The sequence below is a fragment of the Cibotium barometz genome, chromosome 26 (genome assembly GCF_041138505.1).
Source record: "Cibotium barometz isolate CiBa-2024 chromosome 26, ASM4113850v1, whole genome shotgun sequence".
NCBI classification, from domain to species: Eukaryota; Viridiplantae; Streptophyta; class Polypodiopsida; order Cyatheales; family Cibotiaceae; genus Cibotium; species Cibotium barometz.
Window position 1 is genome coordinate 16,742,775 of NC_141071.1, and position 72,089 is coordinate 16,814,863.

The window sequence follows — 72,089 nt, forward strand, 5'->3', positions numbered from 1 at the left end:
GGTAGCATTGGTGTGATTAGCAAGATTCTAGGGTTGGTGGTCACTTTTAGGTGCTTGAATCTAGGAGGGAAGGTGGAGATGATTTAGATGATGATTAACACCTAATCTTGAGCTTAATCCTCATGTACTTCAGCCTATATAAAGAGGCTCTCATCTATTGAAATCAACACATTTTATTGCCCCTCACTTATGTTGTCATTATGCTCATCATTATGCTAATTACTTCTTGATTAGTAGCTTAACTTCATCTTCTTCATTTCTATTCAACTATGCAATGGAGCTAGTGTTTGATCCTCCTTAGGATGGTTTTTAACATGGTATCAGAGCTAGTACTAGCCCATTCATCTAGAATCAAGCCCCATCTTATTTGCTTAGCAAGAGATTAGTGAAAATTAGGGTTTCATTAGCTTTTATGGGGTTCCTAGAAAATAGGATCTAGAATAGCAGCTGAGTGGAGGCCTTGGTGCTCACAAACCACGTAACCATTGCCAAAATCCTTTTGTGGGCACTTCACCAGCAATATTGCTAAGGGGCATGGCACCTCAATTGCACCATTGATAGCTCCACGTCGCCGGCAACTTCGTTTTCCCCAAAACAGGCACGTTTTTGATAGGCGACCACCAAACGTATTGCTGCAGCTCACACACATCAAATTGGTCTAATTCCTCTGAGGTGTGGCTTTATTGGAACCTAAACTTACTCCTCCTAAGAGGGTTTTGCAAATGATTGAGTGTGCTTCACACACCAAGCAAAAAACCAGGGTGCTGTCCAGAACTGCCATAGCCAGAAAAGGTACTTTGGTAAATTTGAGATTACTCATTGATTAAGTTGCTTAAGCAAGTGTTTGTGGGCTCTAAAATCATCTAGACATACTGCTATTCAATGCCCTTGAAGATTTTTAGCTCATTATTTGTGTAACTCCTTCAAATATTGACTCCAAGTGAGCTCATTTCTCTGCATAGTGAGCAGAATATTCAACTCCACTAATCAATGATTAATCTATCCTAATCCTTATCATTTGGTGCAATAAGTGGTTCATACATGTCATTAGGGACTTGATACATCCCCTTATTACTTCACACTTAATTTGCCCCTTGATTAGGTGTCTCCCTTGCTTCCCACAAATCAATATATTTTCTGGTTTTATCTTTTGGAAAGCATATGCTAAATAACTTGATTTAGCACTATTCCTTGGTCTTAATCTCTCTTGTAAAAGGGTAGACACTGTCTCAATCATCAGAGGTAAGACCCCCTTCATTCCATATCATAATGGCTACCAAGGATTCTCCATCAATGCGCTTTAAAGGTCATGGTTTTCACACATGGCAAACCCGCATCAAGTTAATGCTCATGAAGAAGGGGCTCTTCAACATAGTAAATGGGAATGAGAAGAAGCCAAGGACTCTTGCTGATGTTCCTTGTTGGGAAGTAAGAGATGACAAAGCTCGTGCCATCATCACATTGGAGCTTGATGACACTTACATTCATCATGTGGATGGATGCGAAACTTCCAAGGAAGTTTGGGACCAACTCACAACTCTATTTGGGGCTCGATCTAAAAGTTCAAAGTTTGGTTTGCTCATTGAATTTTTTAAGCTAGAAATGAAGTCTGGCACATCCCTAGCCTCACATTTGAACTACATGAAAGGCCTATTAACACAACTTGCAGGAATAGGTCTTAAGATGGATGAAGATGTCTCCATTGGTGTATTACTTAAATCTTTACCTGAAGAATATGACCATGTGGTCACAACCTTGACCAATATGCCAATATCAAAGCTTGTGGACATTGACTTACCATGATGTAAAAGAGTCATTTAGGAGCTCAAGATCAGCCAAAGGGGTCGTGATCCCTTGATTAGGTAGCATTGGTGTGATTAGCAAGATTCTAGGGTTGGTGGTCACTTTTAGGTGCTTGAATCTAGGAGGGAAGGTGGAGATGATTTAGATGATGATTAACACCTAATCTTGAGCTTAATCCTCATGTACTTCAGCCTATATAAAGAGGCTCTCATCTATTGAAATCAACACATTTTATTGCCCCTCACTTATGTTGTCATTATGCTCATCATTATGCTAATTACTTCTTGATTAGTAGCTTAACTTCATCTTCTTCATTTCTATTCAACTATGCAATGGAGCTAGTGTTTGATCCTCCTTAGGATGGTTTTTAACAAACTTGGCTACATAAAATACAATAAGTAGGGTGGTCCATCGTGAATCCATAACTAGCAACAACAAGTAGATACAATAGCTAGGTAGATATGTTAGTGCTAAAATCACTAGAAAAGATATGCCGTGTTAGCCATGTTGATCACCAACCATGTTAGTGATGTGAATGCCGCACAAAATGTTCTAGCTCATGAAGAGCTTATCATCTCAACACTCCCCCTTGAGCTTGACATGTCAACACTTGACCTTGAGCTCATGGTTATATCGTGTATACTAAGCAAGGCCAAAAATTGTCGAAGCTTCTCACCTCCAAGGGCGTTAATGAATATATCCGCCACCAAATCCTCTATGGTGATGTAGACCAATTCGATGTCATCTATGAGAAATTTCTCTAAAATAAAGTAATAGTGGATCTCTATATGCTTGGTCTATGCATGGAACAGTGGGTTCCTAGTAGTCAACTGTATGCTACTAAGGTTGTCACAATAGATGACAACCTCTATGTCAATTGGTAGCCCCAAATCCATGAGTCGCTTTTGTAGCCAAGCTGCCTCACAAGCTGCAATGGCAACACCTCTGTACTGAGTCTATACACTAAACCAAGCAATTGTGGGTTGCTTCTTGTTGCTCTAAGTAATAGTAGTACTCCCAAGTGAAAACATAGACCTATTGGTTTTAGTGTCACCCAATCTGCATCTGTGAAACCATGTAAGTCCGCAGACACACTTGTTGCATAAACAATGCATTATCCAACGTGGCCTTCACATAGCATAACATGCATCATACTACATCCAAATGCGATTTCCAAGGGATCTACATAAATTAAATTTTTAATCCCATTGTATAACTCAAATCTATATGTGTAATGGCCAAATGGATGAGGCTACCCTCAAATTTTCAATACATAGTCACATTTTTTAATGCATTACAATCATGTGCACTCAACTTTACATTGACATCCAATGGCATAGAAATTTGCTTACAATTAGCCATACTATATTGGATAACATATCCAATGCATACTATCTCTATGACAAATATGAGAACCAAGAACTTGAAGATTCTACCATCTCGAATCTTTCAACAACTGATCAAAGACTATCAGGTTCTAGCCATCAAAGCAACATCCCTCTAATTGAAATGGATCTAGAGTAAAATATTGAATCAAACACATCAAAGCAAGAATCTAGTATCCATTAATCTCATGAGATTAGTTATCAAATGGCTCATCACATGAATATACAAGAGAAGATGCACAAATAGCCTAAGTGTGTTTAACCTCTCACCCCAAGAGGATGGCTTTCAAGTTAGCCATGAACTTGACCATGGAAGGCCAAATCTCCATTGATGGAGCCCAAAGGTACAAGATGATCCTACCAATGTCCCCCAAGCCCTATTTATAGCCACTTTCTCCTTTTGCCCATGGGCCCCTATGTACATGTGGAAATCAAGCTCTATGGTTCATGACAAACCATCCCTTCCCAAAGATTTTGTCCTCAAAATCATACAAGATATTTACAATTGAATCGCAATCTCAATGTAAACCCATGGGAAGTAGAGAGGTCTTCAAAAATGCGCCTCAAATACATTTGGAATAGGGAAACCAAATGTCGTGAAGCCGGCAAACTCCTTGACTGTTATGGTAGCCATGTTGTCGATGAAGCTTCCCTTGAAATTCTTCATGAAACCTCCATAAAAATGAGCTGCAAATGATGCGTAGCTGCACCCAAAAGGGTCCCACATATTTGTCATCAAACCAAATGATCTTTCAAGTGTGTTGGAGTAGATTGGTAACCCCAACAATAGATCCAAAAATTACAGAACATATAAAACCTCATGATATGCCCATTCTTCACATAATAATTATGCCACTTGATCAAGGAATACTTCCATCAAGTAAATCATGTTGTTGAACATACTCCATTGATTTTTAAGTAGCCTCATCTATGGGCAAGCGCTTCCATTTCACAAGGAATTCATCAATGTTCCGGTTCCTCAAAACCCTTGTCCTCTTGTCCCACAATCCTCTCCAACTCATAGATAATCTCTCCTTCTTCATCCATCGGTGGTAACTCTTCAATCTCTTGAGGAAGAGAGCCCACAAACCTCTTAAGGTTGGATACATGAAACACATTATGAATCCTTGTAGAAGGAGGTAGGTCAAGCTTATAAGCCAAATCACCAACTTTCTTGACTACCAAATATGGTCCATAGTATCTATGTGCCAACTTGGAATTGGAAGACCCTTTGAGAATATTGTGACAGCTCTTAGGAAGCTTGAGCAACACATAATCACCTTCCTTGAACTCCATGTTGCGTCTATGCTCATCCGCATTTAACTTCATGACTTCTTGTGCCTTCTTCATATTATCCTTGCATAATTGAAGAAGCTGTCTCATCCTTTCCAACTCTTCCTTGGCTAAAGGATTAATCATTTTATCCTCATGGAAGGCAATAGATGGCACGTGCACTTGATACCCATAAAGAGAAAGGTGACATCCCAATACTCAAATGCTTGCTTGAATTATGACAAAATTCAGCAAGGTAAAGCCATTCATCCCATAATGCTTGCATGTCATGACAATAGTGCCTCAAGTACACTTCGAGCCATTTGTTTGTGCACTCTGTTTGCCCATCCGTTTGAGGGTGATAGGCTGTAGAAGGAGTGATTTGAGTCCCCAAGTTCTCATACAATGTCCTCCAAAAAGTGCCCATGAACTTGGTATCTCTATCACAAACCATGTTGAGTGGCAAACCATGTATCTTGAATACATGCTCCATAAATTGCTTTGGCAATGTGAGAGGCCCCATAAGTAGTCTTGGAATCAATAAAATGAGCTGATTTGGTGAGTCTATCCACCACCACAAATACTTGATCCCATCCATGCTTCGTCCTTGGCAAGCTTGTGATGAAGTCCATGGAAATGTGAGTCCATTTTCCATCCCGAATAGGCAAAGGATGAAATAAACCACTTGGCAATTGGTGACTATCCTTATTGCTTTGGCATGGCACACATTCCAAAACAAACTTCTTGACATCCCCTCCACATGCCTTTCCAATAGAAGCTTTTGCTCACTTTGTCAAATGTCTTGAGAACACCAAGATGACCCGAAAGCGGTGAAAGAATGCATCTCATGAAGCACCTTGGGAATGTAGGATGAGGTTGGAACCAAATACACCTTATCCTTGTGCCATAGTAGACCATTCCGAAGCTTATAATGAGGAAATTCTTCACCATCTCCTTGCTATAATTATCTGTAAATATGGGCAGCACTCTCATTGACAAGATACTCCTGCATTTTCTGCATTTCCTGCATCTTTTAGCATATTGTCCCTTAAGATGCATGCATGATCCCTTCCACCGGGGTCGAAAGGAAACTCATCCTCTTCTTTGATAAAAGAATGACCCTCCAAGTCTTCTTCATGTGTCTCCTCGCTGCAATCTTCAAACTCTTCCACATCATGAGATGACTTGGAATCGTCATCCTCATCCATAATGATCATAGTAGCCACCACTTTCTTTGATTTGCAAATTTGCCCGGGTGACCACTTCTCTTTGCACTTAAAACATAGGCCTTTGCTCCTCAATTCCTCAATCTTAGGATCATCCATCTGTTGAGTCTTCTTGAATGGTTGAGGAGGCTTCTTGACAAACCCATTGCTCTTCTTAGCATCATTATGAACTCCACTTGTGGACTGTCCACTTCCAAAAGATGTATGGAATTTGGAAGTGTAAGTGGATGTAGAAGAAGGTAGACTTTTCTCCACATTTGAAGAAGTGTGAAATGGCTTATGAAAAGGTACATTGGGCTGAACCCTCTTATACTTTGGCTCATATAGCTCCGCCAACCTCATAGCCTCTTTGATAGTGCTTGGTCTTTGTGCCAAGACATCCGCTTTGATATATGAATCTAGACCATGCACAAACTTCTTCAATCGCATGCCTTCATTGAGTCCATCCACAAACATAGAGAGCTTCATGAACCTCTTGATGTACTCCCTAACCGACATGCCCTTTTGTGTGAGTTCATACCATTCTTCATGGTATCGGTCAAGAACCAAAGGCGACAAAAAAGTCATATTCATTTCATGCTTGAGTTCTTCCCAAGTATGTGGCATAACTCCTTCCTTGAGCATATGTCTCCACCATTGATGTGCATAGTCTTCCAAATGCAAGGATGCAAAATGCACTTTGTCCCTTTTACTCTTCGGATAGAGCTGAAAGTATGTATCCAACTTATTCATCCATTCTTCCGACTCATGTGGGGCTGAACCATTACCCTTGAACTTAGAGAGTGAAATCTTGTCCTTTACGTCCTTTGACACGGTTGACGATGCATTCTCATGATGGTGCGAGGGCTTGTGCTTTTGCATTTGCACAAAAGATCCAAGGAATTGCGCAAAATCCTTGTACTCCCTTTTGAGAAAATTTGGCATTTCCATCCACCTATCATGAGCTTCTCTTTGTCTCTCAATGAATGACATATGTTCCCAATCAAGCTCAACCACATCATCCATATCATACACCTCCTCTTCAAGCATAGAGAACTGATTTGCTTTGGGATGCAAAGGTACTCTCCTCGGATCCCCAAAATTTGACTCCTCATGTCTGAATGTAGGTGCATGTTGCTTTCCATCCAATTGAGAAGAACCCGCTTGGAATGTAGTAGGCTTCATCTCCCGCCCGCATAGAAGGCCTCCTAGCATCCGCCATGAATCCAAAAGTGACATTCTTGGTGGAATGCTCATGTGTTACCTTGGGAGAAACCTCTTGTACCATGGGTAGCTTGCCTTCCCTATGGTCTTCAAAAGCTGTCCCAAATTGTTTGCCTTCATGTAAAGCACCATGACCACTATCATAGGAAGGTTGGCTCATTGGCCGAGCGACCCTCTCTTCCAAAACTTCCATCCTTGTAGCCATAGTGTCAAGCCTACCATTGACTTCCACCCTTGTAGCCATCGTGTCCATCTTAGCATTCATTTCCATCAGCATTTGCATGATCGAATCAATGGGGATGGTATGCGAAGATTGTGGGTGTTCTTATGGGCACTTTCGACATTCAACTCCTCATTCCCTTAGCCCAAAAGTATCCCCTTCTCTTGAAGTGTGCCCAAGAGTATCCTCTGAAGCATCCAAAATTCCTTGTTCCATGATTGCCTCTTCACCCTCTACGTCGTCGGAAGCCAAAGTGTTGTGCCTCGGTCGCCCTTTTGGCTTCGGCCCCATGGAAACCTTCGGTTTCGAAAATTTGGCTCTAAATTGAGGTAGGGATGTCTGATTGAAGTGATCTAAAGCTTGTTGGAGAGCTAATGAAGTGTACTAGACCACTATGCAAAGACCCGTAAGAGATGAGGTGTGCTACTATTCTCTGTTTTAGGGTTTACAGGGTTATAGGCTGAAACGGTATTTTGGGTACAACTTGAGCTAAAGATATCCAAATGCAAAAAAATTTCGCTCAAATGAAAGCCTTCAATGAGTACTACAAGCCTAAGAAATTGGATCTAGAAGACCTTCAAACCCCTATGACTGCATTAGGGTTTACTATTTCTGTAAAAATCCTAAATTATACCCTAAAGAGATATCAAAATGTGAAGGTTAAGGGTTCGTTGGGTAGCTCTAAGGAAGCACTAAGAGCTCATATGGTCCCTTTTAATTCAGTCCAAAAGGGTTGGGACTGAATTAGGGTTTTTATGAATCTGCAGATTCTTACCAAAGTGACCCTTTTTGTGCCCAATCGATCTTTGTTTGCTCCCAAACCAATGTCAACACCTTCCACACCTCATTGGCATCCCAAGGTCTGCAAATTATGCTCCACAAGCTTCAATTGTCCATGTATGACCAGAAATTTGAGAAAATTTTGACATAGTCTCCTTTGTTTTAGGGGCTAAATCTCAATTTTTCTCAAGTAGCAATGCAAAAATCCATAAGCCTCTTATCAATTCCCATCCATTACATAGCATGTGCCTCAACTTGCATCCCCAAAAGGCATACAAATTCCTTGCAATTCCAAGCATTCACCATACGTTTCCCATGGCATAGGGATCCCTCATTTTGACCTTGCTCCACACCGTAGAAAATGATGCATCGTGCTCGCACTTGCCTCGTAGAGATTCTAAAAAATCACTCTTTATCTCCGTAAAAGATAAAGTGTTAATCTCTGGCATTTGTGAGAGTGCATCAGCTACAACATTATATCGCCCTTTGCGATATCGTAGCTTGTAATCATATTCTTGAAGAATCTTAGCCCATCTAGCTTTACAACCCTTCAAGTCTATCTGTTGTGTAAACCACTTAATGCTTTCGTGGTCAAACACAACCTCGAATTCGGCACCATACAAATAGTGCCGCCACTTCTTCAGTGCATAAATGATGGCAAAGAGCTCACGTTCATATGCAGAATAATTCTGCTGAGCTTGATCCAACTTTTTACTCTCAAAAGCAATTGGTCTACTATCCTGAAGTAGGACTGGACCAATAGCTCGATCGCTAGCATCGGTCTCCCCAACACAAATGGCCTTAACGTTTCTTAAGGCATCACATCATAAGAAGATGATATAACAATTTTCTATTCACTATAAGGCTTGATGTCTTTTCAAGGGCCCTTACATGAATTGATATAACCATTTTATATTCATTGCAAGAAATTTCAATTCATGTTTTACCTCCTTTATTTGGAATTTGGTGCTTTTCTTTGTACTTTGGCCATCACAGTGCGGCCATCTTTGTATTTGACTAGAAGCTTTTTTCCAAAGCCTTAAAAGTCTCACAAGAGAACCATAAATTCCCTAATGAAAAAAGGATAAAACCTAAATATTTTTTTTTCAAACAATAAATTTTACTAATATAGTATAAGAATTTGCAATGTGGTGCATGTAAATGCACTTTTTGTTTGACAAAAAGTAAATTTATTAGAAAAATAAGCCCTTATTACAAGTCTCAGTAAGTACGAGAAAAAAACTTTCATAGTGAAAGGGAAATAAATGTGTGGATCCTATAATGCACAACACTAATTATGAGGTGAGTCTGACTGTGTGGATCCTATAATACACAATGTTAATTATAAGGTGAGTTTAAGGATTGGGCTATTCTAACAATTAATCTCCATTAGAGACTCCTTCATGCCTCTCCAATAGGAGGTCAATGGTAACGATTGCGGCCATTGCATCATTATCTTCTTTGCTCTTGTTGTCTTTGTCATTGTTGTCATCTCCTTCCCCTAAATCACCTAGATGAGAACATTCTAACTGTTATTAGAGGACTAGCCCAAATCTTTGTCTTAATTTATTTTTGGAATTTTTCTTTCAAGTTGGAGGGGTGAGGACTATTGCCATACAATTATGGTGGTAAGGCATGAACACACTAAAGACCACCACCACACTTTCCTCGTGAGGAGGTTCTTTCTCCTAAGCATGTACATATACTCAGCATATGTACATGCTTGGGGGACTTGTAGAAGGAAAAGGGTAATAAAGGAAGAGTAGAGGCTGCAGGGCTCCCCATCAACATTTACACCATCTTTGTCCTACATAGCTTAATCTACACCATCCATTTTGTCTTTCAACCATCATATAAACTAATGACTTAAATTGTAGCTAGTCCCTCCTGCTAAATAATAAGCCCCTAATTTTGGCAAGGATGGCTTGCCAAGAGGTGCCAAATGTCCCTATTGGATCCAATGGTTTGATGATTCTAGCACTATTTAATTGGGTTGGCCCCAAGGTTGTGTTCCTGTAAGGCATCTCGATTAGCTACCCCCTCATGGACTTAAAAACATTGCATGCTCCAAGAAAATGTGGTGGCTACAAAATGAGAGGCAAGTACTTGCCTTGAAACCCACATAAAAAGGCTCAAACCCATAACTTGGTTTGGAGCCTTACCAACAAAGCAAACTCCCTAAGAATATCAAGTTCAAGCCAAACAAAGCAAAAAAACAAGTGAAAGCAAAAATGGACCCCCATTCTCGTATTAAAGACAAGGGTGTACAATGATCAAAGCATTAAATCAAGGTGTATCTAAACCATCAAAGTGTCACGGACTTGGAGCTTCACTATCTTTTGGTTTTGGACTTGGAGTTCTTCTTTGAAGGAAGATCTTTTTATTTAAGTAGAATTCTTGACTTGCTTATGTGACATCTTGTGGGCTTCCATCTCCATGGGATATAAGAGTTATACTCCACTCTTTTCTTTCCTACAAGGTCACTCCTAGCATCAATTTCATTAACCTCTTGTGTGAACCTCTCAAGTTCATTTGGGAGTAAAAGAGGGGGTGTGCTTGGTGTTTCTTTGCTTCTCCTCTTCCTTCTCCTTTGTGTCTCCAAAGCCTTCAAGAAACATAGAACAATTTGATTTGGTGGTGTTCTTCTTGGGTTTGTTGTTTTTCCTTGCTAATATGGGAGTCAAGGACAAGGTTTTTTGCTCTTTAGGTTGGGAAATCTTTGATTTTGTAAATTTGTGGGACCTTACTTGGTTTCTTGCTTAAAGAAAATCTTTGATAAGATATCCTTGAATTCCACAATGGAGGTAAGTGTTTGGAAGACCTTGTAGACAATATGTTGGAGGGAGTTGATGCCATCATCCTATTAGATATGGATTTTTATCTAATAGCTTATTTTTTTAGATCTAACTCCATCAAGATTTGGGGGTGCCATCTTCAATTATGTGGCCTCACACCCAAGACCTTCCCAATCACACTAAGAACCATTGAAGTCAAGACTGCATTTTTGGGCTTAAGTAGTTGTATTGTCTTCCAAAGTTTTAAACATAACATTTTATCCTAATGGGTTGCCTGTTGGATATCGATTCTCCACCCTCAAGGTACATAGGTATCGGCTAACTCTACTTTGTAAGCCCCCTATATGAGGAGAAGCCATTCATGTGAGTAGTACAATTGCTTGCTAAGTCTCTGTTCAAATAGTAGATGGTAGTTGAGTGTGGCTAGATGGCTAGAGATGACCTTGGAGGAGGTTGGCGTCAACCTAGCTACATGCACGTGTGATTCCTTACTACACACCTCCTACACATGGGTTGTAAAAAGGGACTTGGTTCTTTACTACATACCTACTACACTGTAGATGGCTAGAGATGACCTTGGAAGAGGTTGGCATACCATCAACCTAGGCACAGGATTCATACTAGCATTCTTGTTGCAAGGTGTGCCCCTCTTTGCAAGGGGTCTAGGGGGGGTCTAGGGGAGCCACTCCCCCCCCCCAAAAAAAGCTTACAATGCCATCATACTAAATTCCATGGAAAATTCACAGGCCAACCAATGAAGTCGATGCTAGTAAAAAGCATGCACATAAAGCTTTATTTAGTAAGTCTTTTAAGCCTATATAAGCAACTATGCCCTATGCTTTTGAATAAGTTCTGAAAACCCTTCTAATTGAGCATACAACCTTCATCCTCTATTGTTTCCAATTAGTTATTACAGCTTCTTACTAAAGCACATAGTTGGGAAGTGGCTATCATCTATTGTAATCACATGCAATAATCAAAAAGTTTTCGATTCTCTATGTTCTTTGTTTATCTCTTGTGTACAAAGATTCTATTTTCTCTAGTGAGTAATTCATACACTGTCCCCATACACTTTGTAGGGTAGGTGTAGGGGCTTGCAAGTGCAATTTGTTTGTAGGAGTTATAATGTCTTTCCAAGTTTGAAAGTTTGGACACACCATTGTTATCCTCATCATGGGTTCTTTTAGAAGAGACTTAGAAAAAATAGTGAGTATCACATGAGTTCAATAGAGGGACATTTTTTATTCATGTGATTTTAACACAAATGTGTTTATAGAAGGTTGCTCATTATTCATAAAAGTTACAATTAGTGCAGCAGAAGGGTGCATTCTTATCATTCATAGATAAGGGATTTTCTACGTATGTCTTAAATGCATGGAATATACATGATTTGTATTGTGAGCCTCCCTATTTCCCCATACACCCAATAAACAAATGCACGAGGCTTGTATGCACTTTGATTATCTACATAATAATTGGTTTGCTCATGGGTCACATTTTTTCTTGGAGGACCCTCTAATAAGGTGTCATACCCTATTAATTTGCTAAAAAGAAACTCTTTTCCATATTATACTAGTTGTCTTGATTATCCTTGCCTACAACCTCCACCATATCAAGTGTATGGGGGTGGTTTCAAATTCCCCCCAATTTCACTCATATTATACTTGTTGTCTTGATTATCTTTGCCTACAACCTCCACCATATCAAGTGTATGGGGGTGGTTTCAAATTCCCCCCAATTTCACTCATGCATATCCACTCATGAGAGGTTTGGGGAGACACGAGACGAGACATAGCTAATATGTGTAATATATAGTGTATAATTTTATTAATTTGTACTCTAATGTTTTCTTTGCACCTTGGATGTTGCACATTGGTCTCCATTGTGAAATTTAATGCTTCTTCTCTAACTCCTTCATGGACATCTATGGGCTCCTTCATGGACATCTATGGGCTCCATTTTAGGAGGATATATGGTTGGATTTTGTGGGACACATTATCCATGATGCCCATTGCTAAGATGTTTAGCTCACCATAAGCTGATACTCATGAATTGGCCTCGGTGACTATTGAGGCATTTACTCACTAGCATGTTTGGTTGGCTGACATGATGAAAAATCTCTGCCACCAGCAGAGTGATTCTTTTTACAACTAGACTACACACTTAGTCCACTCATTTATATATGGAAGAAGTTTAACCTTCCATAGTTATCTTCTCCATTGTGGTTGTGCGTGCTTGTAAGTATTCTAGCTCTCATTATTCCCCCAATCTTTTAACATGACACCATCTTTCATAGATATATAATTATAAGCTTCGGTTGATATATTTACCAAGGATCCAAGGTAATTTGTAATTTAATTGCATTATGAGGAGAAAAATTTTATTATAGCATTTTTTTCTTTTAACTTGGTTGGTTTGTTTTAGAAAAACTTAAAATGGGGCCAAGATGAGGAATCCAAGAAATGGATCTTTGTAGCCCTATAGATGTGACATGGCCTAAATTGTTGTGAGGCCATTGTATGAATTGAGATGAAGAAACTCATGGATTTTTGTTGAGACAAGGATAAGTAGAGAGAGAGAGAGAGAGAGAGAGAGAGAGAGAGAGAGAGAGAGAGAGAGAAAGAGTATTTTTCTCCCTTGTAAAAGACTGCAAATTTTGCAAAATCCAAAATTGCAAGTCAAGCTTAATTTTACAATGCATGCACATTATCTATCCAAGTCTACTTTAAACATTCCATTAGGGGTCATTTGAGGGTCATGTAAGAAATTAACTATTGTTTGATTATTCTTCTCTTTTTAAAAATGACAAGAATGAAGCCAGAAAAATCGAGTAATAGAATTTATCGATAAACATTATGTCTCAAAAGATTTTGGTGTGATAAGGCACATCTTTTAACTTTAATATCACTTAGAAGAAGAGAGGCTGAGATATATTGAGTCATTTCACTCACAATGATCCTTTAAGAGATATTAGAGCCAATAGTTATTTGTATGTGTGTGTGTGTGTGAAAAGAAGGCTATTATATCATGTTCTTATGATGCCATGTCTTAAAGAAACATGTTGGCTCCAGCTCAAAATTTGAAAGATGTTTGAGAATTTCTTAGAGATATAAATATGAGTGTACCTTTAAGAAGCACTCAAGCACTGTTCAATTTTTGAGTCGGAGCTTTGGCATTTCTTTAAGACTTCATAGCATAAGAACATGATAAAAAAAATTTCTCATCATTCATAGTGTCTTTTAAAGGGAGCAAGTACCAAACACCAAATCATTACATGAATTGATATAGCAATTTTATATTCAATGTATGAAATTTATTGATTCATGTTTAGCTCCTTTAATTGGAATTTTATGTTTTTCTTTTAAAATATCTTTTCAATGTATAATATTTATCAATTCATGTTTACCTCCTTTAATTGGAATTTGATGTTGTTCTTTTAAAATTTGACCACCACCACGATGGCCATTTTTGTGATTATTTCTAAACCCTTAAATTCCCCTAATGTAAAAAGAATCATAGAGAAAACGATTCATTTTGCAAACAATAAATTTTGCCAATATGATATAAAAATTTGCAAGATGGTGTGTGTAAACATAAATTTTATGACAAAAATAAACTTTTTGAAAAAATATCTCTTGTTACAAGCCCGAATAGGGGAAGAGGTTCCGTTCAAAGGCTACAACATGCCCCAATCCTCCAATACACAAAACTAATTTTGAGGTGAGTTTAAGGATGAGGCTATCTACCCTTGCCTAATAATCAATCTTTTTTCCAAGAGTCTCTAGTATGGGGTCAGTGAGTCCTTGTTCCCACCATTTGTCTTGTAATCATTATTTATATTATTGTTGTTATCTTCACTATTGTTGTGACCCTCCTTGACCCAAATTAAATGTAATTGTGTCGATCCATCTAGAGGAGGACATTCTTACTATTATTAAACGAGTAATCAAAATCTTTGTCTTAATTGATTTTTGGCATTTTTCATTCAATTTTGAGGGGCGAGGGTTTGTGCCATACAATTATGGTAGTAAGGTGTGAACATACTTAGGGTTGCTAGGGCATTTTCTTTCCTTGTTAAGAGGTTTTTTCCTCTCATATTTACTATTCAAGAGTTATTACTTCTTAGCATAGTTATCATAGTACATTGTCTTCTTGTTCTATGCTCTCAAGATTCTTCTTCTTTCTTTTGTGTGTGTCTATTGTTGAAAACTTAATTGTAAGTCCAACAATTGGTATTAGAGTAGGCTTCTTGACCAAACAAAGTTGCCTTCAGCTTCTCGAAGCAATTTTTCCTTCATCACCTTGAGGAGTCCTCTCAGAAGAAGCTAGATCTCAAAAAAGTGTTCAGTTCAAATAGTAAACATAGTTTTTGGGGCATTTTAAGTGCATGCTTGGAGTCATTTGCATGCTGCAAGTTTCTATAAAGCTTCTTAGAGCTCTCAAATTTGCCTATTCTTCACTAGATTTGGTAGATTTTTCATATATTTGCTTTATTGGCTTGTGTGGCCTCCCACACGATTCTCTGGTGCACTTGTTGTACCCTAGTAGGTCAATTTGTATTGCACGTATCTCAAGTTATCCATAAAATAAAAAATAATGATGTATTTTGTAGCATTGATGACATGACGGTACTTATTACCCAATGTGGCCAAACATGATGCAACATGTACGTAATGCATATGGCTTGTAGAATGTGGCATCTATAATTAGACTTGATTCTTGTGCAAAAACTATTGTTGCAAGTTTTGAGACAACGATGTAATAGAAAATGTTGCAAGAACTTCTACTTTGTTGTTGCACATCCATCCTTCCATTATTTACCAAATTAAATACTAAGAAGATAGGATGGTAAAGATGCATGGGAACATGCAACTATTGCATTGTCTATTGAGCAAACCATCATTCCACACATTTGTGGATGCAAATTTGCAAAGGAAGCACTGGCTATATTATGTCAATATTTTATTGAGGCACTTGTCTCTTACAACATACTCATATAGAGAATGAGAAAATGGATGACAGAGGATCTATGGATGGTTTCTAAGCAAGGTTAAAAATTAGAAGGAGCAACATACTATTGTCCACGAGATCATTCCTCGCAGTTCACTTATACAAATTGTCTTAGATGGGCTACTTGATTCTTATTAGAGTTTTGCCTCAACTTTGAAACTTGTGATGAAAGGTAATTTTGTGAGAGTGGCAGTAGAGTAGAAGAGAAAATGCAAGAGAGAGAGTGCATAGAAAGGAGAGAGAGAGAGAATGGGCGCACCGAGAGAGAGAGAGAGCGAGAGAGAGAGAGAGAGAGAGAGAGAGAGAGAGAGAGAGAGAGAGAGAGAGAGAGAGAGAGAGAGAGAGAAGGCTAGAACTCTATATATGAGATAGTCAGTCAATACAAAATGGCAAGCAGAGATAGTTTATATATGGCCATAAAGGATCTCTAGAAATTTATTGACCTTCGGCCATCCAATTTTATAGAGAAATTGGAAATGCACAAAATAAGGTGACAACTAATAAGTGCATGGCCCAAATGAGAGAATTGGGTCCCTAACATGCATGTGAGTGAGTTGCATGAGTCCTACAAGCATAAACCTCTGGGAAAAAACATGATCACCCTAGGGAAAAACCTAGAAGGACAAAAAATACCACAAAAGTGATGCTAGCCCAATAGGGAGATGCCAAGTGCTCCACTAACACCCCCTCTCAGGTCCTGGTGGTGAGCAAACTCTAGGAGTGAACAAATGATCTAGCAACAGGCTCTGTGATACAAATTGTATAAAGATATTTGCAGCATTATCCTTAGGAGGACAATAGGATAAATGAAGATTACTGAGACAAATCTGCTCCTGAGTGTAATGATAATGTACCTCAATATGCTTTGTCTGAGCATGGAACACAGGATTCTTTGAAATTACAATGCAGCTTTGATTGTTACTTTGAAGGAGAGTAGTAGAAGTTTGTGGAGCCAATAACTTTCCAAGTAGACGACAAAGCCATATCACCTCAGTTTTTGCAGTAGAACAAACAACATGATATTCTGCCTTTAAGGAGGATAATGCAATAGTGGTTTTAGTCGTCAACAATAATCATCATATGTAAAGAGCCTTATTCAAAGATTTTGTAGACATAGGACAACACAAGTCTACATGAACAAGCTCAAGTGGTTTGGTAGATATGTGCGATGCCTCCTTAGGGAAAGGTAATCGATGTTGCTTGCCATGGAGAAATGATTGGCACACACCAACTGGGGTACTGATGGATGATTAAGCATCAACCAAACCATGTTTATACGCCTATTGCAAATAAAAGAAGCTAAAAGCATGCATGCCATAACATAGAATCTGTAGACTTAGAATGCAAGGCCAAAGTAGAGGTGCATAAAATAGGAATAGTACCAGCACCTTTGATGGAAATTGTAAAAGAGTCATCGAGAGTGATGTCCCCTTGTTGCTTAGAGAAGGAAGAACACCAATCATGATGATTAGTCATGTGAGAAGTTGTGCTACTATCTATAATCCAAGCATGGGACGTAAAAGAGATGAAAGTTGATGAAAGTCAAAGTGGGGCTATCAATGTAGATAAACAACTGATCAATAGTAGTTGAAGTAGATGTAGACACCTCCTTGTCCTTGCCTTTTTGATCCTTCTTTTTCTTCAAGCATTTACTCTTAGGATGACCACGCTTCCCACAATATGAAAAGTCATCCTTAGAGAAGTTCTTAGTAGAGCCCCATTTTTGCTTCAAATAATCCTTCTTGACCTTCTTTTTCGTATCCTTGTTTTTAGCCATCACAGCGCCATCCGTGCCAATAGGAGAACAGGAAAAAACTATGCCCTCTACCTTCATAACCATGGGAAGTAAGGGCCTCCCAAGTTATACGTGTGGCATGATCACATGAAACATAATAGACGTAAACAAAGCATCAAACCTCTTTGGTGAAGGAGATGGCAGTGAATGTGAGAGCAGTTAAGGGAGTGGAGATGATGAGAGGACACACAAAAATGTAGGGTTAAGCGCCCCCTATTCACACAGCTCACTTCTATTGACGTCAAGTATAGCTATACACTTAGGGTTAGAATAAATGTGCTAGTGATGGGTGGTCGGCCATACGACCACAATCTCCCACTTAAAGGCTAGTGTGGCCCCAAATGACCAAAGAAAAGAAAAACCTGTACTAAACGTGTACATGAGTGAAGCATATGTAGAGACTTCACCTTATGCCCATGTCGATGATGTGCAAACCGCTCCCTGGACTCTTCATAAGAGCATCTGCAAGGGTTATCATTTGTGTGTATCTTGACTAGCTCAATGTGCTTGTTAGCCAAGACATCCCACAAATGAAGTGATATCTCACCTCAATATTCTTTGTCTTTGTATCTTGACTAGCTTAATGTGCTTGTTAGCCAAGACATCCTGAATGAAGTGATATCTCCCCTCAATATTCTTTGTCTTTGCATGAAACACGGGATTCTTTGCCAAAGCTATGGCACTCTGACTATCACAATGCACAATTGGAATCTGCGCACTGATGTCTAAGTCTCCCACTAGACAAGCAAGCCAGATAGCTCCTTTGCTCTAGCATCAGATGCTGCAACATACTCGGCCTTAGTAGTAGACGATGACATACAATCTTGCAAGGAAGATCTCCAAGAAATGGCACCACTAGCAAAAGTAAATATATAGCCAAATGTAGACCTTATGTTGTCTACATTCCTTGCATAATCTGTATCTGTGCATCCCACAACTGATGCATCACCATCACCAAAGCATAAGAACTTATTTGTTATGCCACTCAAATATCGCAGTATTACCTTAACTGCATCTCAAGGCTTTCTGCCAGGATCTGCCAATCAGCTCTTACGACTCCCACTGCAAATGCAATGTCTAGTCCATTTTCAACCATGGCATACGTGAGACTACCAAACATTGAATAATATGGAATCTTGGCCATACTTACCCTTTCCTCATTAGACTTAGGAGCATCATTTTTGCTAGGTTTTATGTATGGAGTCAATGGAGCACTCAATGACTTCCCCCTCTCCATATGAAAACACTTCAAACCCTTGTGAATATATTTCTCTTGACAAATAGAGCAATCTCTGAGATCTGTCTCTCTTTATTTGCATGCCTAAAATGTGTTTGGCTTCTCCCAAATCTTTCATGGCAAATGTTTCACTCAACCTTTTCTTCAAAAGGACATTTTGATGCAAATTCTTCTCAGTAATTAGCATATCATTAACATATAGAACTAAGATTACTAATGACCCATTTGTCATTCTCTTTGTGTACAAACATGGATGCTATTAGCTTTTGTGATAATTTTGAGACTGCAAAAATGTATCAAACTTCCGATATTATTGTCTGGGTGCTTGCTTCAAGACATATAAACTCTTTCTCAACTTACACACACTAGATTCTCTTTGCCTTTAATAACTGCAAACCCTTCTGGCTATTGCATATAAATATCATCGTGGAGATCACCATGAAGAAACACAGCCTTCACATCCATCTGGACCAAATCCATGTGTCCTCTTTAGCTACCAAGATGAGCACAATATGCAATGTAGTCATCTTGATTGGCAAAAGAATTTCATCAAAATCAATGCCCTTTTCCTATGCAAATCCTTTGGAAACTAAATGAGCCTTGTACTTAGGCTATTCATATCCAATGACCTTTAGCTTGTAAACCCATTTGCATGGTAAGGCCTTTTTTACATTAGGCAAAGACACAAAGTCCCAGGTTTGATTAGCTATGATAGAGTCATACTAAAATTGCATTGCATACTCCTCTTATCACTAGCTTGCATCACTTCATGATAACATGATGGTTCACCATAGTTAGTGAGCATGACATAATCCAAGCTTGGCACAAATCTCGGCAAAATTGAGACTTTACTAGACCGTCTCATAGGCTGATTTTGCTAGTGCTAGCTTCTTCATTAGCTATATGACCATCATCAAGAGTAGCATGACCACCAACAACTTGTGGATTTTTAACATTTGGAGTCTGAGCATCTTCAAATGTTATCTTTCTATATTCAACTTCTTTAATAGGCTTCTTATGCATAACCCTCTTATTGAATATGACATGGCTACTTTGCACAAGCTTTTGTGCTTCAGGATCACATAAACGGTAACCCATTTCACCACTTTTGCCATATCCAAGGAAAATACATTTCTGTGTGAAGAGTGCACACGAAGCGTGTGTGTGTGTGTGTGTGTGTGTGTGGAGTAGAACAGAGATGGAGAAGAAGAAGAAGACACAAGATGTGGACTCCTTGTCACAATGAGTGACTAGGGTTTGAGAGAGTCCTTATTAGTTAGACTACAAAGAATGGTGTCTGGTTGCCCACTTACTTAGGGTTGGCACAATGGGCTTTACCACCCCAACAACCTCCCACTTAAAGGCCAATGTGCCTTTAAGTAATGGGGTGCCTATATATATATCTACATATACATAAAAAATGGTAGAAATAATTGTCTACCGAATGCCCATCAAAGTCCGACAATGAACTGCTCTGAAGGAAGCCCTCTTGTAAGAAGATCTGCAGGATTTTCACTGGTGTGAACCTTGGCAAGCTGCATCTGCTTGTCCTCCAAAACCTCACGAATGAAGTGATACTTCATAGCCCACATGCTTTGTCTTCGCATGAAGCACTGGATTCTTTGCTAGCTGTATAGCACTTTGACTATCACAATGTAGCACGGCATCTCAATGCTTATGCCCAAGTCTCCCACTAGACGAGCAAGCCATAAAGCTTCCTTGCAAGCCTCAGTAGTAGACATGGTAACGCAATCTTGTAACCAAGATCGCCATGAAACTGCGCCTCCAGTGAATGTGAAAACATAGCCCAAACTGGACCTTCTCTTGTCCAAATCTCCTGAATAATCTGCATCCGTGTAACCACATACACATGTTCCTTGACTTCCAAGGCAAAGCAAATGCACATGTTTTTTGTACCATTCAGATATCTCATGACCCCTTTCACTGACTCCCAATGTTTCTTGTTGCCAGGGTTTGATATGTATCTGCACTACTCCCACTGCAAAAGCAATGTCTGGATGTGTGGCAATCATAGCATACATCAAACTCCCAATAGCAGATGAACAAGGTACATTTGCCATTTCATCCTTCTCCTCATCAGACTTTGGGCAATCATTCTGATTTAGTTTCACATATGGAGGCAATGGAGTACTCAGTACTCATTGCCTTCCCCCTCTCCATATTGAAATGCTTGAGCACCTTGGAGATGTACTTAGCCTGAGACAAATAAAACAATTTCTTAGCTTTGTCTCAGAATGCTCATACCAAGTATATGACTTGCCTCACCTAAGTCTTTCAATGTCAAAATGTGCATGTAATTTTGACTTCAAGGCTGAAATTTCATCACTATTCTTCTCTCTTCAATTACCATATCATCCACATAAAGGATTAAAATCAGCAAACTACCATTCTGAGCTTGCTTTGTATAAAGATAGTGATCCGTGTCACTCCTTTTGTAAGCCTGAGAGAGCATAAATGAGTGGAACTTATGATACCACTCTCGTGGTGCCTGTTTCAAGCCATAAAGGCTCTTCTTTAACTTGCACACCAACTTTTTCTTGCTCTTCTCAACAAATCCTTTTGGCTGCTGCATATAGATATCCTCATGAATATCACCATGCAAGAACGCTATCTTAACATCCATTTGGACAAGTTCCATGTCCTCTCTGCTGGCAACCAACCCAAGAACACGGTAGTCATCTTGACAACAAGAGAAAAGATCTCATCAAAGTCAATACCTTGCTGTTGCTTAAAGCCTTTAGCAATGAGTTTTGCCTTGTACTTTGGTTTGCCATCATTAGGTGTAACCTTCATCTTGTAGACCCATTTGTATGGTAATGCTGCTTATCCTTAGGCAACTTCACCAAATCACAGGCCTCATTCTTAAGCAGCGAGTCCATTTTCGATTCCACAGCTCTCTCCCACTTCTTCCTATCATAAATTTGCATGGCCTCTTTATAGCAGGAGGGCTCTCCACAATCCATCAACATGACATAATCAAGAGATGGAACATAACGATCAGGAGGATGTGAAAAACGTGTAGACCTCCTTAACACAGGCTGAGCATGAACTGCCTGTTGTTCCACTCCATCACCTTGCACTTCAAGAGCTGTATTAGCAATAGGTGCTGGCTATTTTGCTATTTGTCCATCTTCTTGGAACACAAATCTCCTGACCTCCACTGTAGGTATAGGCTTCTTATGCATCTTGTCTTCATTGAAATACATATCATTGTTGCGGATAATTTTTCTAGCCTCGGGATCCCCACCTTCTTTTGAGCACCAAACAAGACACATATTACACAATCACATAGTCACATCTAGCAAGCCTTCGCGAAAATTGTTTGTATATAAAAATCAAAGCATTGTAAATTTAAATCCCTTGAGGGTCATGAGGTAACCTTACAACAACAACTCCATCGTCGGAAAACACATACAACATCAGCAAATCAAAGTAAAAGTCCTACAAAGATAAGCATCTTTCCATTCTCGCAATTGATATAAGTGCAAACATTTTTGTCTTTTCATATGAGCTAATAGAAATAACATCACATGCTTGTGTGCTTTTATCATACATGGTTTTACACTTATACACATAAATCAAACATAAATGATTCTTTGTCAATCTCATTGGTGAAAAGTACGATGATGATATATTATACACGTGACATGTTGAAAGATGTTTTTATATTGAAGAAGCATTGTGTTGAAACTATTGACAATGATTTAGCTGCATTGCATCATACTTTTTAGTACACTACCCTTGGGGTGTTTGGGTGATTTCTAGCCTTGTGAATACCTTATTGGATATCTGGGTTCTTGGTTTTTTGTCCTCTTTGCCTTGGTGTCCAAATATTTCCCAAAGAACATATGTATATCTATGTACTCAACTGTTTAGTAAGTGTGTAGTTATGTGTACACATATGTATATATATGCATTATATGTTGGTGTTTTTAGTGTATATATATTTGATTGAGTCATATTTTTTAACTAGATATAATCAAAACATGGATACACACATACAACTAACACATCCATATATAAATGGACATCTCTCTCTCTCTCTCTCTCTCTCTCTCTCTCTCTCTCTCTCTCTTCGAGCTACAAGTCCTATGCATGGGCTCCCTTATCTTTGGGTGTGTGTGTGAGTGTGTGGGTGTGTATGTATGGGGTGAGAGAGAGAGAGAGAGAGAGAGAGAGAGAGAGAGAGATTGATTAACATCCACAAAAGCCATATATGGTCCTCCAAAAATGGAGGACCACACAATCACCACACAAACGTGGAAGCACTCGTAAAAGTGAGCCGTTAGAGCTAGTGCATAGTGATGTGTGTGGACATGTCTATGGGAGGTGCTAAGTATTTTGTTACTTTTATAGATGATTTCTCAAGGAAAGTATGGGGATATTCTCTCAAGAAGAAAGATGAAGTTCTTTCAAAGTTTCAAAACTTTGTGACACTTGTGGAGAATCAATCTGGCAAGACAGCAACAGTGAAATGCTTGAGGTCAGATAATGGTGGAGAATATGTCAGCAAAGCTTTTCAGCACTTTTGTGAGACAAAAGGCATAAAGAGGGAGTTGACTGCTCCCTATAATCCTCCACAGAATGGTATAGCTGAGAGAATGAACCGTACCATACAAGAGAAATTACATAGCATGTTGTCTAACGCAGGTTTGCCTAATGGATTTTGGGTAGAAGCTTTGACAACTGCTGTTCATCTTATCAATAGATCTCTGAATAAGGCTTTGGATGAGAAGGTAGAGCTGAAGAGATATGGTCAGGGAAACCGCCTTCTTACAAGCATCTTAGAGTCTTTGGCTGTGAAGTGTTTTGCCATGTTCCTAAATAGTTGAGAGACAAGTTGTCTCCTAAGTCGAAGAAATGCATATTTCTTGGCTATGGTAGTTTTGGTGAGATGGGATATCGGTTATGGGACCTGAATCCAGAAAGATTGTTTGTAGCAATGATGTCTACTTCAATGAAGAGAAGATGCACAAGAAGCCTGTACCTACAGTAGTGGATATGTGAAGAGTTATCTTTCAAGAAGATGGACATGTGTATGATAGGGATCAAGCACCTATTGTTGACCAACCTGGGCAGAAAATGGCAAAAAGAGTGAGTTCTTTCGTTTAAGCTCTTCATAAATGGCAAAAAGAGTGAGTTCTTCCTTGAGGAGATCTGCTACCTTGGACACATTATCTCCAAGGAAGGTATTAAGATGGATCCTAAAAAGATGACGATCATTCAAGGTTGGCCTCAACCAAGGAATTTGCATGAGCTAAGAAGTTTTATAGGTATGTGTGCCTATTATCCACAGAAATATAGAAAAGTTTTCAGTGATCGCCGATCCTCTCCATGATGTAACAAATAAAAAGGTTAAATATCAGTGGAAGAGAGTGCCTTTAGGACTCTCAAGACTAAACTCATGATGTAACCTCTTTTGAAGTTGCCAGATTTAAATAAGCCTTTCAAAGTACACTGTGATGCATATGTGGTGATAGTTTAGGAGCTGTGCTCCTACAAGATGGTCATCCAATTGCATACGAAAGTAGAAGACTTAATGACCAAGAATAAGTACTTGGAATTTATGAAAAGGAACTCTTAGCTGTTATCCATGCACTAGATTCATGGAAATACTATTTACTAGGGACTCCCTTTGTTTTGCAAACGGACCATCAAAGTCTTCGTTATTCTATGATGCAAACAAAGTTGAGTGATAAGCAAATGAGATGGGCTAATTTCCTTTTCAATTCCATTTTCACATAGCTCATGTGCCAAGGAAGCAAAACCCAGCGGGCAGATGCCTTGTCAAGAAGGCCATGGGTAGATGCTGTCACGATGATTGCTTATCACAAGGACTTAACATCGATGCTTGATGATTACAAGAGCAATTCTGACTTTACTTCAATCTATGAGAAAATTGAGCAAGGCCACAATGTTTCTCCTTACTCCATCAAGGAAGGGTTCTTGATGTTTGGCTCTAAGCTATGCATCACCAAGTCTCTTCGGGATAAGGTCATGTAGGAGTGTCATGAACCTCCTTATGTTGGCCATAGAAGTGCTCAACGAATGATTCAAGCGATGGATATATACTTCTTTTGGCCTACAATGAGGCAAGATGTAAATGACTATATCTCACAATGCATGGTTTGTCGAAAGGTAAAGTATGATAGACACAAGTCCTATGGTTTATTACTGCCTTTACCGATTCCAGATGTACCTTGGGAAAGTATAGCCATAGACTTTGTTTTTGGTCTATCCAAATTGGTGCATGGGAATCGTAGAATATGGACGATAGTAGATATGTTTAGCAAGCAAGCCCATTTTATACCTGTCAAAAAGACTATCAAGGCACCTCAATGGCAAAGTTATTCATGGTTCATATTTTCAAGTATCATGGGTTTCCCAAAAGTATCATTTTTTATAGGGACCCAAGGATGACTAGCCTATTTTGGTGAGGTTTAGCAGACAATGTGGGAACGAAGCTCAATTTCTCTTCGGCTTATCACCCTCAGACGGATGGGAAAAGTGAAATTGTGAATTCCAAAATTCTCAATCTACTTAAGTGCTATGTAAAAGAAGTAGATCAAAGGAATCAATAGGAAAAGCATTTACCACTAGTTAAGTGTGCTTACAATAACACATGCATGCTTCTACGGGTAAATCCCCATTTGAAGTAGATGAGGGCTTTCCAAAAGTTGCTCCAATTCTGTAGATAAAGGATAAGATTTTTACTACTGCATGTACACGATGTACGAGATGCCTTTAGTAAGATAAAGGAAGCACTTCAAAAGGCACAAATGAAGCAGAAACAAGCTAATCAATAGAAGAAGTTCTGCCAAAATTTAACAAGATGGAAGAAATCCTAAGGCCTAAAAGAATCCTTAAACACGATGACAAGGTTTTAAGGACAAGCAAAGTTTAAAGGGGGTATTTGGTAAAGTTTGCTAATTACCCATAAGAGGATGCCCGCTGGATGCAAGAGCCCCAACTAAAAGAGTTTTTAACTCTTCTCTAAGAGTAAAAGACTATGTATGGTTTGTAGGATATACAAGACACTACCCAATAAATGGTAAGTATTAGGTAATGTTTATTCTCCATGTTCCATGTCTAAATGTTATAGTGTACACTCAAAAATGGTCAAGCTTATGGAGTTTATCTTATAAGCACCTAGGGATATGTCAGCCCTTATGGAGGGACACGCTATTAAAATGACTAAAAAGATAACAAAGAGACAAATGGTCAGGTTTAGTGTGGATTCTCCTCCTAAAGACCCGGGAGTATGTCAACTCTTAGGGAAGGACACGCTATTAAAATGAAAAAAAGATAGCAAAGACACAAAGGTAAAGGTCGTTTAGTGAAGCTTGCTTCCTAAACACCCTCTAGTTTCGCCATCTAGAGCAAGAAGGACATGCCACCATGTGGATCCAATAGGCACAAATGGGCTTCCTCTTGTCTAAAATAGAAGCATAGTTGAGGACAACTATGATTTTCAGAGGGAGATAATGTCATCAAATTATTTAATTAAAAGAATAATCAATGAAAGTTAGCTTTGCATGGATTACTGTGACAAGAATTGATCACTCTTGCCATTTTTAATTGCCACGAAAGCTAAAAGATGAGAAGATTCAATGAGGCTTAGTTCATGGTTTCAGAGTGTTGTAGAGCCAAAACGGAAGCTAGGAACTCACAAGAGCCTAGGGAATCATTTTAGGATGCAGAGCCAAGTTTTAGATCTTCATTTGGATTAGTTATGTCCTGGGAATGTTCAAATCAATGTTTATTTTATGCTCAAATTATGATGGCTAAGGTATGTGGAAGGAGGGGAATGGATTGACCAGCCTATAGAATGGCGACACATGGACTAAATAAATGGAGGACCATTTTAAATGTATGTCCTTTCATAGTTTTGTTTCCCAAAAGAGGTTCATAGTTTTGTAACATGCTCACTTCATTTAGTTCATACTCTTCGATTTAGTTTACATACTTCTTAAAATTTGGTTGATGCACACACTCACATGTGCTCACTTAATTGAGTTTACACTCTTCTTAAATTTTGGTTGATGCACCCTTACATGCTATGAGCTCTCTCTAATTGACTAACCATCAATTCCACTTACCTTATGTTTTTTTAACTACCATCAAAATTAAAATGATCTTATGGGTTACCCCTCCCCCGCCTCTCTCATGCAAGGAGCACCTAGGGCTTCTTGTTTGCAAGGGCTCAAGGTGTTATTCATATCTGCTACCCCTTCGTGAGACCTAGCTCTTATCTTTTGTACTTGTAAGGACTCGATAATTTAGTGTCTCCATCTCTTTCTCTCACATACACACACTTTGGTTTTTGCCTCCATATTTTTGTGGTGGCAAAATCTCAATAGCTTCAAACCCCCCCTCTCTCTCTTCTTCCCTTTCTCTATTTGTATTGATGAACAAAGTCATAGCTCTCTCTTTGTCATGATCTGATGTTGTTTCTCTTAATCAATCTTTTGAATCCTCTCTCTCTCTCTCTCTCTCTCTCTCTCTCTCTCTCTCTCTCTCTCTCCTCACACACACACACACACACACACACATATAGGGAAAAAAAACTCCTAGAAGGCATGATAGGTTTGCTACTTGAGTGAGTGAATCCTCTCTCTCTCTCTCTCTCTCTCTCTCTCTCTCTCTCTCTCTCTCTCTCTCTCTCTCTCTCTCTCTCTATTACACACACACACTCTCTCCTAGACAAGGTGATATACACATACTCTCTCCTTGAAGGAGTGATGGGTTTGTTACTTGAGTGATCGAATCCTCGATCTCTCTCTCCCCCCCCTTTTTGTTGATTATTGTCTCCCTTGGGCCTTACATCCTCGATCTCTCTCTCTCTCTCTCTCTCTCTCTCTCTCTCTCTATTACACACACACACTCTCTCCTAGACAAGGTGATATACACATACTCTCTCCTTGAAGGAGTGATGGGTTTGTTACTTGAGTGATCGAATCCTCGATCTCTCTCTCCCCCCCCTTTTTGTTGATTATTGTCTCCCTTGGGCCTTACATCCCATGTCACACAAGAGGAACACTCATAGGAAATTAGATGCATGGGTCATTCACTATGCTTTATAGAAAGGACTCTTGTTTAATGGCTTCCCAAGTTGTTGGTCAAAAACCTTGGGTTCCAAATCATCCGATTCAACTTCTTTCCTTTTACAAGGATTTTTGGGTAAGTCACAAGAAGTTTTAGGAAACATTCTCACGTGGCGGCCAAGTTCACTTTGTCATATAGCATTAAATAAGTTAAGCTAGCTGTAAATAAGTTGACTTTGCCATGTAGAGCATTGAATCAGAAAAGACAACTATTTTGCATCATAAAAAACATAGCATTTTCATCGCTTGAGAAAGTAAATTTTTTACAACTCTTCCAATTGTAGCATAGTTACAATTCTATGGCCGAGTTTGATGATGTCACCTTTTTTGGAAAGGCCCATGAACTTAGCCATGTGGGAGTGTCCCCTTAGACAATTTCCCACCCTAATTCCCACTTCGTGGACTTCGACAACATCATGAGCTTCTACAAGGGAGGTGCCACAGAGTGCATCGTCGATCATGGGAGGGGTCCTTGCTCCTCATTACACATAGCTAGGCATGCGATGCCTCTTTTGCAAAAAGCTGGGCTCATGACATTGGACAGTTTCAAGGGAATAGAAGGGAAAGGGGGGCAATTTCCCACTAGGAAAATGCCCTATGAGTGCCCAAAAAATCTTTGATAACACACTCACCCCTTCATATACCAAGGCGTGAATGTTAAATTCAAGCTGGGCTCATGACATTGGACAGTTTCAAGGGAATAGAAGGGAAAGGGGGGCAATTTCCCACTAGGAAAACGCCCTATGAGTGCCCAAAAAATCTTTGATAACACACTCACCCCTTCATATACCAAGGCGTGAATGTTAAATTCAAGAGAATGTTAAATTCAAAGACCAAACCACTAAGCTACAAGAAATTAGAGCCCTAAATTTTCAAAGAGTAGGAGAAGCTACAAAACTACATTCAATAAGATAGTGGCCAAAATTTGAAAAGGGAGTAGGAGAGGCTACAATTCAACTTGATATTAATCTTTGGAAGAACTCACATGTTTGTGCAAGGCACTTCTTTAAGTAGTTAGAGTTTTTTCCATTTTGTGAAAATGTTCTTTACATTATCTTGTCATCTCCACTCTAACATACACACGTAGCAATATATATCAAGTGATCTCATGATTTAAAGTTAACTTCCCTTCAAAGCTCATTGTTTTTGACGTTAAAACTTATGCTTTAGATCATACACAGAATACAAAAGAACTTTGAACAAGATTTCAGACACCCCTATAGCTTATGGTTTAGTTGATGCACAGGAACACGAGAACTTTGAACAAGATATAAGAGATGCGTGTAATAAGGGGTGTTAAAACGGTGTGCTTGAGTTGATGCACTTCAAACAAAAAAAAAGCAAAAAAATTAAACAAGACATAAGAAATGCATCATACCTGTGGACCACCAATCACTTTGTGTTGCAGGCATTGGCCAAATTGATGTTTGTGTGTGTGTGTGTGTGTGTGTGAGAGAGAGAGAGAGAGAGAGATGAAATGATGGAGTGTTTGATTTCCTTTTACAAGAGTGCCACACTCGATTAGATTTCCTTTAAAGTTTAAAAGACGGTAAACTTAGAATTATGCAAGTGCAAAAGTGGGAAAAGACATTCAAAGATCAAAACCACAAGTCACTTGTCTCACCTTTATCTCTAGCCACCCAAAAATTTTGCCAATAATTTTGGACAAGCAATTCTATAATACTGCTTATCCTTAATGGGGTGATAAAGTAAAGATGCCACATTTTACACGTACCACTGCAAGAAACTATATGATAATGTTCTCATTAAAAAACTATCGGAGTTCTCATAATGATTAGGAAAAGAAAACAAGAATTCAAAGTGGAATATGATCGGGTGCTAGTCTCAACGGGGGCTCGAACATTGGTAGTCTAGTCATGGGCTCGAGCAGTGCTCACTACCCCAATTGATGCTCAAAGGGGGGGTGTGGGTGAGTGTGTGTCTATGTGTCAACCTCATTGTTCATTTCAAAATGCATATTAGATTAAGAAATGGAATGAGAATATTACATGTATTGAAGAGGATTTAAAATGATATTTATAGGACTAATTGGTAATCAATAAAGAGACCAAATACCAATAATAACCTACTTTTGACAAGATACTCTTTTTGTAGATGAAGTACACAGCATTACATCAGAGATTCCACTTTCCTTCTTATGCCACTAGTCGTTATATGCCTTCATGTGTCCCTTGTTCACTTTAATTGCTATGCCACTATTCCTTTTATATCTTCATGTGTTCCTAAGAATGCCTTCTAGAGGATGCTAACGTATCTTAATCATCATAACATGAAAACTTTGATCAAATGAAAAATTCCTTTGTACGTTATAAGGAAACAAAGATTCTGTGTCAATTTTGGTTGAAGGCTTGTGTCTGTATGGAAATGAATATGGGAAAAACTTACATTGAGTTAACATACACACTCTTGTCACAACCTATCTAAGGGTTTCTATATTGTGAGGTTTTTTTATGAAGTGGTGATTCCTAGGATATGGACTTTAGAGCTCCTATCCTGTCTTGTGTGCTAACTTGGGATCCACTCTATGAGTCTTCTAAGCATTTAAGGATCACTGTCCTTTGTGGGTTGAGCTTTTGGACTTCCCTAACTAGCTTTGAGAATGCTTGAACCAAATGGATGCAATGCTAGAAACACCCCTATGTGTGCTGTCTAATTGGGGGGGGGCGGTTAGGGGAGCTTAAAACAAGATGTGCATACATTGGGATAGGTATAAACCTCCTATTATAAAAAATTATGTAAGTTTAACTTTTTTAACAATGAGTGAATTAAAAGAGTTTCATGGAATGTGAAAGGAAGAGGATTCCCATTTATCAAGCAATAGAGAATGAGCACTTTGAAAGAATGAGCAAGTACAAGTCAAAGGAACACAGAATCCACTTTAAGTTTTGACTGCACACACTAGAAATGATCAACCACACAAACATTACATTTACATGGTGTTACTCTCTCTAGCCAAACTAGTCACACAAGAAATCTTGGTATATTTAGACTTGGATAAACATAGACCATTGTTCATAAGACCAAAACCAATACCATGAACCTATCCATTGTTCATAAGACCAAAACCAATACTATGAGCCTCCTATCTTCTAAGAAATACTCCTCCACATAGAAAAGATATATAACTACTACAAGTTACTTCCTTAACAAAACCCAAACTGCAAGTCAAAGGAACCTATCCATTGTTCATAAGACCAAAACCAATACCATGAACCTCCTGTCTTCTAACAATAGTCCACATAAAAAAGATATATAACTACTACAAGTTACTTCCTCAATAACTCCAAACTGCAAGTCAACGGAACACAGAATCCACTTTAAGTTTTGATCGCACACACTAGAAATGATCAGGCACACAGACATTACATTTACATGGTGTTGCTCTCTAGCCAACCTAGTCACACAAGAAAACTTGGTAGATTTTGTCTTAGACAAACATAGACCATTATTCATAAGACCAAATCCAAAACCGTGAACTTGTCTTCTAACAATAGTCCACTTAAAAAGATATATAACTACTACAAGTCACTTCCCAAACAAAATTCAAAAAGCTTTGTAGGGTATAGAATTGGACAAACATATACCATCGATAAATAAAACCCAGAAAACTTAGTTCGGAGTTATATCCAACTAGGTGTTGATATCTAGCCGACCAAGTCGGATAAGAAAGCTTGGTAAATATAGACTTGGACAAACATATACCATCCTTCATAAGACTAAAACCAAATCGAGATTCTACATCATAAAAAAGATCTTGAACTGCTATATGTTATTCCCTACAAAACCCAAAAAAACTTATATTTATGTTCGAAAGTGCCAGCACAAAAAGAATATGCACCTATAAAGTGTGGACACCAAAATAACATTATGTTCCCACAGGTGCATGATATCTCTACCCAAACAATGCCTAAAATAGCTCTACCTTTGCCAAAGCTTGCTGGTGCACAAAATATGCACTCTTGAATCTAAATTTAGAACTTGTAGAAAAACATAATAGATGTGCTTGCATGGGAGGTATGTCGCATACTTTGCCTCTCTTTTTTGAAAATCTGGGTAGGAATAGGATGGGGACTCTAAAATGATTACCACATAGTGGACCCCTATAGCACAAGATCCATGTGTACTCACATAGAATAGGTGAGCTCATTACATACAACAATATCTTCCTTCATAAGAAGCACAAAAATGTAGTGGCCTTTTTCAATATTTTTTTTGAATTCCTTGGTAATTTTTCAATGCCAATGGATAGCCTTCCCACCTCTATATTTTGGCCTATAAGATCTTGAAGCCTTCAATTGAGGGTTATTAGAGGGATTTTGGGAAGGGTTTTGACATGTATTGTCTATCTCCACCAATGCAAACCCAAAATTTTAAAGGTTTTCTATCTCCTCAACTCGATAAGTTTGTACACCTTGTAATTGCCCACACCCTTGGAGCATGACCTGGTGGTGCAATCACCTAAAATGTATCCATACGCCAATAGTGCGTACTAGATGAGGCACAAATCTAGATGTAGCCCTCATGAACACCTCCGCCTCCACCCACTAAACCAAGATAAGTATGTGGCCCCAAAAACATGGGGCCACAACACCCACCAAAACATTTTCACCTTGTGGATTTAGAAGCTAACCACAATGAGATTTTGACTCTTCAAGTAGACAGAAACATGTAAGTTTTGACCTTATATCTGTATGCCTTATGGCCCACAATGTCTTTACAATCTCTCTCTCCTTCACTTGTACAACCAAATTTCTAGACGTGCCTACTATTGATATTTTCTTGGTTTTGTTCACTGTGAAGGTTATATACTTAGGCCTATGACTATCGCTTTCAAGCACAATCCCAAGTGAAGATAGAGAGGGCCATTTTTGCCTTACAGATCTCTACTCTTGCACAACTAGACACCAATGATATCGGCCTCTTCAATGGCACCATGGGTCAAGTAAATTAGGAGATTTATAGTGGGGATGGGCCGACTTTTCTTGCAAAATTAATCAAAACCAAAGGGTGCATGTAGGTGTTTTGTGGGACTTTCATTTCTATGGTATTATGTTGGACTTTCAATTCTATAGAGTTGTGTGTGCTATAGATTTGAAAGATATTCAAATCTGTGTGTAGAGTGATTTTGCATCTGTTTTTACATCTACGACCTTGTTTTTTCATCATTTGGCATTGTTCGGACATTGGCTCTCTCTCGAATCGATCGAGCCATCTCCCGGCGAATGACTCTCTTGGCTTTGTGTCCGATGTGTCCTCTAATGGGGGCACATACACTTCGCCATCTTCACGTTCGACTAGTGTTTCTTTTTTGACATCGTTGTGGCATCATCAAGCATACTTCCGACGATTCGGCCATTTTGACATCGACACAAGTTATAGGTTACAGGTATAGGTGGATTGCTATTGGTGATAGTGCCATGGTTTCTTTGCTCTATGCTACATTATGCACATGTACATGAGATTATGGTGTGACGACTCTCTAAGCATCCATTTACGATAGTTTTGTCAGTTTATGCATTTTATGTAGTTAGAGTCTTAGCTTTGCCAGCTTGGCTCAGATTGATGCATATTGGCATTTTTGCATTGAGATTGATAGGTTTTATGCTTTTGTGTGCGATCGGCACTGATCTTCTTAACCTGAACATATTTTGGCGTGCTTGATTTCATATGGTGTTCTTGGTAGTATACATTAGCTGTTGAGTAGCACATATACTCCGTTTCATATACGTGAGCTGCAGATACTGCCTATGTATGTCATTGTAGTGCCATTTTGGCATTTTATGGTAGTTGCCTTGTGATTGAGTCTGCTGAACCTTTGTGAGGGTCCTGTGTGAGGTTTTATTAGGCTGGGAGATTCTTGGATATTGAGATCTCTTTAGTGATACAGGTAGCTGGAGATCCCCACTACTCGTGACCTCGCCATAGGCTATGTATAGACGAGATTAAGTGCTTTCAGCCATGTTGGCTTGATTTTGACATTTTGTTCAAACCATATGCATTTGTCTATATTGCGACACACTTTGAGAGTGTTGTTTATGCATTGACTCAGTTATTTTTGAGATTTATGCCAAAATATAGGGGAAACTCTACCGAATTTTTCTCAGAATTCATGCCTTAGATTCTTATGATAATCTCACTTGAGCTTTATGAGCTTGTTTATGCGCTTTGCATCTTGGATTTTGGTTACATATTGCCAAAATACAAAGGAGACTCTATCAAAATTTCTATAGAAATTTCTGTCATTTTTTGACATTATGGCATCGAGTTCACATAACGAGAATGTTATCTCCAACATTGAGAAGATGGATGGCACAAATTATGCTTTGTGGAAAGATGAAGTCTATCAAGTGCTAGTTCAAAAAAAGTAGAGTGCACCCATAAGGTTGAAAGGTGTGAAACCTCTTGACACATATGATGATGATTGATTAGAGCAAGATGAGCTTACAAAGTCTACTATATTGCTCAGTCTTCACAAGTCTATGAGATACAATGTTCCTAACTCTTCTACGCTTGATGCTTATGGAGTATGGTAGGCTTTAGAGAATCTGTATGACCAAAAGAATGCAGCTAGTCAAATTTGTTGGTTAAAAAAGCTCATGGACCTTAGGATGAAAGAAGGGACAACCATTTCTGATCATCTTAGTGAGTTCAACAAGATTCTTAACCATTTGTCTTATCAAGAAGTTGAGTTCAATGAGTCAGTGAAAGTAATGTTCTTGCTTATCACATTGCATGACAACTAGGATACATTCAGGATTGCCATAAGTAATAGTGCACCCATAGGTGGTTTGAGATGTGCTGACATTGAAAGCAGTCTCCTAGCAAAAGAGGTGAATAGGAAGAATGTGGACTCTCAAAAGAGTCAAACTGCATTGAATGTGAAAGGAAGGCCTCGTTCGAGGGGGAATCCTCATGATGCATCTCATGACAAGTCAAATGACAGTAATAGGTCACATAGTAAATTATAGACTAGAAAGAATGTAGAGTGCTATCATTGCCATAAAAAGGGGCATGTGAAGAAGAATTGCTATATTTGGAAGCAACAACAAAAGTCTAAAGATGATAAGGGAAAGAGAGATGATGCAAGTTCTAGTGCCACAGTTGTTGAGCATGAGGAGGAGACTGCAGTCACTATGGTCACTAGTGATGTGATAAAGAGGTTCTCTTTATGACCTCATTGACTCATGCATTTCTTATGGCCTCTGATGCTACTCATTCTTCCATGCACTTTTGAAGTGGAATCTACCTTTTGGCACCTCTCTTGCCTTGTATCCACTTTCATACATGCAGCTTTGTCCGTCCATCTGTACTTTCATGTGCTTTTTTCCATCTCAAATGGTCCTTTCTAGAGAGAGAACCAATCTCAATGATGACAGTGGTATACAAAGTTTTGGCTAGAATGATTGCAGAAAGAATTCACCTATCTTAGCAAAAATCATCTCCACTCATCAGCATGGCTTTATAAAGGGGAGATTGATTTATGATAACATTTTGGCTGCAATGGTAGGAATGGAATATGCCAAATTCTCCAAACAAGAATGCATTCTTATTCAGCTTGATCAAGATAAGGCTTATGATAGAATCACTTGGTCTTATGTGAAGGAAATGCCAGACTTTGTATGCTCGGCGAAGGAAGCTCTTTAGAGTTGCTCTTTAACTCCAAAATTGTGGGCTCCTTTGAGATAAAGAGGTCAGTAAGACAAGGTTGTCCCTTGGCACCACTCCTCTTTGCAGCATGCACCCACCCTCTCATCGCTTTGCTGGAACATGCAGCAACGAGAGGAGAAATCAAAGGCTTGCAGATACTTAATGGGGACCAATTGATAATCAAAGGCTTGCAGATACTTAATGGGGACCAATTGATAATCAAAATGTTTGCTAATGATTCCTTGCTTTTTCTAGAGGCCGAAGGGGACAATATTAGGAAAGCTTTGCAAATAGTGCAAGTTTTTACAATAGCCTCAGGATCAGAATGCAATATTGAGAAGTCTCGACTTATCTCGCTATCAGAAGGAGATAATTTTGATTATGCAGGACGCATCGACAGGGAAAGTTGTCAAGAGGGGAAACATCTTCAGACATCTGGGAGTCCCATTGGGGGAACGAATCACATTCAATCAATCTTTTCATTGGTTCCAAGACAAGGTAAAGGGAAACATAAGGAGATGGAATTTCATCATGCTCCCTTTCCATTGTAGAGCCAGGGTTTTAAATGTCTCCTAAGAGGGTTTGGAATTGGGTTTCAGAGGATCAATCAAGGGACCTAAGTCTCTTGAGGCCTTTTTTTTTAAAAGTGCTTCAAAGAGCTTTAATTCCATTCACTCCAAAAGAATACAATAAATTGCCTTGGCATATCCTTTGCACAGAGGGCACATTACAAGAGGTTACTTGCTAAAATCTCTACTTCAAAACAACTTCATTCATAGGCTAATCCTTTGGCCATGTGCTCCATTGCTTTCACAGAACTTCTCATGAGTCTTGGCAACCCTTCTTCTCATGAGTCTTGGCAACCCTTCTTCTTGTTCAGGTCCTTGTTGCCCTTTCAAACTTCAATGCTCCTTCACTTTGGGTTGGTCTATAATTACAGATTTGCCACTCGCAATTGTCTAAAATCTACTTAACATCAATTGCCCCACATTTACTCTGAAACAGCTTCTCATTTCTAGAATGCCAAAGAGTTTTTAGGATGATCACTCGGACTATATTCATAGAGGTAAGAAGTTCCACATTATCCATCCGTATATGGAGCCCATTGCAAGGTCTCTTCTAAAAAAGGGGGTGTTTAGATAAGTAAACACCCATCTACACACCTTTCCAATAAAATCTTTAGTTCTTGGACATCCCCAAACGAGGTGGACAATGGATTCATTGTGTTGGCTGCACCTGATACATACACCATCTTCTAAGCGTCTTGCTTTAATCTTGTCACTTGTAGGAAGGATCCCAAATAAAATCTTCCATAGGAAGACTTTCTGCTCTTTTGGACATCCAGAGTTCAAAATGTTTCTAACCACTTGTGACCACTTGCCTTCCTTCTAGTCCTTAGACCAAATCCTGTTAAGACGTTGGAACTAGCTAGGGGCATTACAAAGATTCTCATACACTGATTTAGTGTTGGGTGCTATGAATAATCTGCTCCCAGGCTATTTCCATGCTTTACAGTCAACTTTCGTTGAGCATAGAGGCAAAATTATCTTTGATAGGGCATCCAATAGTCTCCTTTAGAGGACTTCTTCATGCAGTGATAGCTTCATGCCTTCGTTAATCTCTTCAAGGGTTTTCCACCCACCTTGCTGGAAGTTCCAAAGATGCTCTAGAGTGTCTATACCTTTATTATCTAATCTCCTAGCAGTTTCAGTTCAAAAATTATCCATACCAAAATTCTCCACCAAGGGGTTCCACGGAGACCAATGTAAAGCTGAGTTTCTCCAGTACCTCATCTCCTCCTTCATCGAAGAGTTGAGGCTGCTTTATAGCACCTATCTACTATCCTACCTACAAAACCTCCTAGATGCATCTTCATCCCTTTCGGAGGCATTAACCTATTTTCTAGGCTAAGATTAAGCCAAGTCCCCCCTCTAGAACTCATTTTGGCATTCAGAATCATTTCCCTAGCCATGCACGCCCAACTCTCCTTTGCCACAACAAGGGTGCAAGAAAGCTTTACGCACAGTGCATCCCCATGGATAACAGGGTTTAGAATCCCCAATCCCCCTAGAGACTTGGGTCTAGCCAAATCATCCCATTTACCCCCAAGGTTTGAGACTCGACATATTGTTTCTCCAGAGAAATTCTTTGATGGGCTTGAGGAATGTTCTCCAATTCTTGTGAGAAAGTTCCAATATGGGTGAAAGAAAGGTGATATAAGGAATCAAGAACATGTTAATAATCCTTGCCCTGTAGTGCAAGGGGAGCAAAATAAACTCCCATCTTTTCATCTTTTGCTTTAGTCTACTTTGGAACCACAGAAAGGCTTGTTTCAAAGTTGAGCCTTCCCCTAAAGGTGCTCCGAAGTGCTGACAATGTTTCCTCTTTTCACCACCTCCTCATTCCATCCTCCAGCATCAAAATTATTGCCTTCAGACAGTGATATTAGCCTAGATTTCTCAATATTGCATTCTGACCCTGAGGCTGTTGCAAAGATTTGTACTATTTTAAGGGCCTTTCTTACATTCTTCTTTTCAGCCTTGAGGAAAAGCAATGAGCCATCAGCAAATATTTTGATTATCAACTGCCCTCCAATGTTGACCTGCAGACCTTGGATTTCTCCCTTTTTCGCTACTTGTTCAAGTAGCGCAATGAGTGGGTGTGTGCATGCTGCAAACAAGAGTGGGGCCAAGGGATATCCTTGCCTTATTGATCTCTTAATCTCAAATGAACCAACAATTCAAGAGCTAAAGAGAACTTCGGAGGAACTGCCTTCCCCTAGGACGCATATTGTTTGATAAATTCTTGGGCCAAACCCCATAATTTGCAATGTCTCTTGGACATATGACCAAGTGATCCTATCATATGCCTTATCCAAGTCGCTGAATTAAGATGCACTCTTGTCTAGTTCACACTTGGCTCCAACCTCCCTTGAGTAAAAGCATTGTTAAGTAGAACCAAGAATGCTGGGCCAAGTTCCTCCCAGAACTCTTGGCAAAACTCTATCATAATCCCATCCCACTATCAGGTCTACTCTTTTCCTTTATCTCCTATGCAAACAAACTTTCCATGAAAGCTTTCTTGTGATTATTTCCTTTGTCTTTCCTCTCTTTCAAGGTCTTCGTTTCTTCTTTTTCCTTCTTATTGAAGCTTAACCATTACAGTATTTTCCCTTCTTCTTTTTTCCTTATTAAGAGCTCTTCATTAAATCTTCATATGGTAAGAGATCTTGATTTTTCTTAGTACTTTTTTTTCTTAACTTGGTTTAATTTTGTAGGTTTTCAACACATACAAGCTTCAAAAGAGATCTCTTTCTTATATGTTTTTTCTTTCATGCTTTTACATGTTTATAGCATTTGTAAGTTTTAGGGCTTTTAAGATTAGGGTTTATTATTAATACTTTTCTTTCTTAATTTGATTTGATTTTATAGGTTTTCAACACATACAAGCCTCACAAGGACAAGGTGTTGCCATATACATAGGCAGTGATGTGTGTGAACACACTTAGGACCGCCGGGGCACTTTTTCCCTCTTTAGGAGGTTTTTTCCCCCGGCTTGTATATACGCCCATCATTCTAGGGCGAACTTATCTTTGTACATTGACACAATCTAATACACTTTGTGTTGTGTGCATTCTTGCTTCTTCCTCTCCAAGCTTTGTGTGCTTTCCTGCAACCCTAATTCCAACAATTGGTATCAGAGCAGGCATCGGCTCTCAGGGCTACGCCGCCCAGCACCCTCCGACTCACGTTCTCCGATTGAGGTGAGCTTTCACGAGCACTTGCAGGTCCCTATACTCTACAAATTAAGCCCGTAGTGCTTTGCGTTCTCAGAATTTGTATCTGAGGTCGTTTCGGGCTCCGTTTTTGCATTTTAAGTTCTGCACAGGTGTTTTTGTCATTTTCTGCAGAAATTTTGACAGTGCAGTTTTTTGCAAAACAGGCATACGTATTCTATTATGGACCGTGCTACATAGCACGAGTTGTTCTCTGTTCAGTCTTTGCTTCATTACAGGTAGCTTTTGCATCAGTTTCAGTCAGTGGCCATGGCTGATAACAACAATGATGTATTTCGCATGTTATCTGCTGAAGACAAACTGGATGGAGACAGCAACTACCCACTTTGGGCATACATGATGCAGCATGTTTTGGTTGCAAAAGGAGTGTGGAACATTGTGCAGGGTACGGATGTACATCCAGGTTCTGTGGATGTAGGATCTGTTGAGGATGTTGCAGGTTCTAGCAGCTCTACTGTTTGCTACTGTTTTACCCAGTGCTGAACAAGCTCGTTGGGATGGTAAAGATGCGCAGGCTCATGCCTTGATTGCACTTTATGTCAAACGTAACATCACCCCACATATTCGTTCAGCTAAAACAGCAAAACAGGCTTGGGATATTCTAGCTGGTTTGTAAGATTCCTCCCCAGCCTCTCAAAATGTCCAGCATCTTCCCCTGTAATCAATCCCTCTTCAGAAATATAAAAGACTTGTTTCTAACTGTTTTAACCTAGAGAGAGAAAATATTCTAGAGAGAGAATATTCAGATTTTTAATATTTTTGGATAGAAAATTATCTCATCTTATTAAAATAAGTTTTCCTGAAACAAAAATTCAAAAAGAACTTTCCAATGTGCAATGGGAATTAATTGGAAATGGGTATAAAGGACTTTAGCCTAAGGGTCTAGATTTTCAGAAATTTTTGGATTATGGTCCAATTAAGGTTCCTATGGACCAATAGCATCAATCCATGTGTAGGGAGGAGATAAATCCAATTTGTAAAAGAAGATACCCAAAAATGAGTAAATGCTCACATAAGATGAAGAGTTGAAAATGTACAAGGTTTATTAGTAAAAAACTATGAGCAATATTAAAAATATGAGATATTTGGGTATAATGATTTCATTTTGACACATATGTAAGGAAGGGGAGTTCTTTAAAGGAGGTGCATATTTCACATAAGATGAAGAGTTGAAAATGTACAAGGTTTATTAGTAAAAAACTATGAGCAATATTAAAAATATGAGATATTTGGGTATAATGATTCCATTTTGACACATATGTAAGGAAGGGGAGTTCTTTAAAGGAGGTGCATATTTCACATAAGATGAAGAGTTGAAAATGTACAAGGTTTATTAGTAAAAAAACTATGAGCAATATTAAAAATATGAGATATTTGGGTATAATGATTCCATTTTGACACATGTAAGGAAGGGGAGTTCTTTAAAGGAGGTGCATATTTCACATGCTTGAATGAGTTTTAAACTCATAAAAATTGAGATATTTCATCTCTCCTCTCTCCTCATTCAAGTCTAGTTCCAAAAAGTTAGCTTAACTGACCTAAAAATGGTCAAAAATTGACCAAACTGATTTGAAAAATTCTAGAATCAGTTTGTTTGGTTAGGAGCTCAATTTTTCCTATAAATAGAAGCCTCCCCCTTGTTGAAAAATATATAGTGTTTATGCATCGTTACTCTACTCCACCTAAGCCAAGAACTGTGAATTCATTAATAATTCAACACTAGTTTTTGGAGCTTCCCTCTTTCTTCAATCTCCATTAGTGGCTCCATCAACATACTTAACCAATTGATTGGTTGGGGGCCTCTACCGTGAGTAAAGAATCAAGCAAATTGTAAGCTAAATGGTGAATTTTGATCTTTTCTTTAATTCCTCAATGTTTCTCTCTTCTCAACCCCTCTCAAGCTTGAGAAGCTTAATTGGAATGGTTTTTGAATGCTATTGAAGTTAATTGATGAATGTTAGTGAAGAGTTACATAATTTGATGAATGCTATTGAAGTTAATTGATTAATGATAGTTAAGAATTGCATAAATTTTCATTTATGCTTAATTCTAATGGTTTTTATGTAATTTCTCTCTCTCACTCAAGAAATAGTCATACTCATGACTCATTCTCAATCCAAATGAAGCTTTTCATAAAGCTTTTCCTTAATCCAAGATTAATCTATACTTGAGGCCAAATTAATGGCTTTTTTCCTATGCTTCTAGTTTATGTATTTCATGAATATTAATGATTCAATCCATTATGGATTATTGATCCAATTAGGGATCATTCTAATTATTTCTTAATGATAAGCTTTATCCCTTAGAAAATTTGAGATTTATCAGTCACCATAGCAGCGGAGCTATGGTAAAATTTTTTATAAAAATTACGCATAAAATAATTTCATTCAAAGCATGAAAAGAGGACTTCCTACCATATTCTAAGAATTATCATCCTAGATTAATTGAAGATATTCATTATAATCATAGAGAAATTAATTTTTATATTATGCATAATTGATTTTCATGCATAGAGGTATGCATAAAAGATTATTATTTTAACATAAAAGTGTTACTTTTATCATAATTAGATTTCATGCATAGAGGTATGCATAAAAGATGATTATTTTATTATAAAAGTGTTACTTTTATCATATTTGAATTTCATGCATAGAGGTATGCATAAAAGATGATTATTTTATTACAAAAGTGTTACTTTTAGCATAATTGAATTTCATGCATAGAGGTATGCATAAAAGATGATTATTTTATTACAAAAGTGTTACTTTTAGCATAATTGAATTTCATGCATAGAGGTATGCATAAAAGATGATTATTTTATTACAAAAGTGTTACTTTTATCACAATTAAATTTCATGCATAGAAGTATGCATAAGAGTTGATTATTTTATTATAAAAGTGTTACTTTTATCATATTTGGATTTCATGCATAGAGGTATGCATAAAAGTTGATTATTTTATTATAAAAGTGTTACTTTTATCACAATTAAATTTCATGCATAGAAGTATGCATAAGAGTTGATTATTTTATTATAAAAGTGTTACTTTTATCATATTTGGATTTCATGCATAGAAGTATATTCTTTTTATACCAAAAGTGTGATTTTCATCATAAATGGATTTTATGCATAACTTAGATGCATAAGAGAAATTCTTTTATTCTAAAAGTGTAATTCCTACCAAATTGAATTTATGCATAGGAAGATGCATAAAAGATTGATTCAAAAGTGTCATTCTCATCTAAATTGAATTTATGCATAGGAAGATGCATAAAAGATTGAATTTTAATTCAAAAGTGTCATTTTCATTTAAAATGAATTTATGCATAGGAAGATGCATAAAAGATTGATTTTTATTTCGAAAGTATTAATCTCCTTAAATGGAATTTATGCATAAATAAATGTGTAAAGAAATCTTATATCAAATATAAGAATTCTCTTGTATTCTATAAATAGATATGAGATGTGATAGGATGTGATAAGAGGTGTATAAGATGTGATAAGAGGTGATAAGAGGTGTATAAGATGTAATAAGAGGTGATAAGATGCTTATGAAATAAGTTAGCAGGTGATAAGATGAATTAAGATGTGATAAGATGTGTATGAGATGAGGTAAGAAGTGTGTGTGATAGGATAAGATGTATATGGGTTGTGATAGGGCCCGATGTGATGTAAAAGATTAGATGTGAAGACATATGGGGTTATATGAATGGGAATGTGGAAATAGATGTATGTATGTGGATGTGTGAATGTGGAGATGGGAGTGTGGATGTATGAATGTGAAAATGGATGTATGCATGAAGATGTATATGCGTAGATGTGAATGTGGATGTAGATGTGTATGTATGTATGTGTGTGGATGTATAGATGTGAATGGGAATACGGATGTGGATGTAGATGTGAATGTATAGATGTGAATGGGAATGTGGATGTAGATGTATGTATGTATGTGGATGTGGATATATGAATGAGGACGTGATAATGGATGTATGCATGTAGATGTGGATATATGGATGTGAATGTGAATGTGGATGTGGATGTGGATGTGGATGTATGGATGTAGATACGAAGGGTTGTATGTATGTATGTGGATGTAGATGTGGATGTATAGATGTGAATGGGAATGTGGATGTGGATGTATGAATGTGAATGTGGATGTGGATGTGGATGTATGGATGTGGATATGGATGTGTATGTATGAATGTGGATATGAGATGTGGATGTATGGATGTAGATACGGATGTGGATGTATGTATGTATGTGGATGTAGATGTGGATGTATAGATGTGAATGGGAATGTGGATGTGGATGTATGAATGTGAATGTGGATGTGGATGTGGATGTGGATATGGATGTGTATGTATGAATGTGGATATGAGATGTGGATGTATAAATGAGGATGTGAAAATGGATGTATGCATGTAGATGTGGATGTATAGATGTGAATGTGAATGTGTATGTGAATTAATGTGTCGTCGATATGAGGAAATGGATGAGAATGAGTACACATTGAATGGAATGTGGAATAAGTAATGTGGACTAAGGAGGGATAATGTGGAAAGATGAGAGTTCGATTTAGAAACTGTATTTTGTGACTATTTGTAAATGACTGTTTTATGTCAAGAATGTTGGGGAAGCATTTTGACCGTCTTGTGGATTAAGGTCATGAAGACCTATTTGTTAAAGTTGCAACTGCTGACGGAGAGTCAATGGAGGACGTCTCACGTAGCAAGGTCAACCGAGGTCTTGACCAGCCTCGGTTCGATTTAAATGAAATGGTGAGCTTCCGGTACGGTGGATGAGGGACCAAGGAAGCGGCCTATGAGTGAAACGCTAGGTCACCTGCGAAGGATCCTAGAGGGTGCTGACCATACGGTGCTCGGGCTCTGGGTCGCCGAAGATACCCACACGTGCGTCGTGGAAGATATTGGAACAAGGAATAAGAGTTGTTTTCTGAAACCGGGCATGGATCTAGTTGATTGACCTTGCTGGTCCTCAACGGATGAGTCCATGGCTCTTTTATATGGATCTGTGGGTTGATCTTGCTGATCTTCCACGGAGATTCCATTCTGTTATATGAATATATTGCCGGTTACTATGAGCTAGGAACTATGGAAAAGGCCCCTGAGTGAGCGTTCTGGTGCCATAAGTATACCGATGAATGAATGACTGGAAATAAGGATTCAACCAGAGACTATGAGAATTGTCAACAGTGACATAATGGTTTCATTAAAGGATTGTTTTAAAGTTAGCTGATGCTAAGAAAAAGGCAATTTCATATTGGGTGTGTAAGTGGTGTGACTAGTTTTATGTTTGCATGAACTTCCAACTAGGGGGCCTTGGAACTCTTTTCCTTGGTACCCGGGACAAAACCTAACCAAATTCCAAATTGGATCCCATCACTACAGTGGTTGGGTGGTTGGCTAACCCATGGGATCGGATGGGGTTAGGCTGGACTGATGGATCCGTAAATCGAGACTCAATTTCTGTTACTACGATAGATAAAGTAAATCCCGAATAGTAATTGTTCTATGGATAGGAATCAACGGCTGTGCCTCTTGATGGGGAAAAAAGCGTTGATCCCAATGATCCAAGTGCAAGTTTCTTCCTTGATCTGACCGAGTATCTTTATAGGTGCAGTCGGATTGATCGCTAACGGTCTTGACTATGTTAGAGTAAAAAGTTATCCTGGAGGAATCGCCCGTGCTTTTCGGATAAGGGAAGTTTTTCCGGGTTCGGTTTGGAAAAACCGACGGATTAGTCTTTTGTCCGGATATCCGTGGACGAGGCCCCGAGTGTGGGACCCTGCCTCGCGCATGAAGTGCTACTTCCGCTGCCAGTACCCCGAATCCGTTGCGCGGTGGGAACAGGGATCTCACAGTTGGTATCAGAGCGTTTGGTTAATGAGGATCAACCGAGAAGCCAAATATGTCAAAAATTTATCAAGAATCACAAAAAGGTTGTAAATGCGTGATATAATTCATACAAATTAATATTCAAACTAAAAATTCATAAATTTGTAATTGGGTCTTCAAATGGAAGTACTGCAATTATATGGAATCCTGGACTTGCTTGAGGCCTAGACATGATGGTATTTACCTTATAGTTCCAAGTATCATGATGACTACCCGTATATACCGAGGGTTATACCGAGGGTATAACTGTAGCTCTTTACCGGCAATATATACGAGTAAATCTAAGACTTGAAATTATAAGCATTAATGCTATCCAGATGATGATTTCGAATGTGGTTGATATGATTTTTAATTCTGTTTGAGAACTGATGAATTGATTTGGATTCTGATTGAAAAATGATGATTTCTGAAATTTAGTTGATAATAACCTGAGCAAAACCACAATGAGGATGAATGGGACGAGTCCCTGCTGTGAGATGTTCTTAACTAGAATGATGATAATGATTTCAGCAAATCACTATGAGATTAGTGGATTGTGCTGTCGAATTGCTACTGTTAACTCTTGACTGGGTAGATCAAGTTAAGGAATGACAAATTGAGAACTTGCTTGACTGAAATTCTCGTGGAGGAATGTTCAAAAAGAAATTTTTTGGACTAATGGACCATTATCATGTTTAAGATATGAATGATATGATCTGAATGAATTATTATTTAATGGTGAAATCTATATAAGGGATATTTATCCCAGTATTCTGTTGGATTGACCAGAATATAAGGAACCCCAGAATAAATTGGATCTTAAGAAAAAAGAGTTGTCCTCTACTTTGCGAGATGAGGACATCTCGCACTTTTTTAAGTGGGGTAGAATGTAAGATTCCTCCCCCAGTTTTCGAGGTATACAGGAGTAAGAATCTCCTTTTCTGATCTTATAATTATTCCCTCTCTAAATAAAAGAAAGATTTTGTTTAAAAAGGGAAGACACTTTACCCAGAATACCTTCTCAGGAGCCCACCTGTTTTAAAGATTCGGAACGATGAGTTCAGAAGTGAGAACCAGTGTTTTGGATGCCAAGGTTTTGACCATCAGTTAAAAGACTGCCCGACTCCTACCATGAAAAGGGCACAGGGAAGTCTAGAACCAAAATTTAGAGACCAATTCCTTCATACCAATCTAATCAGGGTCCGTCTCGGACAAGATTGCTTAAACTACGTCCAACCCATTGATTAGGGTCGAGATGACCAGTCAAATGCTTGGCGACTTAGAGCAACAGATGCAGGCAATTCATAAAGATATAAACGCTACCCCACCAGGATCGACAGAAACAATATACAGATAAGAAGAGGACAGTCAAAGAATTCAAAGAAGCAGTTATGGTCTTCAATTGAATACGGACCAAAAGAGTTTCTTTATCTCTAGGGGAGTATAAGTAGTTATCCCCCAGATATTGTGGACCAAGAAAAGTAGGTGACTTAGCCTACGAACTTCTTTTATCTCCTCATCTCAAAGTTCTTAAAGTTCTTTTATCTCATCTCAAAGTTCTTAATGCCTCTTATAGAAATATGTGCCAAAACCAGATCATGGAAAGATGGTAAAACTTCAGTGGCAAGATACCGTTGGCTTCTAGGTTACGCTAACTCCTTCCTTTATATAAGTCGTAACTTTTACTTATCGCTCACAGTAATCTTACTTCCATCGATCTCCCTTCTTCTTAATCTCCTTCATGGCTTGGCAACAAGAATTAGTTTTATCCATGATGATTTCTCACCTTCAAGACGCAAGCGAGTCTGTGAAGAAGGATTTTATAGAACAGTATGAGCGCTCACTTTTTCCTCACTTGGGAACGTCTGTAGCTCAGACCAAATGGCGGACCTATCAAGACATAACTAGGGTAACACCTTGGGGTCAGCAGCACTTTCGTAACAATGTCCGCTTGGCCATGGTTATTGAAGCCTTGGGTTTGGGTCCCCGATACTACTGCGTCATGAGATCAAGACATCTTGGGTTTTCTAAGCGGGTCTTCTTACTGGCGTGTTTTCTTCCTCATCAGAAGATATGCCTTTACCCCGTTTTTGGCTTGCCTCTCAGAGGTCCTTTTGTTAGATCACCTCATACCACTGAGATAGGTGCGGCAATAACCAACAGAATTATTCCCATAGATGAGTTACCTTATACGTGCGCAGCTTGTGAGTGCTGCTTTTGTGATCATATGATGGACGGGCTTATGGAAGTGTAAAGAGTTCTTCTATCTTTACTGTATATGTTTCAAGAATGAATAAAGTTTAAATCTTGTTCTTGTCTTGACCCTTACTCTCTTTGAGACTTTTTTAATTGATGGTTAATCTTAATTAAAAATTTTCTCTCAGTCTCATACTTGTGCATCTTGCAAAATTACCCCCAGTTTGCGAGATGAGGGCATCTCGCATTTTTCAAGTGGGAGAGAATGTAAGATTCCTCCCCAGCCGCTCAAAATGTCCAGCATCTTTCCCTGTAATCAATCCCTCTTCAGAAATATAAAAGACATGTTTCTAACTGTTTTAACCTAGAGAGAGAAAATATTCTAGAGAGAGAATATTCAGATTTTTAATATTTTTGGATAGAAAATTATCTCATCTTATTAAAATAAGCTCCCCTGAAACAAAAATTCAAAAAGAACTTTCCAATGTGCAATTGGAATTAATTGGAAATGGGTATAAAGGACTTTAGCCTAAGGGTCTAGATTTTCAGAAATTTTTGGATTATGGTCCAATTAAGGTTCCTATGGACCAATAGCATCAATCCATGTGTAGGGAGGAGATAAATCCAATTTGTAAAAGAAGATATCCAAAAATGAGTAAATGCTCACATAAGATGAAGAGTTGAAAATGTACAAGGTTTATTAGTAAAAAAACTATGAGCAATATTAAAAATATGAGATATTCGGGTATAATGATTCCATTTTGACACATATGTAAGGAAGGGGAGTTCTTTAAAAGAGGTGCATATTTCACATAAGATGAAGAGTTGAAAATGTACAAGGTTTATTAGTAAAAAACTATGAGCAATATTAAAAATATGAGATATTTGGGTATAATGATTCCATTTTGACACATATGTAAGGAAGGGGAGTTCTTTAAAGGAGGTGCATATTTCACATAAGATGAAGAGTTGAAAATGTACAAGGTTTATTAGTAAAAAAACTATGAGCAATATTAAAAATATGAGATATTTGGGTATAATGATTCCATTTTGACACATGTAAGGAAGGGGAGTTCTTTAAAGGAGGTGCATATTTCACATGCTTGAATGAGTTTTAAACTCATAAAAATTGAGATATTTCATCTCTCCTCTCTCCTCATTCAAGTCTAGTTCCAAAAAGTTAGCTTAACTGACCTAAAAATGGTCAAAAATTGACCAAACTGATTTGGAAAATTCTAGAATCAGTTTGTTTGGTTAGGAGCTCAATTTTTCCTATAAATAGAAGCCTCCCCCTTGTTGAAAAATATATAGTGTTTATGCATCGTTACTCTACTCCACCTAAGCCAAGAACTGTGAATTCATTAATAATTCACTAGTTTTTGGAGCTTCCCTCTTTCTTCAATCTCCATTAGTGGCTCCATCAACATACTTAACCAATTGATTGGTTGGGGGTCTCTACCGTGAACAAAGAATCAAGCAAATTGTAAGGTAAATGGTGAATTTTGATCTTTTCTATAATTTCTCAATGTTTCTCTCTTCTCAACCCCTCTCAAGCTTGAGGGCCTTAATTGGAATGGTTTTTGAATGCTATTGAATGTTAGTGAAGAGTTACATAATTTGATGAATGCTATTGAAGTTAATTGATTAATGATAGTTAAGAATTACATAAATTTTTATTTATGCTTAATTCTAATGGTTTTTATGTAATTTCTCTCTCTCACTCAAGAAATAGTCATACTCATGACCCATTCTCAATCCAAATGAAGCTTTTCATAAAGCTTTTCCTTAATCCAAGATTAATCTATACTTGAGGCCAAATTAATGGCTTTTTTCCTATGCTTCTAGTTTATGTATTTCATGAATATTAATGATTCAATCCATTATGGATTATTGATCCAATTAGGGATCATTCTAATTATTTCTTAATGATAAGCTTTATCCCTTAGAAAATTTGAGATTTATCAGTCACCATAGCAGCGGAGCTATGGCAAAATTTTTTATAAAAATTACGCATAAAATAATTTCATTCAAAGTATGAAAAGAGGACTTCCTACCATATTCTAGGAATTATCATCCTAGATTAATTGAAGATATTCATTATAATCATAGAGAAATTAATTTTTATATTATGCATAATTGATTTTCATGCATAGAGGTATGCATAAAAGATTATTATTTTAACATAAAAGTGTTACTTTTATCATAATTAGATTTCATGCATAGAGGTATGCATAAAAGATGATTAATTTATTATAAAAGTGTTACTTTTATCATATTTGAATTTCATGCATAGAGGTATGCATAAAAGATGATTATTTTATTATGAAAGTGTTACTTTTATCATATTTAAATTTCATGCATAGAGGTATGCATAAAAGATGATTATTTTATTACAAAAGTGTTACTTTTAGCATAATTGAATTTCATGCATAGAGGTATGCATAAAAGATGATTATTTTATTACAAAAGTGTTACTTTTAGCATAATTGAATTTCATGCATAGAGGTATGCATAAAAGATGATTATTTTATTACAAAAGTGTTACTTTTATCACAATTGAATTTCATGCATAGAAGTATGCATAAGAGTTGATTATTTTATTATAAAAGTGTTACTTTTATCGTATTTGGATTTCATGCATAGAGGTATGCATAAAAGTTGATTATTTTATTATAAAAGTGTTACTTTTATCACAATTGAATTTCATGCATAGAAGTATGCATAAGAGTTGATTATTTTATTATAAAAGTGTTACTTTTATCATATTTGGATTTCATGCATAGAAGTATGCATAGAAGTATATTCTTTTTATACCAAAAGTGTGATTTTCATCATAAATGGATTTTATGCATAACTTAGATGCATAAGAGAAATTCTTTTATTCTAAAAGTGTAATTCCTACCAAATTGAATTTATGCATAGGAAGATGTATAAAAGATTGATTCAAAAGTGTCATTCTCATCTAAATTGAATTTATGCATAGAAAGATGCATAAAAGATTGAATTTTAATTCAAAAGTGTCATTTTCATTTAAAATAAATTTATGCATAGGAAGATGCATAAAAGATTGATTTTTATTTCGAAAGTATTAATCTCCTTAAATGGAATTTATGCATAAATAAATGTGTAAAGAAATCTTATATCAAATATAAGAATTCTCTTGTATTCTATAAATAGATATGAGATGTGATAGGATGTGATAAGAGGTGTATAAGATGTGATAAGAGGTGATAAGAGGTGTATAAGATGTAATAAGAGGTGATAAGATGCTTATGAAATAAGTTAGCAGGTGATAAGATGAATTAAGATGTGATAAGATGTGTATGAGATGAGGTAAGAAGTGTGTGTGATAGGATAAGATGTATATGGGTTGTGATAGGGCAAGAATGGATGTGATGTAAAAGATTAGATGTGAAGACATATGGGGTTATATGAATGGGAATGTGGAAATAGATGTATGTATGTGGATGTGTGAATGTGGAGATGGGAGTGTGGATGTATGAATGTGAAAATGGATGTATGCATGAAGATGTATATGCGTAGATGTGAATGTGGATGTAGATGTGTATGTATGTATGTGTGTGGATGTATAGATGTGAATGGGAATACGGATGTGGATGTAGATGTGAATGTATAGATGTGAATGGGAATGTGGATGTAGATGTATGTATGTATGTGGATGTGGATATATGAATGAGGACGTGATAACAACAATGGTATAAGCTTTATCCCTTAGAAAATTTGAGATTTATCAGTCACCATAGCAGCGGAGCTATGGCAAATTTTTTTATAAAAATTACGCATAAAATAATTTCATTCAAAGCATGAAAAGAGGACTTCCTACCATATTCTAGGAATTATCATCCTAGATTAATTGAAGATATTCATTATAATCATAGAGAAATTGATTTTTATATTATGCATAATTGATTTTCATGCATAGAGGTATGCATAAAAGATTATTATTTTAACATAAAAGTGTTACTTTTATCATAATTAGATTTCATGCATAGAGGTATGCATAAAAGATGATTATTTTATTATAAAAGTGTTACTTTTATCATATTTGAATTTCATGCATAGAGGTATGCATAAAAGATGATTATTTTATTATGAAAGTGTTACTTTTATCATATTTGAATTTCATGCATAGAGGTATGCATAAAAGATGATTATTTTATTACAAAAGTGTTACTTTTAGCATAATTGAATTTCATGCATAGAGGTATGCATAAAAGATGATTATTTTATTACAAAAGTGTTACTTTTAGCATAATTGAATTTCATGCATAGAGGTATGCATAAAAGATGATTATTTTATTACAAAAGTGTTACTTTTATCACAATTAAATTTCATGCATAGAAGTATGCATAAGAGTTGATTATTTTATTATAAAAGTGTTACTTTTATCATATTTGGATTTCATGCATAGAGGTATGCATAAAAGTTGATTATTTTATTATAAAAGTGTTACTTTTATCACAATTAAATTTCATGCATAGAAGTATGCATAAGAGTTGATTATTTTATTATAAAAGTGTTACTTTTATCATATTTGGATTTCATGCATAGAAGTATGCATAAAAGATATTCTTTTTATACCAAAAGTGTGATTTTCATCATAAATGGATTTTATGCATAACTTAGATGCATAAGAGAAATTCTTTTATTCTAAAAGTGTAATTCCTACCAAATTGAATTTATGCATAGGAAGATGCATAAAAGATTGATTCAAAAGTGTCATTCTCATCTAAATTGAATTTATGCATAGAAAGATGCATAAAAGATTGAATTTTAATTCAAAAGTGTCATTTTCATTTAAAATGAATTTATGCATAGGAAGATGCATAAAAGATTGATTTTTATTTCGAAAGTATTAATCTCTTTAAATGGAATTTATGCATAAATAAATGTGTAAAGAAATCTTATATCAAATATAAGAATTATCTTGTATTCTATAAATAGATATGAGATGTGATAGGATGTGATAAGAGGTGTATAAGATGTGATAAGAGGTGTATAAGATGTGATAAGAGGTGATAAGATGCTTATGAAATAAGTTAGCAGGTGATAAGATGAATTAAGATGTGATAAGATGTGTATGAGATGAGGTAAGAAGTGTGTGTGATAGGATAAGATGTATATGGGTTGTGATAGGGCAAGAATGGATGTGATGTAAAAGATTAGATGTGAAGGCATATGGGGTTATATGAATGGGAATGTGGAAATAGATGTATGTATGTGGATGTGTGAATGTGGAGATGGGAGTGTGGATGTATGAATGTGAAAATGGATGTATGCATGAAGATGTATATGCGTAGATGTGAATGTGGATGTAGATGTGTATGTATGTATGTGTGTGGATGTATAGATGTGAATGGGAATGCGGATGTGGATGTAGATGTGAATGTATAGATGTGAATGGGAATGTGGATGTAGATGTATGTATGTATGTGGATGTGGATATATGAATGAGGACGTGATAATGGATGTATGCATGTAGATGTGGATATATGGATGTGAATGTGAATGTGGATGTGGATGTGGATGTGGATGTGGATGTGGATGTATGGATGTAGATACGGATGTGGATGTATGTATATATGTGGATATAGATGTGGATGTATAGATGTGAATGGGAATGTGGATGTGGATGTATGAATGTGAATGTGGATGTGGATGTGGATGTATGGATGTGGATATGGATGTGTATGTATGAATGTGGATATGAGATGTGGATGTATGGATGTAGATACGGATGTGGATGTATGTATGTATGTGGATGTAGATGTGGATGTATAGATGTGAATGGGAATGTGGATGTGGATGTATGAATGTGAATGTGGATGTGGATGTGGATGTATGGATGTGGATATGGATGTGTATGTATGAATGTGGATATGAGATGTGGATGTATAAATGAGGATGTGAAAATGGATGTATGCATGTAGATGTGGATGTATGGATGTGAATGTGAATGTGTATGTGAATTAATGTGTCGTCGATATGAGGAAATGGATGAGAATGAGTACACATTGAATGGAATGTGGAATAAGTAATGTGGACTAAGGAGAGATAATGTGGAAAGATGAGAGTTCGATTTAGAAACTGTATTTTGTGACTGTTTGTAAATGACTGTTTTATGTCAAGAATGTTGGGGAAGCATTTTGACCGTCTTGTGGATTAAGGTCATGAAGACCTAATTGTTAAAGTTGCAACTGCTGACGGAGAGTCAATGGAGGACGTCTCGCATAGCAAGGTCGACTGAGGACTTGACCAGCCTCGGTTCGATTTAAATGGTGAGCTTCCGGTACGGTGGATGAGGGACCAAGGAAGCGGCCTATGAGTGAAACGCTAGGTCACCTGCGAAGGATCCTAGAGGGTGCTGACCATATGGTGCTCGGGCTCTGGGTCGCCGAAGATACCCACACGTGCGTCATGGAAGATATTGGAACAAGGAATAAGAGTTGTTTTCTGAAACCGGGCATGGATCTGGTTGATTGACCTTGTTGCTGGTCCTCAACGGATGAGTCCATGGCTCTTTTATATGGATCTGTGGGTTGATCTTGCTGATCTTCCACGGAGATTCCATTCTGTTATATGAATATATTGCCGGTTACTATGAGCTAGGAACTATGGAAAAGGCCCCTGAGTGAGCGTTCTGGTGCCATAAGTATACCGATGAATGAATGACTGGAAATAAGGATTCAACCAGAGACTATGAGAATTGTCAACAGTGACATAATGGTTTCATTAAAGGATTGTTTTAAAGTTAGCTGATGCTAAGAAAAAGGCAATTTCATATTGGGTGTGTAAGTGGTGTGACTAGTTTTATGTTTGCATGAACTTCCGGCTAGGGGGCCTTGGAACTCTTTTCCTTGGTACCCGGGACAAAACCTAACCAAATTCCAAATTGGATCCCATCACTACAGTGGTTGGGTGGTTGGCTAACCCATGGGATCGGATGGGGTTAGGCTGGACTGATGGATCCGTAAATCGAGACTCAATTTCTGTTACTACGATAGATAAAGTAAATCCCGAATAGTAATTGTTCTATGGATAGGAATCAATGGCTGTGCCTCTTGATGGGAAAAAAGCGTTGATCCCAATGATCCAAGTGCAAGTTTCTTCCTTGATCTGACCGAGTATCTTTATAGGTGCAGTTGGATCAGGTTGATCGCTAACGGTCTTGACTACGTTAGAGTAAAAAGTTATCCTGGAGGAATCGCCCGTGCTTTCCGGATAAGGGAAGTTTTTCAGGGTTCGGTTTGGAAAAACCGACGGATTAGTCTTTTGTCCGGATATCCGTGGACGAGGCCCCGAGTGTGGGACCCTGCCTCGCGCATGAAGTGCTACTTTCGCTGCCAGTACCCCGAATCCGTTGCGCGGTGGGAACAGGGATCTCACATGGTTTGTATGCAGGTCGTAATGAGGCAAAAATCGCTTACCTACGTAAAGAGCTGGGATTGAAGATTATGCAAGAAGATGATGACATGAATGTTTTTCTTGCTGAGATTAAAGATCTCAAAGAACAGTTGATTTCTGCAGGTGAGATTATTCCTGATCATTCTCTTGTGCAGACTGTTCTTGATGCTTTACCTGAGACATATCAGACTTTTGCTTCCACGTGGAGACTTCTTAATGAGGACAGACCTGATGCTGTCAAGTATGATACTTTAGTCAACAAGCTCTTGCAAGAAGCGCAGTCCAGGCAAAACAGGGCCAGGTAGCGTGCAGTTGATCAAGCATTTATTACTACCCAGCAGCAGAGAAGAAGTGGTAAGGCAGCCCCTTCCACTGTTTCTTCTCCTATTAGTAGGTCTGCAACTTCTTCTCCTTCGACAGGTAGCAACAATAAGTCTGAGAAGGCTCTTGATAAAGGCAAGAAAAAGACCAGGTGCAACTATTGTAAGGCAAATGATCATGTCATTAAGAATTGCCCTAAGCTAAAGGCTAAAGAGGCAAAGAAGAAAGAGTCAAATGCAGCCACAATAGCGGATGCTTCTACAAATGCAGATTCTGCAAATGTTGTGCAGGATATAGAATGGGCGTTTAGCGTGTATTACCAGTATGACCCATCTGTACATGATGCATGTTTGGTAGTTTCTGTTGACTCTCATGTATGGTATTTTGACAGTGGTGCTACAAAGCACATTACCTCGCATCGTGATATGTTCACTTCTCTTGAGGCTGTCCCTAATGGGAATACTGTCACATGTGCCAATAATGCTTCTTACCCAGTGAAGGACATTGGTAAAATTATGCTTACTACTGCAAATGGCAGCACTTTCACACTTTCAGATGCTTTGTATGTGCCAGGGATAAAGAAGAATCTATTGTCTGTCTCTGCGCTTGCTAGACTTGGACTTGTAGTTAAATTTGTGGATGACAGATGTACTGTTCATGATTTGACTTCTGGTGATACGATTATTGTATCTGGCACCTTGTTTCGTGGGCTGTACAGGCTCAATTCTTATGACAAGTGTGTGGAAGATTCAGCAAATGCAGTTTCTGATGAAAAGGCAGTTTCAGATGCAAAACTATGGCATGCTCGTTTTGGTCATCTGAACTTTGCTAGTTTGCTGCGTTTGCAGAAATTTGATATGGTTGCTTCATTGCCCCCTCTTGAGGCACCATTGAAACATGTTTGTGAAGGCTGTATTTTGGGCAAAATGCAGCGTTCTGCGTTTCCAAAGGATGGTTCTGTGCGGGCCACTCGCAAATTGCAGCTTGTACATAGTGATGTATGTGGGCCTATGCAAACTCCGTCATTTGGTAAACACTTGTACTTCGTGACTTTCATTGATGATTACTCAAGGCATGCATGGGTATATCCACTTAAGGCAAAGTCCGAAGTGTTTTTGTGCTTCAAACAGTTTATGCTTATGGTTGAAAATGTATCCAATTGTACTGTGGGCACCCTCCGTTCTGATCGAGGGGGGGAGTACATGTCTGAAGAGTTTGATGCATTTCTGGCTAGTCGTGGGATAAAACACCAATGTACAGTGCCGTATACCCCTCAGCAAAATGGTGTTGTTGAGAGGAAGAACAGGTCACTTATGGAGATGGCACGATGTATGGTCAAGAGCCAAGCTTTGCCACATGCGTTTTGGCTTGAGGCTGTCATGTGTGCTGCATATGTACTCAACAGGTGTCCCACTAAGGCCTTGCAGTCTATTACTCCATATGAAGCTTGGCATGGCAGGAAACCTTCTATTGGTCACTTGCGTGTCTTTGGTTGCTTGGCCTATGCTTTAGTGCCTGTGCAACAATGCAGAAAATTGGATGATAAGGCTGTCAAATGCATTTTTGTTGGTTACATTGCTGAAAGCAAGGGTTACAGATTGTATCATCCGCAGTCAAAGCGTATCTTGATTAGTCGAGATATTGTTTTTTGTGGAAGATGCTGTGCAGCCCTTGTTATCATATACCAAAGAGACAGGTGTGAGCTCACGAGATGTATTTGATACGTTGTTACCTCTCTTTACAGGTGGGAATCCAAATGTAAGTCCTAATGAGGCAAATATTCAGCCTATGCAGATTTCAAACGACATCATAGATCAGCCTATTTCTGATGCAGATTTACAGGATGTAATTCATGAGGATAGGGCTGAAAATGAGCAGGCTAGAGGTATGCCTAAATGGCTGGTGCAAACCTTGCGTGATAGTAAGATTGATACACCTATGACTAGTCATACTCGTTCAGGTTTTCGGCATGCCTCTTATACCTCTTATACATCAGATTGTTATGCTTTGGCTGTGTCTAGTATGTGTGAAGAGGAAGAACCTCTTTCATTTGATGAGGCACAAAATTCAGAAAATTGGTTGGCTGCAATGCAAAGTGAATACGATGCTATAATGAAGAATGGTACATGGTCTTTGTGTGATTTGCCTATTGGTAAAAAGGCCATTGGATGTAAGTGGGTTTTTAAGTTGAAACGAAAGCCAGATGGCAGTGTTGATCGCTATAAGGCTAGGCTTGTTGCAAAGGGTTATGCTCAAGAAAAGGGCATTGATTTTGATGAGACCTTTGCTCCCACTTGTCGTATGACTACCATTCGTAGCATTTGTGCATTGGCAGCTCATAATGGTTGGAATGTACATCAGCTGGACATAAAGACTGCGTTCTTGAATGGAGATTTGCATGAGGAGGTGTATGTATCGCAGCCTCGTGGTTTTGTTCAAAGAGGGCAGGAAAACAAAGTGTGTAGGTTGAAAAAGGCTTTATATGGTTTAAAGCAAGCTCCACGAGCTTGGTATGAAAAGATACATGCATATTTGACTGCACATGGGTTTCAGAATAGTCCAACAGAAAGCACTTTGTATGTTAAACGTGTGGATGGTGTACATCTAATCATTGCTCTCTATGTCGATGACATGCTGCTCACAGGACCAAATGAGAGTCATATTGCTGATTTTAAGGCTGATTTGAATGCCTCTTTTGAGATGTCAGATTTGGGGCATTTGCATCATTATTTGGGAATACAATTTAAGCAGTGTGATGGAGGTATTGCTTTGTGTCAGACAAAGTATATTGAGACATTGTTGTGGAGATTTGGCCTTGAAGACTGCAAGCCTATTGCTACTCCAATGGAGACAGGTTTGAAGTTGAGTCTTCATGATGCTGGAGATCACTTTGATGTCACACTCTATCAGACAGCTGTTGGTTGCCTCATTTATATATGCATTACGAGGCCGGACATTCAGTTTGCAGTCTCACAGGTGAGCAGGTTTATGCATAGCCCAGAGTCTCAGCATTGGCAGTTAAACGCATCTTTCGCTACTTGAGTGGCACCATACATCTTGGGTTGTTTTATCCCAAGGGGGGATCATTGCCGCCAGATTTACATGCCTTTTCGGACTCAGATTGGGCTGGTTGCTATGACACAAGAGTGTCCACAAGTGGTTTTTGTTTCATGCTCGGTAGCTCATGCATATCTTGGTTGAGCAAGAAGCAACCTACTGTGGCCACTTCTAGTTGTGAAGCTGAGTACAGGGCAGCTTTCACAGCTACGGTTGAATGTGTGTGGCTCAGACGGCTTATGGTTGATTTGGGTGTTGGACAGGAGTCTGCCACCTCTATCTACACTGACAATCAGAGCGCATTGTAGTTGCGAGAAACCCAATTTTTCATGCTCGCACAAATCATATTGAGGTGCATTAGCACTATGTCAGGGAGAGACTCTCAACAGGAGAGATCAGCTTGGCCTATGTGCCAACACAGGACAACCTCGCCGATCTTTTCACAAAGGCGCTTCCTCGTGAGAAGTTCGAAGCTTTCCGCAAAGCTTTGGGCTTGCTCCCCTTTGTGGATTGATCTACTTCGGGCATGGCACTCCCCTATACATGAGTGCCAGCTCTCGTTCACACCATCACTCCCAGGGGAGATTTGTTGCCATATACATAGGCAGTGATGTGTGTGAACACACTTAGGACCACCGGGGTACTTTTTCCCTCTTTAGGAGGTTTTTTCCCCCGGCTTGTATATACGCCCATCATTCTAGGGCTAACTTATCTTTGTACATTGACACAATCTAATACACTTTGTGTTGTGTGTATTCTTGCTTCTTCCTCTCCAAGCTTTGTGTGCTTTCCTGCAACCCTAATTCCAACACAAGGGTCCTACGGACATGATTCCAGAGAGCTCGTCGACCGTAATACTTAAGGGTAGCTACGAGCTTAACTAGTAAGTATTATGGGATTTAGGGGTCAAGAATAGCAACTTGCCTTCACACTCAAGGGTTCCGAGTCTAAGGATCAGTGGGCGGCCGGACAGAGCAGTGTGAACATGGGCTATGGGATCTTATAAATAGACCATACGCTAAAATGGGAGAAGCTATTCTTGTATGGCTAGGTGAAAAATAGAGCTCTCACCCACGTGTGCACTGCACCCTCTATGCGGTGCGCACATGAGCAAGGGTGCGCGTGCTGTAGATGAAGACGCCACGGGTGTTTCACTGGTATCAAGCGAGGATGATGCACGCAGAAGCTGTGCACTGTAGCAAAAGGAAAGCATCCACATGCGAGCGGCCCCCGCCCTCCCGATCCGCAAGACGCACGATTCGGCTTCACCTATGGCTACTCCAAGGCTTACAACTTAAGGCGGTGACCAAGGCATAGACCTTGGCAGACTTTGGCAACGAAGGCTATGTTGACACCATTGTCTACGCGCGCGAGGCATCACCCTTTGCTTGAATTTCACAAAGGGGTCTTCCTCTCACCCAAGGAGAAGAAGAGTTTTGAACCCTCTCCCCCAAGGTGAAAGTCAAGTGCTTTACCACTCAAGCTGTTCACCTTACTTGAAGTGAAAGTAGAAGAAAGTAAATATATTATTACTTTGGAGGTGACAACTTCAAGGCAAGTTTCCCTCAACCCTTCCCTTTTCCAACTTTAAGTTTGTGCTAGAGATGGCTCTTGTGCATGGTTTTTAAATGCAAGTGTAAGTGAAGAAGGGGATAGATTTGTATACGAATACAAAATCTAGTCCCATCAACTGGACGATGGTTTCGGAAAGACAGCTCGATATCTCCTTGATTTGTGTCCCCAAGCATCGAAAGGTATTTGAGAGTGTTTTGAATCTCCTAGGAGATTAGGTAACGGTTCTTTCTCTCACTTTTAGATTCAAGTTTGACTACCATGACTTCTTCACAACATGATGATGTGCATGACACGGGTCCATTAGTGTTGGATGATCCTAGATGCTATTATTCATCCATGCTACTAGAAAGAGTATGTATAATGGTTTTGTAAAGAATTTCTTGCCCATTAACGAGATGGTGCAGAATTGGCATTCTTGGGAAAAGTGTGGTATGCCCACACCCAAGTCTCTAGAAGTCATACTCAAGCGAGATGGCTTGATTGATTTCTCATAGCTACAAGGTTTTTAAACAACTATTATCTTCTCTTACATGGAGATTAGTGCATAGTCTAAGGAGACTACAAATTCTCTTACATGGAGATTAGTGCATAGTCTAAGGAGACTACAAATTCTCTTTCTAGCAACGAGCTAGAGAGATTTCACAAGAGTTGTCTTGCTTAAAAGCAATGAGCTTGAAAGAAATGAGAAGGTTTGCACATGGTGCCAATGCTTCTCTTGAAGACACATACTGGAGACATATAGCAAAATTTCCAATGTGGAAGTTTATCATGATGTCTCGATGCATGAATGTTATCTCATAGTTGCTCCTTTAGTAGAACAACTTTGGTCCATATAAGTCTCTAGAGTGTATGGCACAATCATACGGACAACAAGTCGCGTGCTTATACTTACAAGATACACTATCACTTTTCTTAACTATATGTGCGTTAAGAAAATAAGTGTGGCAGAGGTCCTAAGTTCACATATCCCTGTTATCTCTATATTGATGGAGAGTGACACAGTTATGTGAAACACAACCATGAAAGATGTTTCATGAGATGTGCATGGGCATTCCATGAAGCTCACTTGTCATATCATGATTATGACAAGCATTGATGTGATTGTAGGACCTAAGTGATTACCCAGTTTACGTGTATCACTCAAGAACAAGCTTAGCAATACAAAAGTATCATGTTGGGATGCTAAGTTAGAGATGTACCGCCATCTTTGATTATTTATTCTATGGAACCTAGGGCATTGCTACGTTGCAATGTCATAGAGAAGATATGCATGTGACTAATGTGTCTGATGCTCAAACTACTTCTCTTTTATCTCTATAATCTAATGTTCAAGAACAATTGCACTTGTTACTTGAGAAAGTTATTTCGTCTCGGTAATGTCACCAATCGGTCTACTGTTAAAATGATTAATGCAACGTGGCATTGATCTTAACTATGGTCAAAATACCATTTGGTACGTATCCGTGATGAGGCTCTTTTTTAGTCTTGAAGGGACACAAATGATGCATTGAATTCCCTCAATAGTTTGATTGTACGTTGAGTTATGACAATGCTTGATACAACATGGTCGCTATTGCTCTCAGCTGCATGCCACAAAAAAGAAAGTATCTCATTCATGGAATTGAGAAATGAGTTTGGCAGCTCTTTAGAGTAAGCGTGAGCATGACCAAGAGTATAGTCAGGTGTGGAATGTGGTCAAAAGAAGGGATCCCTCACCAAATGATGTAAGTGTAGACAATGCAAGATCCACACCGCACTCTTCACTTTCATGTGATAAGTTGATGGGTACTTACTCCACAAAGGTGGAGTATGTGTACCAAGGGACTCTGACACTAGGCGCCAAATTCTTTATGAGTGTCATAATAGTCCTAGTGCAAGGCATTTGAAATAGGTATGACCTATGTCCTTATTAGAAGACATTTTCATTGGTCAAAGATGCATGTCGATGTATAATGGTACATATTGCACACCAAAAATGTCAAGTTAATAAAACATAGCACCTCAAGGCAAGTGGGTTTCTTGTGCCATTGGAGATTCCTCATGGAAAATGGAAAAGTATCTCTATGAATTTCATTGTTAGTCTTCTAACAACTTACAAAGGGCATGATGTAAGGATCAGCAGTGGGCGGTTGGAGAGAGTAGTGTGAACATGGGCTATGGGATCTTATAAATAGACTGTATGCTAAAACGGGACTTTTATATGGCTGGGTGGAAAATAGAGCTCTCACCCTTTACGTGGTGCGCACGTGAGCAAGGGTGCATATGCTGTAGATGAAGACACCAGGGGCATTTCACCCACCCTGGCGATTTTTCTTTGCCTAGCTTATTAAGAGTTAGCTGGCACTCCCCCAAAGAGAAAGGTCTCTCCACATTGCCAGCGAGTCAGTCAATAGAGTGGGGGTACTGAGAACAATTTAGACCTTGCTTCTTTAATTGAACCTGAGTGTTCCTCATCTTTACCAATAACTTGGCTAAGGTGCTCCACCATCATCTTTGCCATAAGATCTGGATTGGTGACCTTAGAACCCTGACCATCTAGCAAGGAAGCTATGGTGGACTGCCTTTTCCTAACTTTGATAGAACGGAGCAACATCTTTTTGTTCACCTCTTCACTTTGCAAGGTTTTCTCCTTGGCTTGAAGTCCAAGCAAATTCTTTTCCTCTATCTCTTTACCTTCCAGGGCTTGCTTAATCTTCAACCATTCTAGGTGATCGGACTAGGAAGCCTTTCCCTCTATTTTCTTTTGACCCAATTCCTCGAATCTTGTGGAGTTTTGAGCCACGTCCTGCGAGATAGCCTTTTTAATCTTTGGCCCCACTCTCTTGATAGCAGATTGAATCTTTTTGCAAAACTTCTTCCAAGGATCAGCCCTTTCTTTCCCGATATCACTTTGAAGCTCCTTGGCTGCCTTAGATACTAGTGCTTTAAAATGTGCATCCTTAAACAGTGACGAATTCGTGATTAGGTGCTTCCTGCCACCCTGTGGTTGGAAACCTGTGGTTGGAAAAGATCCTCCTCTGAGAAATCATGTATGCCTAGCAACGGGAAGTGATCCGAGAGACTTTCTTGCATAAGAACTTGCATTTGCAGTGAGGAGGGTACCCAGTCTGCATTGTGAGAGAAGTAGAATCTATCTATCCTGGAGGCTGATTGGAACGATTGGAGGCTATGGTACATGAAACCCGCTTCATCATTCCAAGGTCCAATCTTCCAGGCATCTAACAAGCACCTTTTTTTTCGAGGGTAGACCACTTCTTTAACTCACTCCTTGCAAGAATGATTCGTGATTAGGTGCTTCCTGCCACCCTGTGGTTGGAAACCTGTGGTTGGAAAAGATCCTCCTCTGAGAAATCATGTATGCCTAGCAACGGGAAGTGATCCGAGAGACTTTCTTGCACAAGAACTTGCATTTGCAGTGAGGAGGGTACCCAGTCTGCATTGTGAGAGAAGTAGAATCTATCTATCCTGGAGGCTGATTGGAACGATTGGAGGCTATGGTACATGAAACCCGCTTCATCATTCCAAGGTCCAATCTTCCAGGCATCTAACAAGCACCTTTTTTTTCGAGGGTAGACCACTTCTTTAACTCACTCCTTGCAAGAATGCTGGAGGGGGCTGTCCTATCCTATCTAGACTGGACCATGTTAAAGTCACCCACCATGCACCACTCACCTTCAAACTGTAGACTAGTTAGATCATTCCATAGCTTACCTCTTCCTTTGGCATCATTAGGTGCATAGATGTTGAGTACTGTAATCAAAGTGCTATTAACATTGATTGACAATGCTAATGCTCTCCCTGAGGGGTGCTGAAACACGACTTTAGGTTCAAGCTCTCTATGAACACACATCATTACTCCACTTGGACCATCTGTTCCATTTCCATAGAAGAATAGAAGCTCTCCAAGAGATTGCTTTCTTGGAATAGTGGTGTCAAGGTGGCACTCTTACAAACACCAACAATTCACTGACTATCATCCATCAGTACCCCAGTTGGTGTGTGCACAACCATTTCTCCATGGCAAGCAACATCGATTACCTTTCCCTAAGGAGGCATCGCACATATCTACCAAACCACTCGAGCTTGTTCATGTAGACTTGTGTTGTCCTATGTCTACAAAATCTTTGAATAAGGCTCTTTACATATGATGATTATTGTTGACGACTACTCCAAGTATACTTGGGCTTTCTTTCTTCAGTCTAAGGATCAATCTTTATCCATATTTCATGATTGGAAAGTCAAAGTGGGAAAAACACTGGGACTCCAAGAAGCCAAAATCTTTCTGTATTGATAAAGGGGGAGAGTTTCTCTCACATGAGTTTGACAAGTATTTGAAGAATCTTTGCATTCGCGATGCTAGTTTACTACAACGTATCCTCCATCCTAGAATGGGTTTGTTGTGGATGTAAGAATTAGTCTGTCATTGAGATGGGTCGAGGACTATACTTGAGCATAGTGGCTTCGCCAAGAAATTATAGGCTGAGGCATCAGCTATTGGAGTTCACATTTGGAATAGATTGCCTACATCAGTTGTACCATAGGTAAAACTCGTATGAGGCATTATTGGGCATCAAACCCTCTTGTGCTTATCTCCCAATATTTGGTTGAAAGGTTTACGTGCATGTAACTAAAGAGCATCACTCTAAGTTGGATTCTAAATCCATGCCGCTTATTTTCCTTGGGCATAATTCTATATCCAAGGCCTATGAACTTTGGGATCCTGCAACTACAACCTACTAGCCATCAATCATGATGTTATGATGTTATTTTTGATGAGTGTACTTCATGTACTAAGAGTGAGCTTCTTCCTCTACCTTCAACTTCATCTCCAGGTCCTTCTCCTTTAGCTCAGCCTTCTACTTTGGCTGCTCCTTTGTCTCTTGTCTCAGCTCCTCTACCACCTCTGGTTTCAAAGGGGGCTTCTTTAGATTCAAATATAGAGGTTATTGAGGAGGATCCTCACCAAGAGGGTTCCTCATTGGTTATATGAGACTATGAAAGATTCAGGCCTTCGTCAATTTCCTAAATCTAGTGGAAGTCATTCTCATCATGTTACTCGGTCTAAAAGCATGTTGTTGAGGATAATCACTTTCTGAATTTTGCCTTGATGTCTACCATTCTTCCTTCACCTCTACTGAGCCTTCCTCTCTAAGGAGACACTTTCTTCTCCACCTTGGATTATTACTATGCAGAGAGAGCTTGATTCCATTAAGCACAATAGTACTTGGGTTCTTGTACCACGTCCACATCAATGCAAGGTAATCAAAGTTCGTTGGGTCTATAAGAACAAGTATTATGACGATGGAACTTTAGACAAACACAAAGAACATCTTGTTGTGAAGGGCTACTCCTAGAGACTTAGTGTTGATTTTGATGAGGCTTTTATTCCTACAATGTCGATTACTACCATTAGGATTATTCTGGCTCTTCTTACCCATCATGGGTGGCCTATTTTATAGATGGATGTCAAATCTGCTCTTCTTAATGGTGACCTTCAAGAGGAGGTCTATGTTGAGCAACCACTTGATATTGTTGTTGCAAAGAAAAGAGCATATTGTGTACCAACTTTGTAAAGATTTATATGGATTGAAGTAGGCTCATCGTGTGTGGTACTAGTGCATTGACACCTTCTTTCTGAAGATTGGTCATTGGTGGTTGGTCTTTGGTGATCACATTCATATTCCAATCTTTACATTTTTGTTAAAGATGGTCTTATCTGTTAAAGATGGTCTTATTTGTCATTATCATTGTGTATGTGGATGGCTTGATCTTTATAGGAAGTCATAAGAGTGGGATTTTGTTTGTCATGGTGGCTGATCTTAGCCATGAGTTTGAGTTGATCAACCTTGAGTTCTTCATTTTTCCTTGGTTTTGAAGTTTGGTAGACTCCTCAGGGTATTTTTCTCTCTCAACACAAGTATTGCAAAGGAGATTTTATAGCATTTCAAGGTGCATGGTTCCATCTCTTCTTCGATGGACCCTAATGCTAAGATTTCAACATATGATGCTTCACCACCATGTGATCATGCTCTATAAAGGTAGATTGTCAAATCTTTGATTTGGATTACTCATTCTAGATTGGATGGTGGATGTAAGAATTAGTCTGTCATTGAGATGGGTCGAGGACTATACTTGAGCATAGTGGCTTGGCCAAGAAATTATAGGCTGAGGCATCAGCTATTGGAGTTCACATTTGGAATAGATTGCCTACATCAGTTGTACCATAGGTAAAACTCGTATGAGGCATTATTGGGCATCAAACCCTCTTGTGCTTATCTCCCAATATTTGGTTGTAAGGCTTATGTGCATGTAACTAAAGAGCATCACTCTAAGTTGGATTCTAAATCCATGCCGCACATTTTCCTTGGGTATAATTCTATATCCAAGGCCTATGAACTTTGGGATCCTGCAAACAACAACTACAACTTACTAGCCACCATCAATCATGATGTTATGATGTTATTTTTGATGAGTGTCCTTCATGTACTAAGAGTGAGCTTCTTCCTCTACCTTCAACTTCATCTCCAGGTCCTTCTCCTTTAGCTCAGCCTTCTACTTTGGCTGCTCCTCTGCCTCTTGTCTCAGCTCCTCTACCACCTTTGGTTTCAAAGGGGGCTTCTTTAGATTCAAATATAGAGGTTATTGAGGAGGATCCTCACCAAGAGGGTTCCTCGTTGGTTATATGAGACTATGAAAGATTCAGGCCTTCGTCAATTTCCTAAATCTAGTGGAAGTCATTCTCATCATGTTACTCGGTCTAAAAGCATGATGTTGAGGATAATCACTTTCTGAATTTTGCCTTGATGTCTACCATTCTTCCTTCACCTCTATTGAGCCTTCCTCTCTGAGGAGACACTTTCTTCTCCACCTTGGATTATTACTATGCAGACAGAGCTTGATTCCATTAAGCACAATAGTACTTGGGTTCTTGTACCACGTCCACCTCAATGCAAGGCAATCAAAGTTCGTTGGGTCTATAAGAACAAGTATTATGACGATGGAACTTTAGACAAACACAAAGAACATCTTGTTGTGAAGGGCTACTCCTAGAGAGTTAGTGTTGATTTTGATGAGGCTTTTATTCCTACAGTGTCGATTACTACCATTAGGATTTTGATGAGGCTTTTATTCCTACAGTGTCGGTTACTACCATTAGGATTATTTTGGCTCTTCTTACCCATCATGGGTGGCCTATTTTATAGATGGATGTCAAATATGCTCTTCTTAATGGTGACCTTCAAGAGGAGGTCTATGTTGAGCAACCACTTGATATTGTTGTTGCAAAGAAAAGAGCATATTGTGTACCAACTTTGTAAAGATTTATATGAATTGAAGTAGGCTCATCGTGTGTGGTACTAGTGCATTGAAACCTTCTTTCTGAAGATTGGTCATTGGTGGTTGGTCTTTGGTGATCACATTCATATTCCAATCTTTACATTTTTGTTAAAGATGGTCTTATCTGTTAAAGATGGTCTCATTTGTCATTATCATTGTGTATGTGGATGGCTTCATCTTTATAGGAAGTCATAAGAGTGGGATTTTGTTTGTCATGGTGGCTGATCTTAGCCATGAGTTTGAGTTGATCAACCTTGAGTTCTTCATTTTTCCTTGGTTTTGAAGTTTGGTAGACTCCTCAGGGTATTTTTCTCTCTCAACACAAGTATTGCAAAGGAGATTTTATAGCATTTCAAGGTGCATGGTTCCATCTCTTCTTCGATGGACCCTAATGCTAAGATTTCAACATATGATGCTTCACCACCATGTGATCATGCTCTATAAAGGTAGATTGTCAAATCTTTGATTTGGATTACTCATTCTAGATTGGATGTTTACTTTTTTGTTTGCGTTTTGAGTTCATTTTCAGCTGGCCCTCACAAATCCCACCTGCCAGTGCATCCTGCACTATTTGAATAATTTTTTTGATCGGGGTATCTTCTATTGGTGGAAGGGGGATCGGTTAGTTGGCTATTCTGATTCTCACTAGGTTGGTGATATCAACACTCACCAATCGACTGCATGTTATTGGTTTACACTTGGTTCTGGTGCTATTTCCTTGAGTAGTAAAAAGCAACCCACTATTGCATTATCCTCCTCAAAGGCAGAATATCGTGTTGTTTGTTCTACTGCAGAAATTGAGGTAAATAATTAGAATGGTCTCTAATTGGATCATCAATCCATAATGGATTGAATCATCAATATACATAAACTAAAAGCATAGAAAAAAGCCATTAATTTGGCCTCAAGCATAGCTTAATGAAAAGCTTCCTTTGGATTGAGAATGGGTCATGAGTATGACCATTTCTTGAGTGAGAGAGAGAAATTACATAAAAACCATTAGAATTAAGCATAAATGGAAATTTATGTAATTCTTAACTATCATTAATCAATTAACTTCAATAGTATTCATCAAATTATGTAACTCTTCACTAACATTCATCAATTAACTTCAATAGCATTCAAAAACCATTCCAATTAAGCTTCTCAAGCTTGAGAGGGGTTGAGAAGAGAGAAACATTGAGGAATTAAAGAAAATTATCAAAATTCACTAATTACCTTACAATTTGCTTGATTCTTTGTTCATGGTAGAGGCCCCCAACCAATCAATTGGTTAAGTATGTTGATGGAGCCACCAATTGAAAAATTGAGCTCCTAACCAAACAAACTGATTCTAGAATTTTCCAAATCAGTTTGGTCAATTTTTGACCATTTTTAGGTCAGTTAAGCTAACTTTTTGGAACTAGACTTGAATGAGGAGAGAGGCGAGATGAAATATCTCAATTTTTATGAGTTTAAAACTCATTCAAGCATGTGAAATATGCACCTCCTTTAAAGAACTCCCCTTCCTTACATATGTGTCAAAATGGAATCATTATACCCAAATATCTCATATTTTTAATATTGCTCATAGTTTTTTACTAATAAACCTTGTACATTTTCAACTCTTCATCTTATGTGAAATATGCACCTCCTTTAAAGAACTCCCCTTCCTTACATATGTGTCAAAATGGAATCATTATACCCAAATATCTCATATTTTTAATATTGCTCATAGTTTTTTACTAATAAACCTTGTACATTTTCAACTCTTCATCTTATGTGAAATATGCACCTCCTTTAAAGAACTCCCCTTCCTTACATATGTGTCAAAATGGAATCATTATACCCAAAATATCTCATATTTTTAATATTGCTCATAGTTTTTTACTAATAAACCTTGTACATTTTCAACTCTTCATCTTATGTGAGCATTTACTCATTTTTGGGTATCTTCTTTTACAAATTGGATTTATCTCCTCCCTACGCATGGATTGATGCTATTGGCCCATAGGAACCTTAATTGGACCATAATCCAAAAATTTCTGAAAATCTAGACCCTTAGGCTAAGGTCCTTTATACCCATTTCCAATTAATTCCAATTGCACATTGGAAAGTTCTTTTTGAATTTCTGTTTCAGGGGAACTTATTTTAATAAGATGAGATAATTTTCTATCCAAAAATATTAAAAATTTGAATATTCTCTCTCTAGAATATTTTCTCTCTCTAGGTTAAAACAGTTAGAAACAAGGTCTTTATATTTCTGAAGAGGGATTGATTACAGGGGAAGATACTAGACATCAAGAAGGGACTGGGGGAGGAATCTTACATTCTACCCCACTTAAAAAACGCGAGATGTCCTCATCTCGCAGAGGTGGAGTATGATCTCTTTCATCTTCTTCTTCTTCTTCAATCACTTTCAACGTTACGCCTTGGAAGTGGACGGTCGATTTTTTTCCCTGGTATTCTGCTGGAGTATGGATGACTTGAGAACTGTCGGTTAAGCCCTTGGTTTTCAATTGCAGTATAGATCTGCCCTTTTTTCCTCTTTGTAAGATTCCTCCCCAGCCTTCAAGGTATGCAGGAGTAAGAATCTCCCTTTCTGATCTTATAATTTATTCCCTCTCTAAATAAAAGAAAGATTCTGTTTAAAAAAGGAAGACCTTTCCCCATAATATTTCTCAAAAGTCCCACCTGTTTTAAGGATTATGAACGATGAGTTCGGAAGTGAGAATCGGTGTTTTGGATGCCAAGGTTTTGGTCATCAATTAAAAGACTACCCAGGATCGACAAAAGCAGTATGCAGATAAAAAGGAGGGCAGTCAGAGAATTCAAAGAAGCAGATATGGTCTTCATTCGAGTACGGCCCAAAAGAAGTTCTTTATCTCTTAGGAAGTATAAGAAATTATCCCCCAGATATTGTGGGCCTTATCTGAATTCAAAGAAAGTAGGTGACTTAGCCTACGAGCTTTTTCTACCTCATAATCTCAAAGTTCATAATGTATTTCATGTGAACCTTTTATAGAAATATGTGCCAAACCCAAATCATGGAAAGACGGTAAAAACTTCAATGACAAGATACCATTGGCTTCTAAGTTACGCTAGCTCCTTCCTTTATATAAGTCGTAACTTTTACTTGCCGCTCGCAGTAATCTTACTCCCATCGATCTCCTTTCTTCTTAATCTCCTTCATGGCTTGGCAACAGGAATTAGTTTTATCCATGATGATTTCTCACCTTCAAGACGCAAGCGAGTCTGTGAAGAAGGATTTTATAGAACAGTATGAGCACTCACTTTTTCCTCACTTGGGGACTTCTATAGCTCAGACCAAATGGCGGACCTATCAAGACATAACTAGGGTAACACCCTGGGGTCAGCAGCACTTTCGTAACAATGTCCACTTGGCCATGGTTATTGAAGCCTTGGGTTTGGGTCCCCGATACTACTGCGTCATGAGATCAAGACATCTTGGGTTTTCTGAGCGAGTTTTCTTACTGGCATGTTTTCTTCCTCATCAGAAGATATGCCTTTACCCCGTTTTTGGCTTGCCTCTCAGAGGTCCTTTTGTTAGATCACCTCATACCACTGAGATAGGTGCGGCAATAACCAACAGAATTATTCCCATAGATGAGTTACCTTATATGTGCGCAGCTTGTGACACATTCTCATTCACATCTATACATCCACATCTACATCCACATACATACATACATCCACATCCACATTCCACATTCACATCTATATAGCCACATCTACATCCACATTCACATCTATGCATATACATCTTCATGCATACATCCACATACATCTTCATGCATACATCCACATTCACATCTATGCATATACATCTTCATGCATACATCCACATTCACATCTATGCATATACATCTTCATGCATACATCCATTTTCACATTCATACATCCACATCCACATACATACATACATACATCCACATACATACATACATCCACATCCACATCCACATTTCCATTCACATCTATACATCCACATCTACATCCACATACATACATACATCCACATCCACATTCCACATTCACATCTATACATCCACATTCACATACATCCACATCCACATTTCTACATCCACATCCACATTTCCATTCACATCCATACATCCACATCTACATCCACATACATACATACATCCACATCTACATCCATTCACATCTATACATCCACATATACATCCACATACATACATACATCCACATCTACATCCACATCTACATCCACATACATACATACATCCACATCCACATTCCACATTCACATCTAATCTTTTACATCACATCCATTCTCGCCCTATCACAACCCATATACATCTTATCCTATCACATACACTTCTTACCTCATCCCATACACATCTTATCACATTTTAATTCATCTCATCACCTCCTAACTTATTTCATAAGCATCTTATCACCTCTTATCACATCTTATACACCTCTTATCACATCCTATCACATCTCATATCTATTTATAGAATACAAGAGAATTCTTATATTTGATATAAGATTTCTTTACACATTTATTTATGCATAAATTCTATTTAAGGAGATTAATACTTGCAAAGTAAAAATCAATCTTTTATGCATCTTCCAACTGTGAGATCCCTGTCCCCACCATGAGACAGATTCGGGGTACTAGCAGCGGAAGTAGCACTTCATGCGCGGGGCAGGGACCCACACTCGGGGCCTCGTCCACAGATATCCGGACAAGAGACTAATCCGTCGGTTTTTCCAAAACCGAACCCGGAAAAACTTCCTTTACCCAGAAAGCACGGGCGATTCCACCAGGATAACTCTTTACTCTAACGTAGTCAAGATCATTACTGATCAAACTGATCTGACTGCACCTCTAACGGTACTTGGTCAGATCAAGGAAGAAACTTGCACTTGGATCATTGGGATCAACGCTTTTTTTCCCATCAAGAGGCACAGCCGTTCATTCCTATCCATAGAACAATTAAT